The sequence below is a fragment of the Hypanus sabinus genome, unplaced genomic scaffold (assembly GCF_030144855.1).
Source record: "Hypanus sabinus isolate sHypSab1 unplaced genomic scaffold, sHypSab1.hap1 scaffold_1219, whole genome shotgun sequence".
Classification (NCBI taxonomy): domain Eukaryota; kingdom Metazoa; phylum Chordata; class Chondrichthyes; order Myliobatiformes; family Dasyatidae; genus Hypanus; species Hypanus sabinus.
Genome location: NW_026779280.1, coordinates 27,378 through 99,466, shown reverse-complemented (window position 1 = coordinate 99,466; position 72,089 = coordinate 27,378). Strand labels below are relative to the sequence as shown.

The window sequence follows — 72,089 nt, the reverse complement described above, 5'->3', positions numbered from 1 at the left end:
ATCAACTCCTCCATCATCTGACCCAACACGCTGCTTCCCATACTGAGTTTAAACCGACTCCGGCAGCTCCAGTAGTCTTGGCTGCAAGGACATTCGTTCATCTCAAGTACAGGTATAACCCATGGCTTTGGTACAGGATCAAATGGGAACATTGCAAAACCTATTTCTGCTTAATCACAGATTCATAGGTTCTGACAATTTATTGGTAGAAAAACACGATGACGACAGGGTATGTAAATTTAAATTATTCGTTGGCATTTGCTAGTTCAGACTGAATGAAATGTGGTGCTGGGACATTTGGCTTCAAGATGGTTTGCTCCTAGCAGAGGCTTGCACGATGATATACTCGAGGGCAAGTATATCATTGCAGCTTGCAATAGACAGAGGAGTCAATGACATGTTCCTGTAGTTCATGGTAACTCCACATTTCTGCATTCACTAGAGCCGGAAGCGCTGCGGTGTCTTCTAAAGGGAGAAAATTTTCAACGCATTTTGAGATGATTGGGACCTAACACAGACAAGCAAGGAAACATCAGACCAGATAAAGAGTTTGAAATGAGCAAATAATGTGAGGAATATGCATGGCTTCACAGAGCTGATGCTGACAGCGCATCAGTAGATCTGGAATGATTGCAACTGGCACTTCTACATTTATTCCGCATCACTCCAGCTATTTCCTCTTTTCCTTGGTACAGAAATGTAATTTCTAAAGGAGCAGTGTTTGAGTAAATGAGACACACCAAACTTTCTCCTGACTTTCAATGGAAACTCCGAGTCAGAAGGGTTCTGTCGAATTGATGATCTCCGCCCTCGGGCTGGTTCACTTGTTGCAGTTCCATCGTTTTCAGTTCTGGTTCGCTTCCAGTTGTGGGCTTTTCTTCCAATAAACCTCTCACCGGAGATCTAACTTCAATAAAAGAAGTAATGAAGTATGTTACTAAAACAAACGAGAACAAAGCGTTAACCTGACATTTAAATTTTGAGCGCATATGTCATGATCCGAGTGAAGAAATCTGTAACTGTCCCTCAAACTTTACAAAGCCTGATATGGGATACAAAGGAACACAGACAAAATGCTGGAGGAACTCATCAGGCCAGTCAGCATCTGGATGTCAATGCTCCTCTCTTCCAGCTGCTTAGTTCCTCCAGTATTTTGTGGGTGTTGCTTGGATTTCCAGCAGCTGAAGATTTTCTCTTGCTTGTGATGGAATACAAGGAAGTCATCATTCAGTCATAGTATAAGATACAAGTCATAATATATAACAGGAGAATTATGTGATAAAGTCATTCTAGTCTTCTCCATAATCAATCATGGAGGAGTATTTTCCAACACCGTATTCCTGCTTCCTGCTATAATTTTCAACCAATTTAGAAATCCAGAACATGAATATACCCAACGATAGCCTCCACCACTGTTCGTGGTGACAAATTCCACAGATCAAACAACCTTTGGCTGAAGTAATGTCTCTCATCTCAGTTTTAAAGTGACGCTTCTTTATTCTGAGGCTGCACTCTCAGATCCCAGACTCTCCATCTAATCCAGACACCCTCTCCATTCCCACTTCAAGCAGGCTTGTTGTTATTCATTTGGAAAATATTCATCCCCTCCGTAACTTCAACCCCCACCCCCCAACCAACCCTAGATATAGGGGGGGGGGGGTGATTTACTTTTCAGCTGGTTTGGCACACCATTGTGGCCGAAGGGCCTGTTCCTGTCATGTTCTGTTCTATCTTCAGCATCCTGAGTTTCTGTTTGACTCCCACTGGCCGATAGACAGGTGAGAGTGAGGGGAAATTTCCAATTGTGAATTGATTTCTGAAACCCCGGTCTATTTCTACTGGTGCAAACACAAAACAGCCTATTTAATCACAGCCTCTTCCTGTGAGGGATGGAATGGGAACTCATTCTCTGCTTTGCTTCCAAAGAGACTTCAGAACTAAACATCTGGGCACAGAACAGAAATACTCACTCAACATCTCATAAACCCTGACAACTTGATTCCCTGATTCATTTTATCTGGTTCAAGACATGTGTGGTATTCCAGGATCCAACCTCAGAAGGTCACAGCCCGCACATCTTTTCCACATCTCACACTGGGTGTTCCCGCATCTCACTCTGAGAGATTCACGCTACTAATATCCAGCCACCTGAGACGTCTGCTTAATTACGGAAGGAGTAACATCCAGCCGCATCTGTAAAAGCACCAACGTGGACCGAAGCCCAAACACTGCCAGTCCCATATTCCTGGAAACCACATCCCAAGATTGCATCGCAAGCACCAGCTCTCCCAGGACTCTTTGCTGCCGGTAATATGCGGCAGTGTCTCAGCTAATCCCAATTCAAAAACTTACACTCCCACACCAACCCGTGACAGAACTGGAGCCTGATGATCCTCTTTCTAGACGGGGATTAGCTGTAAAACATGGGCCTTGGACCACAAAGAGGGTGCTGATACATTTTAGCTTGTTCCCACAGTTACATTGAACACAGTTGTTCATTATTTTATTGAGTGTGGTGTAGCACAGGTCAATTAGCAGCCACTTTCCCCGTCGTGTAACAGGAAGAAAATGTTTTAAATATAAAATTGAAAATATAGCATTGGTAACTCAGTACAGCAGATTTAATTTTGTTCTTTTGATGCAGAAATGATTGACTGACTGCAAGATGTTTGACACACTGAACAGAATTGCATAAATACAATCCCTACAATCTTCTTCATTCCATCCCGGACAGTAAATGCTCGAAGCATCCTCGTATCTGAGGCCACTCTCTCTCCACTGAGAGTCAGTAACCAGAGAGCGATAAACACGTTCAACACTCTCTGCAGCTCTGGTGAGCTGTTGCCCTGGTGACGGAGGAAGTGACTCGCAAAGATAACCGAGCGGGGAAATAACAAACTCAGTGTGACACGTTCTCGGTTTCATTGTGACAAAGGTGAACTGAACATTCAGCCATTTTGTAATGGTGATACTAAAATTCCAGTGGTTGTATTCACCATTTCTGGGTGCATTCAGTAAGTTTCATGGTAGTTTCAGCTCTACAGAGCTCTCAGAAGCGCAGATGCTGGTCCAAAATAAAATCACATTGTTGGATTCGACCTGTCGATTGTGTGTAGAAGTTTCAATTGAGATTCACAGAGCCCTTGGAGCACAGACACAGGACTGTTAGCCCATCCAGTCCGTGCCATGTTCGGTGTGGTTCCATCTCCCTGCACCCAGACCATAGCCCTCTATCCCTCCCTCATTGATATACCCACCCAAACATCTCTCAAATTCTACAATCGAGCCTCCATCTCTTACTTCTGCTGGGAGTTGGTTCCGCATTCGCACCACCCTCTGATTGAAGTAGTTCCCCTTCAGATTCCCCATAAATGTGACACTTTTTGCCCTAAATCCATGATCTTACCCAACCTGAGGGGAAAAGTCCTACCTTTATTCACCCTATTTATACCATCATAGATTTCTATATCTCAAGCGGGGGTTCCCAACCTGGGATCCATGGACCTCTGCTTTAATTGTAGGGGCAAATGACATAAAAAAAGTTGGAACCCTGCATATACCCCATCATTTCTCTGTATTCCAGGTAATCAAGTTCTAACCTGTTCAACCTATGACTATAATTATTTTCTGAAACACCAGCAATGTCCGTGTAATTTTCCATGCTCTTTTTCACGCCTATCGATATCTTTCTTCCCAGCAGCTGAACGGAACTGCACACAATTCCGCAAATTTGGAAATCACGGTGTCTGTTACAACTTTAGCATTAATATCCCAACCACTCTTCTTAATAACCTGCGTTATAAAGGTCAAGATGCCCAAAACTCTCTTTACGACTCTGGTGCTAACTTAAAGGAATTGTGGATCTGTAACATCCACGCCAGGACAATTAGGCTCCAAACAGTCATTTCCCCCAAGTAGTGAGCCTGATCAACACCTATACCCATAATCCACCCTCCACACCCTACCCACTACTAGTTTCCTGACAGTTCTAGGCACTTCTCTGCCTAAAGTAACTTTATGGACAGACAATCAATATCAGTCTCCATATCTTCAGATTCTCCTGTGCCTATCGTCACTTTAGGGACATACAATCAATGTTTTAAGCATTCATACTTTATTTGTATTATTGTGGTCTCTGTCATTTTGTTGTTGTTTTTTTTTTCTCTGTGTCCTGCTTCGAACACAGAGTAACAATTATTTTGTTCTGCTGTACTGGAGTGACATTATGCAAGCTTGAATCCTGAACCCTTGGAAAAATAATATGACCAACCACATTATCTATACTCCCTCTTGATTTCCTAAACTCCTACAATGTCACCTCCATTCTCCTCTGGAATGAAGATCCAGCTCGGCCAACCACTTCCTATGACTCGACCCTATAGTCCAGGCAGCATCTTCAGCAATCTCGTCTGCAACCTCTCCAGACTGATAATATCTGTACTACAGTAGGGTAAACACAACTGTACGTAATACTTTGTGTATCCGCACCAAAAAATTATATAAACACAATATAATGCCCATAATCCAGAACTCAATACCCTAACTAATGGCCAGCATTATTAAAACCCTCTTGTTCACCCTCTATACTTGCACGTCCACTTTCAGTGAACTGTACTCTTGCCACCCCGGTCGCTCTGTTCCACAACACCCGAAGTCCTCCTGTTCACTATACCAGTTCTACCTAGTTGACTGTCCAAGATGCATCATCTCTCACTTGACCAAGTTCAAAACCATTTGCCATTCCTCAGCCCATCTCAGAAGCTGACCAAGATGTCTTTGAAATTCAGTGTCAGCTGTTGCCATAACAACCAGTCTCCCGAATTTAGTCTCCCTGTATACCCATGGCTGTGTCGCCACCCACAGCTCTAATCTGCTAATGAAATTTATCGACGACACCGCATAGATTGACCTCCTCTCAAGCAATAACGAGGTGGCCTACAGGGAAGAGGTCATCTCTCTGACACAGTGGTGGCAAAGTAACAACTTTCCTCTCAATGTCGCAAAAACAAAGGAGCTGGTTGTGGATTACAGAAGGAATGGAGACGGGTAAACCCCTGTTGACATTAGTCGATCTGGGGCTGAGTTAGTGAACAGCTTTAAGTTCCTCGGCTTCCCCATCACCAAGAATCTCACACTGTCTGTTCACATCAGCTGTGTGGTGAAAAAGGCACAAAAGCGCCTCAGACGGTTGAGGAAGTTCGATATCATAGAACATAGAATAATACAGCACATTACAGGCCCTTCGGCCCACAATAATGTGACGACCATCAAACCCTGCCTCACATATACCCCCCTCCAGCTTAAATTCCTCCGTTTACCATAGTTGTCTCTTAAACTCCACTAGTATATTTGCCTCCACCACTGACTCAGGCAGTGCATTCCACGCACCAACCACACTCTGGGTAAAATACATTCCTCTAATATCCCCCTTGAACTTTCCTCCCCTTACCTTAAAGCCATGTCCTCTTGTATTGAGCAATTGGTGCCCTGGGGAAGAGGCGCCGGCAGTCCACTGTGTCTATTCCTCTTAATATCTTGTACACCTCTATCATGTCTCCACTCATCCTCCTACTCTCCAAAGAGTAAAGCCCAAGCTTCCTTAATCTCTGATCATAATCCATACTCTCTAAACCAGGCAGCATTCTGGTAAATCTCTTCTGTACCCTTTCCAATGCTTCCACATCCTTCCTATAGTGAGGCGACAAGAAATGGACACAGTACTCCAAGTGCGGCCTAACCAGAGTTTTATAGAGCTGCATCATTACATTACGACTCTTAAACTCTATCCCTCGACTTATGAAAGCTCACACCCCATAAGCTTTCTTAACTACCCTATCTGCCTGTGAGGCAACTTTCAGGGATCTCTGGACATGTACCCCCAGATCCCTTTGCTCCTCCACACTACCAAGTATCCTGCCATTTACTTTGTACTATGCCTTGGAGTTTTTCCTTCCAAAGTGTACCATCTCACACATTTCCGGGTTGAACTCTATCTGTCACTTCTCAGCCTACTTCTGCATCCTATCAATACCTCTCTGCAATCTTCGACAATCCTCTACACTATGTAGAATATCACCGACCTTTGTGTCGTCTGAAAACTTGCCAACCCACCCTTCTACCCCGACATAAAGGTCATTAATAAAAATCAAGAAACGTACAGGTCGCAGAACCGATCCTTGTGGGACACCACTAGTCACAACCCTCCGATCTGAATGTAATTGCTCCACCACGATCTCTGCTTTCTGCGGGCAAGCCAATTCTGAATCCACCTGGCCAAATTTCCCTGGATCCCATGCCGTCTGATTATCTGAATAAACCTACTGTGTGAACTTGTCAAACGCCTTACTAGAATCCATGTAGATCACGTCCACTGCACTACCCTCATCTATATGCCAACACCCCTAAATCAGAAGAAGTTTTTTTTTATGGGGGCACAACTGAGAGCATCCTAACTCGCTGCATCACTGCTTGGTATTGGAACTGTACATCCCTCAATCGCAGGACTCTGTAGACAGTGGTACGGACAGTCCAGCACATCTGTAGTTGTGAATTTCCCATGATTCAGGACCTTTACAAGGACAGGTGTGTAAAGAGGGCCCGAGAGATCATTGGGGACCAGAGAAACCCCAACCACAATCTATTCCAGCTGCTACCTTCTGAAAAAATGCACCGCAGAATAAAAAACCAGGACCAACGGGCTCCGGAACAACTCCTTCCACCCGGCCATCAGACTAATTAACTCACGTTGATCTGTGGTAATCTATATTATATGGAATGTTCAAATGATTTTAAATTATAAATTACTTTGTTTGCACATCGCACATTTAGAGACGTAACGTAAAGATTTTTACTCCTCTTGTATGTGAAGGATGTAAGAAATAAAGTCAATTTAGTACAATTCAATTCAAATTTGCTAATCGTGCCTTGTACATTCATGTACAAATCAATGGCATGAATAATGAATTACAGAGGTGTCGACACTGACACACACATTCGACTCGCTACAGGCCTCCATTCGCTAAAACCATCTTCAATCATCTCCCTCTGTTTCCTGTTCTCGATCCCGGTGTGAATCCACCTCGCCAGCTCCCCGTGAATCCCACGTGACTGAACCTTCCCGATCAGCTGCCATGCGGGATCTTGTTACAGACTTTACCAAAGTTCAGATGAACAACATCACTGCCCAACTTCACCCAACTACCTAGTTAACTTTTAAATAATCTCCAAAATACTTCACAGATGTGATGGCCTATTGGGCAGTGTTGATGGTGATTTCCCCATAACCAATGTCCAACATCCCGGGATTTCAGCTTCACTGCAGACTGAGAAAATTCCGATCCCAGCTGCAGAATTACCAACCTGGACAGAAGCCCGTATACTGCCAGTTCCATATCCTCAGAGTCACCGGCCCAATATCATCACCCATGCAAAGACGCTTTGGTGCCGGCGATTTGCCGTGGTGTTTCTGCCATTTCCCATTCACAAACTGAGGTGGAATTGGAACCTAATGACCCTCTGCCGGGGCCGGTGCTCAGGCTGGTTCCCCGGTCTGTATAGAGAATGCGGGTACACTTCAGCCTGACACCAGAGGCTAAACCGAACACATTTGATCACAATCTTCCTGCTGTGTGGGATCTTGCCCAGCACAGCTGGCTGCCATGTTTCCTGCAGTGTAGCAGGAACAAAATGTAAAATTATAAAGTAGGAAATGCTGGGAACTCAGTACATCAGACTACATCTCTGAAAGGACAAATGGTGGAAGACCCAGTTCCAGAACTGAGACTGTCCAAAATGCGGCCGATCTGCTGAGCGTTTCCAGTATTATCTCCTTAAATTTCCTGCAACTGTAGTATTTTCTCCATCTTCATTTTAATGCACAGATAGTAACTGATTGCCACCCTAGACTGTAAATACCACCCCACCCCAACTAATTTGTTAGTTCTGAGTTCATTCTGACCCTGGTGTAACACATCCTATACAGTCAATAGTCACAGCATCCTTTCCTCCCACTATCATTCTGTTACATTTGCTCCCGAGGCCACTGTCTCTACGCTGAGAGGCGGTGACCACAAAGCGATAAAAAGTGCAACACTTGCTTCAGCTCTGACGGGCCGTTACCCTGGAAACAGAGGAAGTGGCTCCCTGAAAATAACCGAGAAAGGAAATAACAAACTTAACATCAGATGCTATGAGTTCAATTATGACAAAGATTAACTCTGCAGCCATTTTGTAACGGTGAAACTAAAATTGAAATGGCTGCAATTACCCTGCCACGTGCTGTGTTCAATTAAACTTCTGGTAGTCCTGTCTATATAAAAATATCCTGGAAAAGATGCAAAACAAAATTTCACAATGAAGACAAAGTTTGAAAGAGAGATTGCTGAAATCTATCATTGCGGCATTGGGATACAGACTGGACAGAGGTTGAACAAGATGGTTGATATATATCATTGAGGTGATGGGATACAGGCAGGGCCGATGTTGAACAAGTTGGTTGATATATCTCACTGAGGAGGTGGGATATAGGCTGGACAGAGGTTGAACAAGATGGTTGATATATATCATTGAGGTGTTGGGATACAGGCAGGGCAGATGTTGAGCAAAATAGGCAGGGGATGAGCAGATTGAGCCTGATGGGAGAAGAGGATCAAGGGCAATCTCTGATGGTCCTCCAGCAGTACACAGATCCTGAGATAATAGTACATGCTAGGAGATAACAGATTCCAATATAACAAAGCCAGAACAAACAATAAGAATTTTGGTATACTTTTCAACTCTACACACTTTATCAATGCACCGCAGAAAGTATCCCATCCTGATACTTCACATCTTCATATGGCTACTGCTCTTCCTTTAACTGAACGAAATAGCGGAGAACTGTGGACACAGCTGTGTACAACATAGAAACCAACCTCCCCTCCATGGAGTCAGCCTATACTTCCCACTGACGGTGTCAAGGGCGGTGTCCATTCTGCTGTTATAAGCAAACTGAATGTTCCCCAGTGTGATGAGATGGACTCCTGACCCCACAGTCTAACAAGATGTGACCTTGCATCACATATCTACCTGCAGTGCAGTTTCTCTGTAACCAGAATGAGTTATTACATTCTGTTTTTGTTTCACCTTATATCACCTCAATGTGTTGTTGTAATGTATTGATCTGTGGGGATGACACCAAAGACAATGTTTCACTGTACATTGGTAACATGTAAAAAGAAGATTCCCCATTTTAATCGTGGGGAAATATTAGACAGCCTGGGTTGCTCCTTTAGAAATTCCGGAAGGAGTGTACAGATTTCTGGGAAACTCAGATACATGAAAAAAAACTTAATTCTCCCATTAATAGGGCCACACATCGGGAAACATTGGCTGCATGCTGTCAAGTCGCAGAAATAGAAGAAGAAGATGTAAACTTCCCAGTTCTCCCCAGAGGACGTGAGAGATCTGGATCTCACTGTCCTGTCTGAACGGGGAAGATGAAACTACCCATACACGAGGAGCAGTGTCCCGAGGGTGCGATTACTCTGTTTAACCCTCCGTCTGCAAGGACACAATGTACCGAACGTCCGCTTCCAGTGTGCTGGAAATATGTAAAACAATTATCGACCCCAGACATCGATCCAGGTGAAGACTAGATCCACTACCGGGCTGAGTGATGGAGGTAAAGTTCCCCAGGTACAACTTAACGGATGGGCTTAGTCCTGACATCGCTCCTGGGACCAGAACACCAGGGGCTGAGCGACAGTTCATGTCAGACGGTTTTGTGTGAAGGTCCCATAACCAGAACGACCACAACAGGTTGTATCCAGGAAGTGGGACGAGGCCGCCAGTTCGAGGAAATTTATGGGACTCACTTCCTAACATCAGGTTCCCCCCTGCCCCAGTAGTCACCGATGGGAAATTGTCAGTCGCGTTCACCCCGAGTGACCAGCCTCAATACTGACCGATGAGAACTTGATCAATTTGTCCCGCAGACAGTGATCGGTTCACTGGCTCCCAGTCGGCGATCCCCTTCAACAGAGAACGGAAAGAAAACCCCAGCCCATCCGGAGACTGTGAGAGTGGGGGCGGGGCCTCGGAAGTGAAAACCTCAGATGCTGCAGATCTGCATTTGAAATGGGAGCGAGAACCTGGATTATGTGACGGGTGGAGGGTCTCCCGTCTGAACTGGCGACTACGTTCCTAGCCCCTCACACACTGCCCGACCGACCTGCCGCATTTTACACGTTATTTCATATTTACACCAGTTACATTTTTAATTTTTCCCTCTGTATCTTCCCGTCCCCATTGCTCCACCTCCCGGTTCTCAGAGTTACGGGCTCGATTCCCATCCCGGTCCGACGTAAAATTCCCACCGGAACAGGAATTGTGCAGGTTTCATTGGAATCACACTATTTTCTATCCACATCCATCCGGAGCTTCACTGGACAAGAACACTGAAACATCAAGTGAGAATCCGCTGGAGGTGGTCATTTAGCCCCTCAAACCATCAACAAGATGATGGCTGCTCTCCCATCTCAGGCAAATGTTTCTGCCCGATCCTCATTTCCTTGATCCCTTCAGTCTCCACACATTTGCCAGTCTCTGTTTTACGTGAGGATGATCATTGAGTCTTCACCGCCCTCTGTGGTGGGGTTTTTCAGACATTCACCACCCTCAGAGTGGAGGCATTTCCTCTCATCTCAGTCCATCCCCTTTTTCAGAGACTGGGCCAGATGGACTGCATCCCAGCTCACTAGGTTTTTTAATCCTCCATGGAATTAATTTCCATCTTCTGCAGCCCCGTGTTGTCCCAACCACTCACCTTCCACTCATGTCATTATTTCCACCTTCCCACCTCCCCCTCACCTGGATCCACCTCTCACTCCCCAGCTCTTGCCCCATCCCCACCCCTCACCTCTTTTCTCTGACTATTTCCCGTCCACTCTCAGTCCAGAGGGAGGGTCTCGGCCCGAAATGTTGACGGTCCATTTCCCTCCACAGATGCTGCCCGACCCACTGAGTTCCTCCGGCAGTTTGTTCTTTGGTCTGTATAACCCGTGTTAGTATGGGGAGCGGGATTTTACACCATATTCCAGGTACAATCTCAACAAAGTCCAAATAATCGTTAAAGTCATTTTCACTCTTATACCTAATAACTCTTACAATAAATACAATGTCAAGACAAGTCACTTTTATTGTCATTGCGACCATAACTGCTGGTACAGTACATAGTAAAAATGAGACAACGTTTTTCAGGACCATGGTGTTAATTACAAAAACTAGACTGAACTACGTAAAAAAACAACACATAGCAGAAAAAAAAAACAAACACAACAACGACACCAGACTACAGACCTACACAGGACTGCATAAAGTGCACAAAAACAGTGCAGGCATTACAATAAATAATAAACAGGACAATAGGGCAAGGTGTCAGTCCAGGTGCTGGCTATTGAGGAGTCTGATAGCTTGGGGGAAGAAACTGTTACATAGTCTGGTCATGAGAGCCTGAATGCTTCGGAGCCTTTTCCCACACCTTCTACCCAATGTACCTTCTACCTCCCTCCCTACCCACTGCACCTCAGTCCCTCACCATTAAACACACAGTTTTTGTTTCTCCTACAGAACTGGGTGATCTCACACTGGGCTCCAGCTGACCTGTTGCTCCCACTCACTCCTTTTGCCTCCGTCTGCCTGAAACCTCTCGACAAAAGACACAGAACATTGAACAGTACAGTACCTGAACATGCCCTTTGGCCCAAAATGTTTTGCTCAGCTAATTAAATTAGGAATCAAATGGCCAAATAATCCCTTCTGCTGACATAATGTCCACAGCTTCCTCACATCCAGGTGCTGATTTAAATATCTCTTAATATTGTGTCTGCCAGAACCATCACCCCGGCAGCACATCATAGCAACCCTCCACTCTGTCTGGTAAAAACACTTGTACCTCACATCTCCTTTCAAACTAGCCGCTCTCACATCAAATACATGGCCTTTTGTATTAGACATTTACAACCAGGATAAAAAAATATTGTCTGTCTTCTCTATCTATGCCTCTCATAATTTTATACACCTCCATCATCTCACCCTAGCCTATATCACTCCAGAGAAAACAACCCAAGTTGTTATAGCTCATGCCCTCGAATCCAGGCAATATCCTGGTAAGCCTTTTCTGCACGCTCTCCAGGGACATTGACATCCTCCCTGGAATGAGGCAGCCAGAAATGTATGAAATACTCCAGATATGGCCAAACTCACGTTTCATGAAGCTGCAACATAACTTCCTGAATTTTGAATGCTATATCATGACTAATAAAGGCAAGCATGTCATTTGCCTTCTTAACCAGCCTGTCAATCTGTGTAGCCACTTTCAGGGGGCGATGAACTTGGGACTCCAAGATCCCTCTGTTCATCGACACTGTTAAGGTCTTGTACTTGACACTGTAGTATCTCTATCATTGGCCTAGCGAGCTGCCAAGATGATCATCACTAATCAAATCTCACAGAGATTTCTCAGGTCCTGTTGAATTTATTGCCAAGTGCACAAGTACGGGAAGGTACAGGTACAAAGAGACACCGATTTGTGGCAGCATCACAGGCAAGTACATTCAGATAACACACGGAACACAAATTATACGATTCTCTGTCAGTAACAATCTGTAAATATAAGTTTTATATCATTAACAATATGGAAACAAAAATGTATCAATAATCATAAATATACATTCTCTGTCATTAACATTATACAAATATACATTTTTTCCAAGAGCTGACTTGGAAATGTTTAATTTGGTCCCTCAGCCAAATTGTTGACACAGTTTGGGAACAACTGAGCTCCAAGCACTGGTCGCTAAAACACCAACTGGGACATCCTGTAGGGCCAAGAAGGGTCTGGTTATTCTTTCTCTTTAAACACAGGACCAGGAACAGGCCACTTGGCCCATCATGTCCATCCTGTAATTTAATAATACCCAACACCAGTCCATCCTTGCTCCCATCACCAATCCAATCTACTTTGCCCAGACCATTAGCCCCACTTGCAGGTCAACAGTCTGCCAGCAATTGTCCCCCAAAGTGGTGAATATCTCTGCTCGCCACCACCATGGCCTCAGACATTTCCACAGACGAGCCCCCTTGTCCCTTGTGTCATTGCTTCACACCAATGGGAAGAGAGTAATTCCTCTGTTGACTGTGGGGTGGGGTGGGTGGGTCAGACCATTGTTACCTCAGCCAGTAAAGTTCAACTGTTTCTGCGCCAGTGTGATGTAAGGAATTGCACACGCGATGTCAGATCCCAATGTGGGGAACCCACACATGACATCAGGTATGTGGGGGCGCAGAGTGACAGCACATGTGGGTGAGAACTTGTTTTCAAAAGTTGTTTACTGGACATTTTTAATGATTTCATGGGGATAATGAAGAAAGCATAACAGATGTCATCGCTGAACCCAGTGTTGTGTGAGGAAAAGTCCCCTGCCACATGCCCGGATTTGCCATGTTGTTGACGGAGTGGGCAGCATGGCCATTTTCTTGAATTGGGTCACAAAACCCCAAATGTTTCTGGGGAGGACTTTCCAGGGTGATCTGGTTTGGGTGGTTCAGCCAGTGCAGTAATCTACTGTTTACTATTTTCATAAACAATGGCTTGACTGATGTAAACCAGATTCGGCTGCAGTGTAAACACAGGAGTCTTTGTCTCCTGGTAAACCAAACACCCTGACAATGAGAACCACAGATACCCCTTCCTGTAAGTCAGTGTATCATTCAAACAGCTGTTTGCTGAGAGGAATGGTCATTGAAGTTCTCCCAGATATAGTTGAATAGAGTTGAAGTGGAGTTCAGGGGTGTCACATTAAAAGGACAGGTCAGCCAGACCCTCTGTTTGGTCCATCTGACTAACCTTCCTGAACATTGTGTTTGTGACAGAGCCCCAGAGTCTGGGAACAGCTGAATGGCAGGAAGCAAGGGGTGATGCTGAGGGCAAACACGAGGAAATCTGCAGATGCTGGAAATTCAAACACACACAAAAGGCTGGTAGAACACAGCAGGCCAGGCAACATCTATAAGGAGAAGCACTGTGGACGTTTCAGCCCGAGACCCTTCATCTCCTGTCCTGACGAATGGTCTCGGCCTGAAACGTTGACAGTGCTTCTCCTTTTTGATGCTGACTGGCCTGCTGTCTTCCACCAGCATTTTGTGTGTGTTGTTGAGAAAAGCTCAAGCAAGTTTGCAGCAAGTAATTTCAAAGTATTTTTTATTTGGAAAGATATTAAGTATAAACTCTCCCCTTCGTTTCCATCTCCCCACTCAGAAGTGACCAAAAGCTGCTTCACAGGATGGAAGACCTTGAAATGAACAAACACTGAGGGAATGTGAGTGAATTTAAAGAGCTGGGATACTGACAGCACATCACCAGAGCTGGAGTGATTGCAACTGTTCTGACAGAGGCATAACTGGTACTTTTGGGCACATTCGGTCTCACTCCAACTATATCCTACCTTCCTTTGTACAGGTATGTAATGTCTAAAGGACCAGTGTTTGAGTAAAGGAGACTCACCAAACTTTCTCCTGACTGAATTACTGGAGTCTCCGAGTCAGATGGGTTCTCTCCAGTTGATGATCTCCGTCCTCGGGCTGGTTCACTTGTTGCTGTTCCCTCGTCTTCAGTCGTGGTTTGCTTCCAGTTGTGGGCTTTTCTTCCAATAAATCTCTCACCACAGGTCTAACTTTAACATGAAAGATAATGAAGTATGTTAACAATACAAAGGAGGTCAAAACATTTCTGCTCACTGAAATCTAAAGATTGAAGACAAATATAATGATCTGAATGTTCCTAAATAAAAACTCACTGAAAGACATAAGTCACAGGAACCGAATGAGGTGATTTTATCCATCGAGTCTGCTCCACCATTCAACCATGGCTGATTTTATTCCAAAACAATATTCCTGCCTTCCTCCTGTAACCCTGAAGCTCAACTCAAGTCAAGTCATTTTTATTGTCATTTCGACCACAACTGCTGGCACTGTACATAGCAAAAATGAGACAACGTTTTTCCAGAACATGGTGTTACAGGACACAGTACAAAATCTAGATGGAACTACGTAAAAAAAACAACACAAAGAGAAAAAAAAAACACACACAAACAACAACTACACTAGACTACAGACCTACACAGGACTGCATAAAGTGCAGGCATTACAATAAATAATAAACAGGGCAATAGGACAGTAAGGTGTCAGTCCAGGCTCTGGGTATTGAGGAGTCTGATAGCTTGGGGGAAGAAACTGTTACATAGTCTGATCATGAGAGCCCAAATGCTTCGGTGCCCTTTCCCAGATGGCAGGAGGGAGAAGAGTTTGTATGAGGGGTGTGTCGGGTCCGTCATAATGCTGCTTGCTTTGTGGATGCAGCGTGTAGTGTAAATGTCCGTTACGGTGGGAAGAGAGACCCCAATGATCTTCTCAGCTGACCTCATTATCCGCTGGAGGGTCTTGCGATCCAAGATGGTGCAATTTCGAACCAGGCAATGATGCAGCTGCTCCAATACTCTCAATACAACCCCTGTAGAATGTGATGAGGATGGGGGGTGGGAGATGGACATTCCTCAGTCTTCACAGAAAGTAGAGACGCTGATGTGTTTTCTTTGCTATGGAGCTGGTGTTGAGGGACCAGGTGAGATTCTCCGCCAGGTGAACACCAAGAAATTTGGTGCTCTTTATGATCTCTACTGAGGAGCTGTTGATGTTCAGTGGAGAGTGGTTGCTCCATGTCCTCCTGAAGTCAACAACCATCTTTTTTGTTTTGTTCGTATTCAGAGACAGGTTGCTGGCTCTGCACCAGTCCGTTAACCGCTGCACCTCCTCTCTGTAAGCTGACTCATCGTTCTTGCTATTGAGACCCACCATGGTCCTGTCACTGGCGAACTTGGTGATGTGGTTCGAGCTGTGTGTTGCAGCACAGTCGTGGGTCAGCAGAGTGAACAGCAGTGGACTGAGAAGGCAACCCTGGGGAGCCCCTGTGCTCAGTGTGCTGGTGTTGTAGATGCTGCTCCCGATCCGGACTGACTGAGGTCTCCCAGTCAGGAAGTCTAGGATCCAGTTGCAGAGGGAGGTGTTCAGACCCAGTAGTCACAGCTTTCCAATCAGTTTCTGGGGGATGATTGTGTTGAATGTTGAACTGAAGTCTATGAACAGCGTCCGAACGCATGTGTTTTTTTTTGTCCAGGTTGGTTAGGGCCAGGTGGAGGCTGGTTGCAATGGCGTCATCTGTTCAGCAGTTGGTACGGTATGCAAGCTGCAGGGGGTCCAGTGAGGGGGGCAGCAGGGTCTTGATATGCCTCATGACGAGCCTCTCAAAACACTTCATGATGATGGATGTAAGTGCAACAGGGCGGTAGTAATTTAGTCAGGACGCTGAAGACATCTTCGGCATGGGAACGATGGTGGCGGCCTTGAAGCAAGTTGGAACGGTGGCGCCGCTCAGGGAGATGTTGAAGATGTCAGTGAGAACATCTGCTAGCTGGTCTGCACATCCTCTGAGCATCCTCATTCTCTCCTCAGATTATCACTCATTGCCTCCAAAGGAACCCCAAAAACAAACAACTGAGACCAGACCAGAAACACTCTGTCAACACCTGATGAGCCCGAGCAGCCCGATCTCCAGATCCACTTCACCAAGGTCACAATCTGTGATCGGGTCACACAGCTGAACGTGTCACTTACCGACCCCAGAATCCTCACACATCCTCCCCACATCAGGGATTCCCCCACAACCAATGTCCAGCAACCCGAGACTTCTGATTCATTGAGGGAGGAGGAACATTCAGCCCCAGCTACAGAAGTACTGACCTGGTCAAATCCCAAATACTGACTGTTCCATCTTCCCGGAGTCTACACCCCAGGTATACAGTCCAAACACCAATTTTCAGAGGACTCCCTTACTGCCGGTAACATGTGTCCGCCATTCAGAGTTCAAAGGCTGACACTCCTGCATCAACCGATGGCAGAATGGGAACCTGATAAACCTCTGACTGGGCCAGATATCGGGCTGGAAAACCTGGGCGTGGGTCACCAGCAGGCAGGGATACGTTTCACATTGTCTCCACCAGCTAAACTGAAAGCATTTTATCTTTTTTACCGATTGTTAAATGAGAATTTGCCCAGTACAATTTGCCGTCGCATTTCCTGTAGGCTAACAGGAACAACAGGCTTTTCATTTCAAATTGAAATTAAATGCTGGAAACTCGGTACATCAGATTGGATCTATGGAAAGAGAAACTGTGGAAGACTCACTATCAGAATTGACGCTGCCCGATCTGCTGAACGGTTTCAGCATTTTCTCTTTTGACTTTAAATGATGCACAACTATTGACTGATTACAAGATGTTTGTGACGGCCTGAACGAAGTTGCACAAATTTAAGTCCCACATTCATTAGTTTTCTCTGCATTCCAACACAGGGTTAATGCATTCGACATAGTGAATGCTCACAACATCCTCCCCACCCACTATCAGTCTGTTACATCTGCTCCCGAGGCCACTAACTCTCAATGAGAGGAAGTGACCAGAGAGCGATAAAACTGTGCTCCACTCCCTGCAGATCCTGTGGCTGATCCTGGCAACAGGGAATTTGCCTCTCCAAACATGACCAAAACAGGAAATATCGGACTCAACTTTAAATACTGGGAGTTTCCGTCTGGCAAAGATTAACACAGCGGCCGTTTGGTAACTTTGAAACTAAAATTGTAGTGACTGCCTTTATCCTCCCTCATTCTGCATTAAATAAATCCTCTGGCAGTTCCAGGTAACAAACACTGATTTCAGAAATAACTCCGTGAGGCAAAAGACTTCACAATGAAGGCAACGGTAGAAGAGAGATTGTCGACATTTATCATCGAGGTGGTGGGATACAGGCTGGACAGAGGTTGAACAAGATGGGCAGGGATTAAGCAGATGGAACGGGGGGGGGGGGGAGCAGGGATCAAGGACGATCACTGATGGCCCTCCGGCAATACACAGATACAGCATTAACAGTACACACTACTATGTGCTAAAATGACAAAGATAGAGCAACAGGAACTTTGGCATTTACCCTTCTCCCTGAACCAACTTTTATCAACACATCGTAGAAAATATCCCCAGGTTCGAGGTGAAGGTCTCACAACCCGGACAGACCCCGGTAGGTTTTGTTCAGGAAGCGGGGTGAGACCGCGAGTTCGGGGAAGTTACTGGGACTCACTGCCCAGCATCGGTCGGGACCGAACTCAATACTCACCGCATGGATCTTGTCGGTCCCGCTCCGCAGAGAATGATCCGACCGGCCCCCGCGGCTCGCCCTCTCCCGATCCGGATCCCGTGGACAATCCACCGCTCCAGACCCGCTTCAACACAAAGAAAAAAAAATCACTGCCCAGCCCGGGAATGTGAGCATGCGCAGTGTGCTTATTGCGTCATCAGAGCGTGGGCGGGGCCTCGGAGACAAATCCGCAGATGCTGCCGATTCAAGTCAAGTCACTCTTATTGTCATTTCGACCATAACTGCTGGTACAGTACACAGTAAAAATGAGACAACGTGTTTTTTTTTCCAAGACCATGGTGTTACATGACAGAGTACAAAAACTGGACTGAACCACATAAAAAATAACACAGAAAAGAAAAAAAAACTACACCAGACCACAGACCTACCCAGGACTGCATAAAGTGCACAAAACAGTGCAGGCATTTCAATAAATAATAAGCAAGACAATAGGGCAGTAAGGTGAATGTCCAGGCTCTGGATATTGAGGAGTCCGATAGCTTGCGGGAAGAAACAGTTACATAGTCTGGTTGTGAGAGCCCGAATGCTTCAGTGCCTTTTCCCAGAGGGAAGGAGGGAGAAGTGATTGTATGCGGGGTGCGTGGGGTCCTTCATGATGCTGTTTGCTTTGCGGATGCCGCGTGTTGGGTAAATGTCCGTGATGGCGGGAAGAGAGGCCCCGATGATCATCTCAGCTGACCTCACTATCTGTTGCAGGGTCTTGCTATCCGAGATGTTGCAATTTCCGAACCAGGCAGTGATGCAGCTGCTCAGGATGCTCTCAATACAACCCCTGTAGAATGTGATGAGGATGGGGGGGGGGGAGATGGACTTTCCACGGCCTTTGCAGAAAGTAAAGACGCTGCTGGGCTTTCTTTGCTATGGAGCTGCTGTTGAGGGACCAGGTGAGATTCTCCGCCAGGTGAACACCAAGAAATCTGGTGCTCTTAAAGATCTCCAGCGAGGAGCCGTCGATGTTCAGCGGGGAGTGGTCGCTCCGTGTCTTCCTGAAGTCAACAACCATCTCTTTTGTTTTGTTCAAATTCAGAGACAGGTTGTTGGCTCTGCACCAGACCGTTAGCCACTGCACCTCCTCTCTGTAAGCTGACTCGTCGTTCTTGCTGATGAGACACACCACGGTTGTGTCATTGGCGAACTTGATGATGTGGTTCGAGCTGTGAGTTGCAGCACAGTCGTGGGTCAGTAGAGTGAACAACAGTGGACTGAGCACACAGCCCTGGGGAGCCCCCGTGCTCAGTGTGATGGTGTTGGAGATGCTGATCCCGATCCGGATTGACTTAGGTCTCCCAGTCAGGAAGTCTAGTGGACTGAACCATAAGAGAAAGAGAGAGACTGGAAAAGCTGATCGCTTCAGTTAGTCGCAGCTGAGGCTTGGAACTCTCCTATGCCCACAAGAGTGGGTTGATCATCGGTACACGGAACCACAACGAACGTCTGTGGCTGTCACTTCGCATAATCCATAGGAGTGGCGTTTGGAATACATTGTGTTAACCCTTGCCTGGGTATGTTGTGTGGTAACCCCTGGAAGACGGTATTCCGTGACAGGTCACTTTCGCTGTAAACTGGTATGTGGACGGATTCAACGAATAAGAACATCGTCGACGGTTATTTTGATGTAACGGTCTTTTCTATACGTTTCATTCTGGATTACAAATATCTCTCTATTTGTTGTGTGCTAATCCGTCCACATACAAGTTTTTATATATTTTTCAAAATATACCTATCTTTTTAACTAAAAAAATTTCGATCAAATTGACTCACTTATTTCTTCCTTTATTTGGAACAATAAGAGACCAAGAATTAATAAGTATCATTTACACAAATCTGAAGAAGATGGTGGACTTGCACTTCCTAATTTAAGAGTATTATTGGGCTGTGAACATTAGACAATTCTGTTTTTGGTTATATTGTCTTGATAAGAACCAAAATCCATTATGGGTTGATTTGGAATTAAAAGCAGTTAAATAATTTCATTTAACTTCAATATTAGGAGCTCCATTACTTTTACATCTCTCTAAAATTCCAAATTTAAATCTTTACCCGGTTATTAAACAATCCCTACGGATATGGGTTCAGTTTCGTTTCTTTAAAAAATTTAAACAATTTAAGATGACTAGTTTTTTACATCGAAATTTCTTATTTATACCTTCAACAACTGACCCCATTTTTCTCCTATGGAAAAATAAAGGGATCCATTCTTTTACAGATTTATTTTGTGATGGTCCATTATGATCTTTGAAGAGTTCATTAACAAATTTTCTCTCGCTCATACACATTTTTTTGCAATATGTTCAGTTTAGACTTTTTTACAACAATATTTACCTAAGATTCCATGTTTACAAGAATCTGATTTGTTGGATACAATTTTGAAAGTGAATCCCTTCGTGAAAGGTTCCATTGGCAGAATTTATAATTTATTTTTGTTACAAAACGAGAACCTATCACTAAAGATTAAACAAGATTGGGAGAGAGAACTTATTATGACCTTTGTTAATGAAGATTGGCTTCGAGTTTTGAAAAACATAAATTCTTCTTCTATATGTGCCAACCATTGTTTAAGTCAATGTAAAACTAGTCATCGTTATTATTTAACAAAGGAGAGACTATCTAAAATATTTCCTAGTATAGACAATTGCTGAGATAGATGTAGAACTGAAGTAGCTACTTTGTCACATATGTTCTGGTCATGTTCTTCATTAAAATAGTTCTGGAAATCTTTATTTTCTACAAGTTCTACAGCTCAGAAAATAAATTTACAACCTAATAGATTGACTGGTCTATTTGGAATAGTTCCACATCATATTCAGGGTATTTCATCTTCAGATCAACATGTAATTGCATTTGTTACACTACTGACAAGAAGGGCTACTTTATTAAAATGGAAAGATATTTCTTCCCCTACATTAATTGAATCGTTTTCTCAAGGAATGTTATGTCTTAGTGTACAATGTCCTGGGTATGTTACTCAAAATGGCCTCTGGTTTGTTACAAGTAGGAATGTTTCTTTGTCGGATAAGTGTTTCTCTAGCCGTTGTTTCACTTTAGAATGGCTGATATGGTAATTGTATTCATTTGTTAATCAATGGGGAATGTCATTGTGTCTTGTGATGCTGGGAACTTGGGGGAGGGGTTTTCGCGGGTTTTTTGGGGAGAGGCCGAGGAAGACACTGAAGAAGGTGGACGTGTGCTGGACTGCTCGTAAGACCACCGGGGTGGTCCCAGGTGCGACGGCCAGATGGGTCGATTGGTTCGTTGATTGAGCTCCAACGAGTGCACTAAACAGACTGAACTTTGATAAGTGGCGCTTTTTTTTTCCTTGTGTATATATATTGTATTGCTTACTACTCTTTTTAATTTTAGTAAACTCTTTAAAGTGTATTTCATAACGGTATTTGTTGTGGATTTGATCCTGTTGGCGGGCGCGAGGCATTAACTCGATTCTCACAGCACCTGCGTGTACGGGAGGTGGGTTGGAGAGTGGCTGGATCCCCTTTTTCCCCTAGACATATACCAGCCTGTTGGGTAAGGGTTACATTTGTGGGGTGCTCGTCCCGGATTGGATTGTCAGGGGCTGTGGAATCGCGCAGGCAGCAGAGCGGAGATGGACAGAGACAAGTTTGTTTGTTGGTGCCAGTTTGAAGATGTACCGGTACAGTACGCATGCGTAGTGAGCGGAGTGGATTTTCGAGTTTCGGGAGACGCGATAGTGCGGGGTTTAAGTTCGGTGAAGGGTATTGGGCAGGTAGAATTGGTAGCTAGACGGTGTGGTAAAGAGGTAGAGTCTAGCTGGGTGTTGGTTCGTACGAGTGCTGAAGTCAGGACGGTGGAACTGCCGGCGACGGTCAGTGTACCGGGGGAGGAGGGGCCGTGGGGGCTCCACTCCTACAAGGATGCTGAGGAGACATCGGAGGAGGAGTTAGAGCCAGAGGTGGACCCCAGAGAGGTGCCCGGCACTAGTAAAGGGAGGTGGGAGGAGGGAGTCGTGACTAAGCCCCGCTCCCCAGGTAGGGTGGAAGTCTCGGAGCTGGCAGCCGCACTTAATTCCCTAGTGGGGGTGGCCGAGAGGCCACGGCTGAAGCTGGGGGTGTTCTCTGGAGCCAAGCCTACTCCAGACGGGGAGGTGGACTATGAGACCTGGATCGAGCATACGTCTTTGATGTTAGAGGAGTGGCCAGGCTCAGAGGAGGAGAAGAGGCAGCGATTGGTGGGAAGTTTGAGGGGTTTAGCAGCCAAAACCGTCCGGGAGTTGAAAGCTGAGAAGCCTGGGGCCTCAGTGGAGGACTGCCTAGAAGTTTTGGAGGGAGCGTTTGGGTTGTCAGGGGAACCCTGGCTGCTTTTAGCAGAGTTTCAACGCCTGGAACAATGGAGAGGGGAAAAGCTCTCCGAGTACATATTTAGGATGGAGGGGATGCTCTTGGGGCTGCGGCGCCGAGGGGTAGTGAAGGCAATTGACGTGGCTAGCGTGAGGATGAGTCAGCTATTCAGTGGCTCTCTGGAGGAGGACAAGGTGGCGTGGACTATCCGGCAAGCTTATAGGAAAGGTCCCCATCCATCCTTCGGGCAACTGATTAGAGAGGTGCGAGAGGAAGAGAGAGCATTGGGGCGGAAAAGGGGCACGGGCCTACGGGAGCAATCCTCAGCGATACAGGAAGTGGTGGCTGAGTGGAGGAATGACAATCCCCCGGGGAGTAGGGAACCCCCTTTGGAGGGGAGGGACAGGGGAGGTACCTACTCTCAGGGGCGATCAGTGCAGTGGATTGGGAGCAGGAGCCGTCCTGGGAGAGGAGGGGCGGCCGGCAGTGTGTGCTTTAACTGTGGGAAAGAGGGGCATTTCAGGCGGGATTGTGGAAGGCCGAGGGTGTGCTATAGCTGTGGAGAGGAGGGACACTTTAGGTGGGATTGTGAGAGACAAGGAGTCCCGCGGAGGACAAGCCCCCCTATGACTAAAAAGGGAGAGGTGTCGGGAAACTTAGGAGAGGCTCAGTGAGGGAACGGACTGGAGCCTCTGGAAGAACAAGTTCCCAGAGATCAGCCGGAAGACCACCAGGTGCCCACGCCTCTGTTCCGGATGGGCTGGTAGGACCCCGTGCCAGTGTGGGTCTACGGATAGAGGGAATTTACGCAAAAGCCGTTCTTGATACGGGATCGCAGGTGACCTTATTGTACCGGTCTTTCTACAATCAACATCTAAAGCATTTGCCCGTAACACCATTTGACGCCCTGCAGATTTGGGGTGTGAGCGAGGGTGACTACCCGTACGATGGGTACCTATCGGTGAGATTGGAGTTCTCGGAGGGCGACGTGGGAGTGTCGGAAGCTATTGAGACGTTGGTGTTGGTGTGTCCTGACCCGGTGGAAACCGGTGGTGCTGCCCTCCTGGTGGGGACTAACTCCCCAGTTGTGCGACGGCTCCTGGGAGCTTGTAAGGAGAAAGGGGGGGAAGACTTTCTGGAGACCCTCTCGGTGCATCCAGTGTTTCGAGCAGTGGTCGCAGAAGGGGTTGCCTCCCAAGGGCTGGACCCGGAGTGTAAACGAGGGACGGTGTGGTGTACGCAGGCGAGGCCCAAGGTGATTCCACCCGGGGAGGTAGCCCTAGTGATGGGGACCCCCAGATTCCCAGGAGTGCCGACGGGAGAAGCCCTGTTAGTAGACGCCCCAGACGATCTTGAAGGGGAGACACGATTTCCGGCGGGGGCCCTGGTGAGGCCCGAAGTGCAGAGACCAGGGGTGGTACATGCGAGGCGTATAGCTATAAGTGTCAGGAACACCACGGCAAGAGAAATCACCTTTAAGAGGGGAATGCCGCTGGCACATCTGTTCCCGGTGACGGTAATGTCCAGCGCACCAGTGCGGACCCCTAACGGGGAGGGATCGGAGCATCGAAGGGAGCTGACCGCTGAAGCCTTTAACTTCGGGGATTCCCCAGTGTCGCCGGAGTGGAAACGCAGGCTAGTGGAGAAGATGCTGAAGATGGAAGCTGTTTTTTCTCGGGGCGAGTTTGATGTTGGCTGCTCCAAAAGCACTCGCCACACCATCCGGGTGACGGAGGACACCCCGTTCCGAGAGAGATCCCGGCGGCTGGCTCCGGCAGATGTTGAGGACGTGCGACAGCACTTGTGCAAGTTGAAAGAGGCCGGAATCATAGCTGAGTCTCGAAGTCCTTATGCGTCCCCAATAGTGGTGGCACGGAAGAAGAATGGGCGAGTGCGCATGTGTGTTGACTACAGGACGTTGAATCGGCGAACTGTCCCTGATCAATATACTGTCCCAAGAGTCGAGGATGCGTTGGCCTGCCTGAGCGGTGCAAAGTGGTTCAGTGTGCTGGATTTAAGAAGTGGGTATTACCAGATCCCGATGAGTGCGGCCGATAAAGAGAAGACCGCTTTTATCTGCCCGCTGGGGTTCTTTCAGTTCGAACGAATGCCCCAAGGCATATCCGGAGCCCCAGCCACCTTCCAGAGGCTCATGGAGAGAACTGTGGGGGATATGAATCTGTTGGAGGTGCTGGTGTACCTGGACGATTTGATAGTGTTTGGATCGACTTTGGAGGAACATGAGGAGAGACTGTTGAAGGTGTTGGGCCGGCTTAATGAAGAAGGGTTGAAGCTTTCCCTGGACAAATGCCAGTTCTGCAAGTCGTCGGTTAACTACCTTGGCCATATCATTTCGCGAGAGGGAGTGGCTACTGATCCAACCAAGATAGAGGCTGTGACCACCTGGCTGAGACCCCAGAAAGTGGGTGCTCTGCGCTCATTTTTGGGGTTCTGTGGGTATTACCGGCGATTTGTGAAAGGATACGCCAAAGTGTGTCACCCGTTAACTCAGCTGTTGTGTGGCTATCCCCCGGTGGGGAAGAAGAGGACGGGGAACCAGAGGCAGGATGCTGGAGGATACTGGAACCCGGCGGAACCTTTTGGCTCGAGATGGGATGATCAATGTGAAGAGGCGTTCCGATCTTTGAAAAGGGCACTGACCCAGGCCCCGGTGTTGGCTTTTGCCGATCCCCAGAAGCCATATGTGCTGCACACGGATGCCAGCCGAGAGGGTCTCGGGGCTGTTCTGTACCAGGAGCATGGCAAAGCATTGAGGCCGGTAGCCTTTGTCAGCCGAAGCTTGTCGCCATCGGAGAGAAACTATCCCACTCACAAGTTGGAGTTCCTGGCGCTGAAGTGGGCGGTGGTGGACAAGCTGGGCGATTACCTTTACGGAGCCAAGTTTGAGGTGAGAACGGATAACAATCCTCTCACTTATATTTTGACTTCGGCGAAGCTGGATGCCACAGGACATCGGTGGCTGGCGGCATTGTCAGTATATGATTTCAGCCTGAGGTACCGCCCCGGAAGCAAGAATATCGATGCGGATGCATTGTCTCGTCGGGAGCCGGGGGAGGAGGAGAGGGACGAGGAGTGGGAGAGTGTCCCTGCCCCTGGAGTGAAGGCGATGTGTCAGTTTGTTATCACCGTGAAGGCCGAGGGAAGAGGGAGGCTGGAACGAGCCGTGGACCATTTGGGGGTTTTTGACGACGCCATACCCCTAGTTTACTGTGACCTGACCGCTCTGGGGACTAAACAGTTGCCGGAACTGAGTCCGGGGGAAGTGGCAACTGCTCAGCAAAATGACCCGGGCATTGGCACAGTGTGGAGAGCGGTCGAGAAGGGGGATGGGGCGTTGGCTGAGAAGGCGAAACACCCATCCGTGCCTCTGTTGTTGAAGGAGTGGTCTCGGTTGAAGTTAAAGAACAAAATCTTGTACCGGGTAACGACGCCTCCGGACCAACCCCGCTGTTGGCAACTGGTCCTGCCGGAGGAGTATCGCCAGACTGTACTCCAGGCCTTACATGATGATTCTGGACATTTGGGGGTGGAAAAGACATATGGATTACTCAAAGACCGGTTCTACTGGCCCCGGATGAGGGGGGACGTCGAAGAATACTGTAGGGGATGCCGTCGTTGCATCCAGAGGAAGACCCTGCCAGCGTTGGCGGCTCCACTGTCGCACTTGCAGAGTGCGGGACCTCTGGACCTGGTATGTATGGATTTCCTGTCGATTGAGCCTGACACCAGCAACACCGCGAATGTATTAGTCATCACCGATCATTACACTCGCTATGCTCAGGCATTTCCCACCAAGGATCAGAAGGCGACGACAGTGGCGAAGGTGTTATGGGAGAAGTACTTTGTGCATTACGGCCTTCCCAGGCGAATCCATAGTGATCAGGGGCGGGACTTTGAGAGCCGCCTTATCCAGGAATTACTGACTATGCTTGGGGTTGAGAAATCCAGGACTACCCCTTACCACCCACAGGGAGATCCTCAGCCAGAGAGATTCAACAGGACCCTGTTGGATATGCTCGGGACGCTGGAGATTGGGCAGAAAAGCAGGTGGAGTCGTCATATTGGACAATTGGTTCACTGTTACAATTGTACTCGCAATGAGGCTACAGGGTATTCACCCTATTATCTGATGTTTGGGCGGGAAGCGAGGTTGCCCATTGACGTGTGTTTTGGAGGTGGAGTGGATGAATTTCCTGGGAAGTCCCATCTAAAGTACGTGTCCGACATGAAGAGGGAGTTACAGCGGGCGTACGAGTTGGCCGAGGCGGCGGCTACCAAACAAAATCAGCGGAATAAGATGCGGTATGATCGAAAGGTGAAGTTTGTACAATTATTACCGGGCGACCGGGTCCTTTTACGGAATTTGGGACTCCCTGGTAAGCACAAGTTGGCAGATCGATGGGCGGCCAGCCCCTATGTAATAGAGAGCCAGATGCCGAACCTGCCAGTTTACCGGGTGAAACCAGAGGATGGAAAAGGGCCTATCAAGGTACTCCATAGGAATCACCTGCTGCCACTGGGTCAAGCGGTGCAGGTGGATAAGGAGCCCGAGTGGGAGGTTACGCCTAGTACAAGGACTCTGCGAGGGAGCGGAGAACGGGAAGAGCCCACTGCTGAAGAGCGGGGACGGGTCCCTCACTCGGGAATGGCTACCGATTCAGAGGAGGACGACTCAGATGAGTGGGTCCTGTTCCCATTCGCTGGTGCTCCAGTACCAGGAGAGGAGGCTCCTGGCCCTTCCCATACTGAACTGGGTGAGAGGAGGGAAGGTCTTGAGGGTCAGATGGAGAGGCAGCCTACATTGGTGGGAGAGAGGGTAGAATCTGAGAGTGAGCCGGAGAGATCTCGGGTGAGGGAGGACCCCTGTGAGGAAGGGGGTGCGGGTCTGTCAGGTAGACCTGGGGTGTCCGAGACAGTGGGTTCGCAGGTGACGAGGGAGCCCAGTGGGGCAGAAGGGGTATGGAGATCTCAGAGGATTAGGCGCCCCCCGGAGCGGTTGACATATGTGGTACCAGGAGAACCGAGTGTGATTTCTACTGCTCTGGGTAGTTATGTCATTGCCTTCTGCACCTGGGTTGGGTTTTGTGTGTTGCAAGAAGCTTTGGGGACCTCTAGTAATGCCATGAGGGCATGACATTTGCTGGTGGGGAGAGAATGTACAATGTCCTGGGTATGTTACTCAAAATGGCCTCTGGTTTGTTACAAGTAGGAATGTTTCTTTGTCGGATAAGTGTTTCTCTAGCCGTTGTTTCACTTTAGAATGGCTGATATGGTAATTGTATTCATTTGTTAATCAATGGGGAATGTCATTGTGTCTTGTGATGCTGGGAACTTGGGGGAGGGGTTTTCGCGGGTTTTTTGGGGAGAGGCCGAGGAAGACACTGAAGAAGGTGGACGTGTGCTGGACTGCTCGTAAGACCACCGGGGTGGTCCCAGGTGCGACGGCCAGATGGGTCGATTGGTTCGTTGATTGAGCTCCAACGAGTGCACTAAACAGACTGAACTTTGATAAGTGGCGCTTTTTTTTTCCTTGTGTATATATATTGTATTGCTTACTACTCTTTTTAATTTTAGTAAACTCTTTAAAGTGTATTTCATAACGGTATTTGTTGTGGATTTGATCCTGTTGGCGGGCGCGAGGCATTAACTCGATTCTCACAGCACCTGCGTGTACGGGAGGTGGGTTGGAGAGTGGCTGGATCCCCTTTTTCCCCTAGACATATACCAGCCTGTTGGGTAAGGGTTACATTAGTTTGGAAAAAATAGAAGTAGAACCTTTGATCCTCGATTCGAATTTGAGAGTTCTTTTGCCAAATATCATAATTTGAATTATGCTATATGGTTTCCTTCCATTATTTTATAAATATGAAATGACGGTTGATAGACAATAGACAATAGATGCAGAAGTAGACCATTCGGCCCCTCGAGTCTGCACCGCCATTCTGAGATCATGGCTGATCATTCACTATCAATACCCAGTCCCTGCCTTGTCCTCACATCCCTTGATTCCCCTATCCATCAGATATCTATCCAGCTCCTTCTTGAAAGCATCCAGAGAATTGGCCTCCACCGTCTTCCGAGGCAGTGCATTCCACACCTCCACAACTCTCTGGGAGAAGAAGCTCTTCCTCAACTCTGTTTTAAATAACTGACCTCTTAGTCTCAATCCATGCCCTCTGGTACTGGACTCTCCCAACATCTGGAACATATTTCCTGCCTCAATCCTATCAAATCCTTTAATTATCTTAAACGTTTCAATCAGATCCCCTCTCAATCTCCTCAATTCCAGCGTGTACAAGCCCAATTTCTCTGCGTAAGACAGCCCTGACATCCCAGGAATCAACCTAGTGAATCTACGCTGCACTTCCTCAATTGCCAGAATGTCCTTCCTTAAACCTGGAGACCAAAACTGTACACAATATTCCAGGTGTGGTCTCACCAGGGCCCTGTACAAATGCAAAAGGACATCCTTGCTCTTGTACTCAATTCCCCTTGTAATAAAGGCCAACATTCCATTTGCCCTCTTCAATGCCTGTTGCACTTGTTCATTCACCTTCATTGACTGATGGACTAGGACACCTAGCTCTCTTTGCATTTCTCCCTTACCTAACTCTACACCGTTCAGACAATACTCTGCACTCCTGTTGCTGCTTCCAAAGTGGATACCTTCACATTTATTCACATTGAATGACATCTGCCAAGTATCTGCCCACTCACCCAGCCTATCCAAGTCTCCCTGTATTCTCCTAACGTCCTCTTTGCATGTCACACTGCCACCCAGTTTAGTATCGTCAGCAAACTTGCTGATATGGTTTTCAATTTGATCGAAATTTTTTTAGCTAAAAAGATAGGTATATTTTGAAAAATATATAAAAATCTAGGTAAAATCATTTTCACAGCATGAATACGACCTATTAAAGAAAAAGTAAGTGGATTCCATCTAGAAAATTGTTTCATGAAGTCCATTAAAGGAACTATATTCGCTTTATAGAGATCTTTATATTTTTTAGTAACTATAATACCTAAATATCTAAATGTATTAACAGTTCTAAAAGGAATATCATTATATACACTAACAGGGACATTTAATGGAAAAATACTCTTTTATTCAAGTTAAGTTTAAATCCAGAAAATTTAGCGAAATCTTTAAGTGTTTCCAAAAGATTAGGAATTGATTCCTCAAAATTTGAAATAAAAACCAAAAGATCATCTACATAAAGAGAAATCTTATGTATGGTTCCATTCATAGAGATACCAAGAATACTTTTAGCTTCACGTAGTGTTATAGCTAGAGGCTCCAATACAAGATTAAATAATAAAGGGGTTAATGGACATCCCTGTCTAGTGCCACGAGAAAGTGAGAAAAAAAGAAGACCTGCAGTTATTAGGAATGACAAGCTCGATGGCGGCTTCCTGTCTGTGTTTAAAAGCCAAATGAATGATAAAATGGACTCGGCCTCACAATGTAACTCGACGTGACCCGGCACCATATGTCTGTCTGCACTGCACTTTCTCTGCAGCCATAATGCTTTGTTACAGTTATTGTTCTGTCGTATATCAACTCAGTGAACTGTTGTAATGTATCGATCTGTGTGGATGGTCCGTCAGGCAAGATTTTCACTGTAGCTCAGTACGTGATGATAATAAACGAATTCCCCATTTTAATTGTGTGGAAATATTAGACAGACTGAGCTTCTGCTCTGGAACCACAGAAGGAAACTGAACTGTTGTCATTTCTGTGGAAAGGAAATAAATGGAAAAGGATTCAATCTCTCATTACGATCTGCGGTAACTGGGATCAGGTGACCGGTGGTGGGTCTCCCAGATCAATATCAGAATCAGGTTTAATAGCACCGGCATTTGTCATGAAATTCGTTGTCTCTGCGGCAGCAATAGAACCTAATTCATAACTATAGATTTTAACAATTATGATTTAATATAAGAATATAAATATTACATAGTTAAATTATATAAATAGTACAAAATGAAAAAAAAACGATGTAATAAACTATTTTAATTGTGTGGAACTTTTTGACTGACCGGGTTGTTGCTTTGGAAGTAGTGGAGTGAAGCTTAACTGAACTGTACACATTTATGAGAAGCTCAGAGAAATAGAAAAGGCTAAATTCTCACATAAGTGGGTCAGACACCCAGAAACATCGGCTGTACTTCAGCAGGTAAAAACAGTGGAATGAAACATGCTGCAAATATTGCAGAAAAAAGCATACTGTCCACCACAACGAGAGGACGTGACAGATCCGGATCTCACTGCCGTGACTGAACGGGGAAACATGAAGCTGCACGTCACGTAGAGCAGTGACCCGCAGATGCTGCAGATCTGCAGAGAAACGTGAACAGGAAACGGGATCACGTGACCGCTTTGGTCTCCCACCGCAAGCAGACACTCCGGCTGCCCAATACTCTGTGGAAAGAGGCAAACTTGCCGCTCAGATCTCCTCTCACCTTAAATGTATTAGACATTTCAACCCCAAGGAAAAATATGTCGTCTGTCCACTCGATCTATTCCTCTCGTAATCTTGTAAATGTCCATCCACTCTCACCCCAGCCTGCGCCGCTCTGGAGAAAACAACACAAGTTTGTCCAGCCTCTCGTTCTCGCTCATGCCCTCTAATCCAGGCAGTGTCCTGGTAAACCTCTTCTGCGCCCTCTCCAAAGCCCCGACATCCTTCCGAGAATGGGGGCGACCAGAACTGTATGAAACACTCCAGATGTGGTCTAATCGAGTTTTATAAAACTGTGTTACGAGCTGTAACGTTTTAGAACCGAACCAGCAGCAATAGAGTTCACACTGGAGTCTGGTTTTGATGTTAAAACCACTCTCTTTATTAGTATCTATTTATAATATAGTAACTTAACGAAATAAAGGAAAGTTAGCAGTGTTATGTGAATATATGTGTAAATATAATTCCCAGACTATCGAGCCTGAGGGAACAAAGCTTAGAGTCTTACAGGGTGAAAAGGCCGTTACTTCAAAATACCGTTGACGAAGATCTTATCCGCTGAATCCGTCTACATACGATTAACGAAAATGACCTGTCACAGGAATACCGTCTTCCCGGGGTTACCACACAACATACCCAGGCAAGGATTAACACAAGACATTCCAAAAACCACTCCTATGGATTATACGAAGTGACAGCCACACACATTCGTTGTGGTTCCGTATACCGATGATCAACCCACTCTTGTGCCATAGGAGAGTTCCAAGCCTCAGCTGCGACTAACTGAAGCGATCAGCTTTTCCAGTCTCTCTCTCACTCTTTAGACTGGCCGACTGCCTGTCTGCAGATCGCTCTCTCTCTCTTATGGTTCAGTCCACAGTCAGCGCTGTCAGCCTGTGACTGACGTCATAGTCCCGCCTCCTCACGCCGGCGCTCTTAAAGAAACAGTCACAGTACCACCGCAGGCTCGTAACAGCCGCAACACAACTTCCCGACTTTTGAACTCAGTGCTTCAACTAATAAAGACAACCATGCCATTTGCCTTCTTAACCACCCGATCAATCTGTGCAGTCTCTTTCAGGGAGCGATGAACTTGGAGTCTAAGATCCCACTGATCATCAACACTGTTCAGGGATTTGCATTTAACAGTGTACTGTCGCATACATTCGACCTACCGAGCTGCCAAGATGATCATCACTAATCAAATCTCACTGAGATTTCTCAGGTCCTGTTTAATTTATTACCAAGTGCACAAATACGGGAAGGTACAGGTACAGAGAAACACTGTCTTGTGGCAGCATCACAGGCAAGTACATTCAGATAACACACGGAACACAAGTTATACGATTCTCTGTCAGTAACAATCTATAAATATGTTTTATGTCATTAACAATGTATAAAATACATTGTGTCATGATCACTATTAAAATGTGCATTTTGTGTCAATAACAGACTTGGAAATGTTGAAATTGCTCCCTGTCTCCATTCCTCCTGTAATCCACAACCAGCTCCTGTGTTTTTGTCACAATGAGGGAGAGGTTGTTTTCTTGACACCACCGTGCCGGAGTGATGACTTCTTCTTCGTAAGTTGTCTCGTTGTTATTTGGGATTCGGCCAATCAATGTAGTGCCTTCAGCAAATCCAATTAGCAGATTGGAACCAGCCACTGCAGCCCCACAGTGCACTATGTACTGATTGCAAAGCTACGAGATTGCATGTGAATAGCCTCCCCTCCCCCAACTCCACTCTTTCTGCCTCACCAGCAGACTGGGACATCTCACATCTCGTTGCCTCTCCAGGACATTAAACTGTGAACAACTGTGGTCAGGGACTGATCTCTGGGGTACTCCAAACGCTACCTCCTTCCAGTCTGAAAATGACCCACTCATCCAGCCACACACTACCGGCAGTTTATCGATCTCCAACGAAAAAGCCTAATCACCTACTCCTGAGGGTCAATACCATTACTGACTCTGAGTTTACCACCGTCAAATGCCGGGAGGGACATAATAATCAGAAAGTCTCTAGTCACAGCCGTGTGAATAAAATGTGATCTCAGTCAGTGTGTGGCGCATGCTCAGAACGCGAAGGAGACAGACAGACTGAGCCAAGTCACAGACTGATGAAGGGGAGGAATGATCCATTTTGATATAGAGAGGGAAGCAGAGAGTTTGATGTTGACCCTGATTCCGGAACTGTGGCCAGTTAGAAGATGAAATCTTGTTCCTCTAAATTGTTTTGAGATGTGACAGTGTTTTAATCAGAAGGCACCATGGAGACTAAAATTATTTCAGTTGAAATGTTGTCCTTCACCCACTGACGTGCTTTGTAAACTTTTAACAGTGTAGAAAATTAAAAGGATTTGTGTATGGGAATCTCGAACACAACAGCACGTTAGTTCCGCTCTGTCTGTCAGTTCACCAGCGCTTGAACACAAAGTACACTGCAGATGCTGTGGGGAAAGCAACACGTACAAGACGCTGGAGGAACTCAGCAGGTCGGGCAGCATCCGTGTAAATGAGCAGTCAACGTTTCGGGTCAAGACCGAAGACCGAGATCTACAGCTTTGCACTGGGAAGTGGCCGTTCACCTGCTCCGTGTGTGCGAAGAGACTCATTCAGTTAACCCACCTTGTGATGCTCCGGTGAGTTCACAATAAATAGAGGCCACATTTCTGTCCGGAGTGAGCAAAGAGTTTTACTCAATCATCCCAGATGCTGCAACACCAGCAACTTCACATCAGGGAGGAAGTTCAAATCAGCTCCGTGTTAAATGTTTAACCATCACGGTGACTGAAGGCAGCTGCAGGTTCATGAGGGACTGTTACTGTCAGATTCTGCAGTTCTTGCGGCTGCTCATCGCACCGAGGACTGAACCCTGGTCACTGAGCATTGGAGGAGTCTGTTCTGCTGATGTTAGCCTTAAACTAGACTGGTGTTTAATATTGTGGATCTGTGAAAGATAAATCAGTTTGTATCAAATCCCGTGTCTCACTGGAGAGGCCACTCGGCCCATCTTGTCCCTGCCCATGTTTCTGTTCCATATCGGTATATGAAAATATATCCCTGCCGTTCCCCTCTTGCTCTCCCTGACATGACAGGTTGCAACTGGTCACCACTCTATGAGATAGGAGATTTGTTACGTACCCCGTAACTGGGTATTTAAACAGCAGAGAAAGAAGAATCTGTTGGAGTCTGGTGGTACCAAACTAAAGGTGTTTATTAATAAAAATAAGCAAAACCATATCAATAATGCGAATATACATATAAAACAAGTTAGCAGTAATAAACCTAAAAGTGTAGGAATAATAACAAGCAATAATAAAGAAGCTCTATCGATGTCTAGGGGTAAATGAATTGTCATAGAAAAGTATATAGTTCAGTTCTGTTCATGAGTGCTGATGTAGTTATGGTTGTTGTATTGTAATCATTGGAGAGAGAGAGAGAGAGAGAGAGAGAGAGAGAGAGAGAGAGAGAGAGAGAGAGAGAGAGAATGAATTATGGTTTATCTGCAAGCTTTTTTACACTTTTACAAGGACACTGTCAGCTTCTGTGTTCTTCCAGAGAGAGAAGGGAGGAACTGTTTGATGGACAGCTGGGGCTCAGCACGGTGAGATAAGTAGGAGGTCCGCTGACAGACCTCCAGACACATGGTTTTGGACACTGAATGAGCTTTGTTGTGTCCACAGAAAAAGGTGGGTTTTGGAGGATCAATCAGGAGCATCGATCAGTGGCTCTCGCAGTGTGAAAAGGCTGTGACCAGTGGGGAGTTATTCGTGTGTCCATCCCTCGCCTGGGTTAATAACTCCACCACTGAAGAACGGTCCCGTTTGTAGTGTCACAGTCGGTGACATCCAAAGGATTTCGGAGGACGACGGGACTATCGACGGCGTCAGCTTACCTGAAGACACAAACCTCTCCTTCTCTCTCTCTCCATCACTACCCGACTCAATCCCACGAACTGAACCGAACTTCACTCATCACCGTCAGACGGTCTCCATTCACCCCGAGGCGTGAAGAAGCTTGGCTTTCCTATTTCCACACACACACACACACACACACACACACACACACACACACACACACACACACACACACACACACTCACACACACTCACACACACTCTCTCTCACACACCCACACACACACACACTCACACACACACACACACACTCACACACACTCTCTCTCTCACACACACACACACACACTCACACACACACACACACACACACACACACACACACACACTCACACACACGCACACACACACACACACACTCACACACACGCACACACACGCACACACACTCACACACACGCGCACACACACACACACACACACACACACACACACACACACACACACACACACACACACACACACACACACACACATATAATCATTGCTAACCTGGTTGATATATCTGCATTTATATTGCTGTATCGCGTAGTTACTAATAAACAGCATTAGTTTACAGCAATACCAGACTCCACGGTGTTTTCTATTTCTGCTGGTTCTTTGACCCGTCACGGGGTACCTAACAGTATCTACTCCAAATATGAAAGATTAAAGGAAATAAACAGAAGTTAACAGTGTAATGCGGATATATAGCTCCCAAACTATCAAGCTTGAGAAACAATGCTTAAAGTCTTCAGATGGTAAAGTTGAAAAGTTCAGTAATCCACGGAATAAGCGAGTGAGAGGAGAGATTTGTAAATCCACACGAACATGTAGAGAGAAGGCCATTACGAAGAATTCCACACACATTCCACGCTGGGTGAACGGAATAACAGTCGCCGAAGATCTTATCCGTCGATTAGCTCCGAAATCCACTTAGAAATATCACCAGGTGACAGTCACAGGAATATCGTCTTCAAGTGATTACCACAGAACACCCCGATTCCAGGTAAGGGCCGACAAAAGTGATACCACAGGATACTCCAGCAAATCCACACATATTGATGATACGAAGTGACAGTCACACATCCATTGTGCACTGCGTGCCGATGATCAGATCAACCGTACCTTTTGGGCATGGAAGAGTTGCAGCCTATAGCAGTCACACGCTGAAGTTCCAACAGCTTCTCTCCCTCTCCCTCTCCCTCTCCCGCTACCGCAGCTTGTGTCTGACGTCACAGCCCCGCCTCACTCAGGCACTTAAAGTGACACTCACAGTAAACGGTCTCGTAACACAATGCAACTCTGAAGTTTGACAGCAGACTAGCGAGTGAATCTTCGATGGTGCAGTCAGAAACAGAAGAGTTGCCAGCTTGATTCAGGGGCTCCAGAGAGAAATGGGGTCCAGAGGAGGAGGACGAATAAGACCAGCAGGATGTGGTTAAAAGTGAAAGATTAGAAGTATTTGGAAACTGGTTGGTCGAAAAAAAAGGTGGTTAATTTCTGCAAAACACAGGTGGAAATCAACAGATCAGGCAGAAATTTTGGAGAGGAATAAATAGAAAACTTTTAGGCAGAGCCCCTTCCGCATCCCTGGCCTGTGTACTCCGCTGCTTAGTTGCTCTCTGAATTGTTTTGTGTGTGTGCGTCTCTGTATTTCCAGCAACTGCAGAATCTCCTGTGTTTTATATCTGCATTTTACTTTGGCATTAGATATACATTGATATTGAGTATATTGCTTATGGGAGCCGCTTTCTGCGTTAAAACAGCTGCAGATTTTTTCTATACCCATAAAAAAAAATGAGATATGGACATTGAACTGGTGCTTGCAGAAATGTTTAATGGCACCGTGATTACCCATAGGGCCATGCGTTAAGAATTTCGGCGGCGCTGAAGCGCCGATGAACTGCGCAGGCGTCAGGCTGAGGCCGTCCCTGAGTTTCACGCATGCGCGCAGTACACCGAAGCCTTTGAAAATGTCGGTTCCAGGTAAGAGTGATTCTCCGTGTTTTTATCTTAAACACCGATTTCGGGATAATTCCTCTGAATTTCGGACACCGTGACCAGCAACCCCGGGACAGTCCTGCTCTCTTCCCTCTCTCTCAGCCCCACGATCCGTACACGGACTCCGGGGAGCTCCCGGCTGATGAGGGAATGGGAACCGATGGATCTCTCAGACAGAGCTGAGCTCCAGCTATCTAAATGCAAGGATTAGGAACTCGGAGAAAGGGAACAAAATCTTTTACGTCACCAGTTGAGAAAATCGGCATTAGGACACTTTTCCGCAGATGCTACTTGGCCTGCTGAACTCCTCCAGTATTTTGTGTGTGTTGCTTCCTCTACCTCCTCTTGCTCTGGACTATTCTACCGGTGAGAACATGTTTTGTCCCATTCTCTCTGGGTACGTAATGATATCAAACACCTTTGCCCTGGGCAACAAGTAGCTTTCACATCACAAATGTGCCAGACTCCAGTGAGACAGAGTACTGCCCTTCCCTTCATATTCATTGGGATTGCATTCACTGAATTCACCACCGTCAGTCATTGGGGGAGGGTTCAGGGGGAATATTTATGTAGAACACAGAAACTAGTAATGCCTGTTTGCATTTTGGTGATTGAAAAGTTACTGGAGTATTTGCAAATGGGAAGAAGTGGAGTGATATTTGGAAATCTGACTTTTTAAAGCGTAATTTAGCAAGGAAATCGCATATGGACAATGTGCAAAAGCTTTGGTGAGAAAATCCTCCATTTCCTGTTACAGGCCTGCTATATCGGTTGTGTGAGAGTGCAGATGATCTCAATCAAACCCAGAGGAGATCAAAGTTCCTATTGACAGTGATTTGCCAGCTGTGAACATGAATACATCTCTATATAAAATTCACTGTGCACATCTTGTCACTGGGTAAAAAATGCACAGTGCAAGATATATCTGCACACTGGTTATTACAAATTAGAGGGGAGATTATTACAAATTAGAGGGGTAGTGGAGGGGAGACCTCCAGTGTCCCTGATGCCCTCACCTACAAGATGTGCAGCTTGTAACCCAGCACTTCAATGAGCTGCAACTTGAAATGGGTGAATTCCAGGTCATCCAGCAGTTGGAGGAGGTGATAGATATGACACGAAGAGAGGTGAGTTATACCCAAGATGCAGGACACAGGAAACTCGGTGAGAGTCAGGAAAGGGAATGAGGTTAAATAGCCATCGCAGAGTACTGCAGTAGCCATCCCCCACAACAACAGGTGGACCACTTTAGAAGCTGTTGGGGGGAATTACCTGGCAGAGGAAAGTCAAAAGGCTGATAGGGGATTCGTTAGTTATAGGAACAGAACAAGAGGGGACGAATACCCTAGTGGTAAGGCTTGCTAGTGGTAGTGAGCAGGGGAGGGGGTGATGTGGTTAAAATAAGTTGTAGGGGGAATGGGAGCCAGAATGACAGAACAGATAGTGGAGAGAGTGAATTGAATTGACTTTATTAGATACATACCTCATAAACATGAGGAGTAGAAATATTTACCTTACATCATCTAAATGGGCAATGTGTAATTTATAGTAATTTATAATAGATAGTTTGCACATAGGACAGTCAATATAACATCGAAATGCAATTGTATCAGCATGAATTAATCAGTCTGATGGCCTGGTGGAAGATGATGTCCCGGGGACTGTTGCTCCTTTGGCTGTGGTACCGTTTCTTGGATGGTAGCAGCAGGAGCAGTTTGTGGTTGGGGTGAATTGGGCCTGTTGCTCCCTGATATTCGTTGGGCCCTTTTTACACACCTGGCCATGTAAATGTACTGAATCGTGGAAAGTAGATTGTGCAATGTATAATTTCCTTGTTTATATTTAGAGACATAAAATGATGAGGGGTATTGAGCGTGTGAGTGGCCAGAGGAGTGTTTTTTCCCCCAGGGTTGAAATGGTTAATGCCGCTTTTCCACACTCCCATAGACCCTTTGTCCATCTCCTGGGTAAATAGAGTTTGAAAAATATTTAAGATCTCCCCCATCTGCTTTGGTTCCACACGTGGATTGCCATTCTGGACTTCCAAAGGACCAACTTTGTGCCTTGCAATCCTTTTGCTCTTAATCTATCACTAGAATCCCTGAGGATTATCCTTCATCTCTTCTGTGACAGCAACCTCATGCCATCTTTTAGCCATCCTGATTGATTTCTTATGTGTTCTCTTGCATTTCTTATACTCCATAAGGAACTGACTGCCTATCCCTGTTATGTAATTCCATTTTGTGCTTTACCAGGGTCTGAATATCTCTTGCAATTCAAGTTTCCCTACAGTTTCTATCTTTACCTTTTATTCTGACATACCCGCTTACTAATTTCAAAATTTTGCTTTGAAGGCCTCCCATTTACCAAGCACACCTTTGCCATAAAGCAGCCTGTCCCAGTCCACAGTTGCCAGATCCTAGTGTTGATTCCAGGTATTGATCCATGCCCTGAACACATCCGCCTTTCCTACGGTGCTCCTTGTATTGAAATATACAGGGCTCAGCATATTCACTGCACCACGCTCAACTTTTTCATTCCTGACTTTGTCTGAGGCCTGAACAACATCTGTCTCCACAACCTCTCCAATACCCGTTCTGTTATTCAGGCTCCCATTCCCCCTGCAACTTTAGTTTAACCCTCCTTACCCCCACCTCCCACCATGCAGATCTATCACCCCTTTGGCTTTCCTCTCCCAGATCAATAAAAAGGAGGTGCATACCAGGTACAGGCAGATAGGAACAAATGGGGTACTTATGAAATACAGGAAATTCAAGTGAACACTTACGAAAGAAATAAAGGAAGGCATGAGGTTGCCCCAGCAGACAAGGTGAAGGAGAATCCTCAGGGATTCTGCAGATATGTTAAGAGCAAAAATATTGCAAGGGAAAAAATTAATTCTCTGGAAGATCAGAATGGTAATCCATATGAAGGATAGCATAGATTTGGGAAGATTTTTTTTGCATCCGTATTTACTCAGGAGATGAACACAGAGTCTATAGAAGTGAGGCAAAGCCGCATCAACTTCATGGACCCTGTACAGATTACAGAGGTGGAGGGGTTTGAGGCAAATTAGTGTGGATCAATCCCCAGGGCCTGACAAGTTGTTCACTAGGACCCGGCGGAAGACAAGTGCAGAAATTATCGGGGCCTAAACACAGATATTTGAATCATCCTTAGTGACAGGTGAGGTACTCGAAGATTGGAGGACAGACAATGTTGTTCTGATGTTCAAGAAAGGCTGTAAAAATAAACTAGGAAATTATCCGTTGGTGAGCTTGACATCAGAACTGGGAAAGTTATTGGAATGTGTGCAGGAACCAGGTATATACTGTAAGTATTTGGATAGGTGTGGACTGGTAAAGGATAGGCAGCATGGCTCTCGCCAATCTTATAGAGTCTCTCAAGGAAGTTATCAGGGAAGTGGATGAAGGCAAGGCAGTGGATGTTGTCTCCATGGACTTCAGCAAGGCACTTGACAAAGTCTCATATGGGAGGTTGGTCAAGAAGGTTCGGTCACTCAGCATTCGAGATTAAACAGTAAACTGGATGAGACACTGTCTTTGGGAGAAGCCAGAGTGTGGTTTCCGCTCTGGCTGGAGGCCTGTGTCTAGTGGCTGCCACAGGGATCAGTACTGGATCTGTTGTTGTTTGTCAGTCTATATCAGTAATCTGGATGATCGTGTGGTTAACTGAATCAGCAAATTTGTGGATGACAATAAGACAGGGGGTTCAGTGGAGTGCAAGAAGACTATCATGGCTTGCAGTGCAATCTGGACCAGGTGGGAAAATGGTTTTAGAAATGGAAAATGGAATTTAATGCAGTCCAGTATGAGTTGTTGCACTTTGGTCTGACCTACCAAGGGAGGTCTTTCACAGTGACTGGTCAGGCACAGAGGAGTGTTGTAGAAGAAAGGGACCTGGGAATACAAGACCTTAATTCACTGAAAGTGGTATCACAGGTAGATAGGGATAGAAAGATTGATTTCAGCCCATTGCCCTTCATGAACCAAGTTACTGATAACAATAGATGGATATTATGTTGACTTCTAGAAGACATTGATGAGGCCTAATTTGGAGTATTGTGTACAGTTTTGGTCACCTACCTACAGGAAAGTTGTAAAAGAAGTTCATAGATTTCAGAGAAAATTCACAAGGATGTTGCCATGTCTGGAGGACTTGGATAATAAAGAAATATTGAACAAATCCGGACTTTATTCCTTGGAATGCAGAAGATCGAGGGGAGATTTGATTGTGATAGAGAGGCACAGATAGTGTTAATGCAAGCTGGCTTGTTCCATGAAGATTGGGTGGGACAACAACCAGAGACCATGTGTTAAAGGTGAAAGGTGAAATATTAAGGGGAACATGAGGGGAATCTTCTTCACACAGACGGTCATTCGGCTGTGGAATGAGCAGCCAGCACAAGTGGTGCATGCGAGCTCAATTTCAACATTTAAGAGTTTTGTGTTGGTACCTGGATGGTAGGGGTATGGGAGTGGGCTGTTTAAATAGTTCAGCACAAACTGGATGGCCCAAAGGGCCTGTTTCTATGTTGAAATTTTCTATGATTATGACAAGAACCTGAAATAATACAAAAATTCACTCTAACCCCTTTTGACAGCTGTGTGAACCAACCAGTCATTTCAGCAGGAATTTTTATGTGGCATTAAAACTGTGGCACTTTAAGTTAATAATACATCAAAGAAGATCCCAGCTGCAAGTCAAGAAAAACTATTTGTGTGAGAGTGTTTCAGTTACTGTGGGGCCAGGCACCCATGGAGCTCAGTGGGAACAGGGAATAATACCAATGGAGAGAGTCAAACTGAGCCAGGTCACAGATTGGAGATGGCAGAAATGCCCGATTCTTATAGAAACAGGAAGAGCATCAGGGAATTGATGGTCATTCCAGATACCAGCACTCTGCCCAGTCAGAAGTTGATTTCTCTGTCCAACTTTCGTTGAACTTCACCGTAACAGTGTGATACCAGATCAAACCTTGGCAACTCAAGTAATCTCATTTGAAATGTTGCACTAAACCCATTGATGGATTTTGTTAAATCTTTTTACAGGTTAAAAATGAGAAGGAATTTGTCGCCAGGAAGCTCAAACACGGCACATCAGTTTTGTTGTCTCTGTCTAGATGTTTAAAAAGTGGAGCAAGGGATGCAATTGACCACCCTTTCTGCTCGGACTGTGGAGAGGGATTCACTCGGACATTTGACCAACTGGCACGCCTGTAATTTACACAGGAGAAAGGCCTTTCACCCGCTCAGACAGTGGGAATGGATTCACTCGATTATCACAATTGAAAGTACATCAGCAAGTTCACACTGGGCAAGGCCATTCACCTGTTCTGTGTGTGAGAAGGGGTTCAGTCGGTCATCCCACCTGTGAACACACCAATCAGTTCACACTGGGCAGAGGCTGGTCAACTGCTGAGTTTCTGGGAAAGGATTCACTTAGTCATCTGTTCTAATGGCACACCAGCGTGTTCACACCGGGGAGAAGCCGTTCACCTGCTCAGTCTGTGGGAAAGGATTTACACAGACATCTACCCTACTGGTACATCAGCGAGTTCACACTGGGGAGAGGCCATTCACCTGCTCAGTCTGTGGGAAAGGATTCACTCAGTCATCCCACCTACAGATACATCAGCGAGTTCACACTGGGGAGAGGCCATTTAACTGCTCAGTCTGTGGAAAGGGATTCATTCAGTTATCCCACCTGCAGAGACATCATCGAGTTCACACTGGGGAGAAGCCGTTCACCTGCTCAGAATGTGGGAAGGGATTCACTTGGTTATTCAGCCTACAGAAACATCAGAGAGTTCACACTGGGGAGAAGCCGTTCACCTGCTCAGTCTGTGGGAGGAGATTCACTGAGTCTTCCACCCTGCAGAATCATCAGCGAGTTCACACTGGGGAGAGGCCATTCACCTGCTCAGTCTGTGGGAAAGGATTCACTCAGTCATCCCACCTACAGATACATCAGCGAGTCCACACTGGGGAGAGGCCATTTAACTGCTCAGTCTGTGGGAAGGGATTCATTCAGTTATCCCACCTGCAGAGACATCATCGAGTTCACACTGGGAAGAAGCCGTTCACCTGCTCAGAATGTGGGAAGGGATTCACTTGGTTATCCAGCCTACAGAAACATCAGCGAGTTCACACTGGGGAGAAGCCGTTCACCTGCTCAGTCTGTGGGAGGAGATTCACTGAGTCTTCCACCCTGCAGAATCATCAGCGAGTTCACACTGGGGAGAGGCTGTTCACCTGCTCAGAATGTGGGAAAGGATTCACTCTGTCATCTACCCTACTGATACATCAGCGAGTTCACACTGGGGAGAGGCCGTTCACCTGCTCAGTCTGTGGGAAAGGGTTCACTCTGTCATCTACCCTACTGGTACATCAGCGAGTTCACACTGGGGAGAAGCCGTACACCTGCTCAGTCTGTGGGAAGGGATTCACTAATTTATCCAGCCTACAGAGACATCAGCGACTTCACACTGGGGAGAAGCCGTTCACCTGCTCAGAATGTGGGAAGAGATTCACTCAGTCATCCAACCTACTGAGTCACCAGCGAGTTCACACTGGGGAGAAGCCATTCACCTGCTCAGTCTGTGGGAAGGGATTCACTCAGTCATCCCACCTACGGAGTCACCAGCGAGTTCACACCGGGGAGAGGCCATTCACCTGTTCAGTCTGTGGGAAGGGATTCACTCAGTCATCCACCCTACAGAGTCACCAGTCAGTTCACACTGGGGAGAGGCCGTTCACCTGCTCAGAATGTGGGAAGGGATTCACTGTGTCATCCACCCTACAGAGACATAAGCGAGTTCACACTGGGGAGAAGCCGTTCACCTGCTCAGAATGTGGGAAGGGATTCTCTCAGTTATCCAGCCTACAGAAACATCAGTGAGTTCACACTGGGGAGAGGCCATTCACCTGCTCAGAATGTGGAAGGAGATTCACTGACTCTTCCACCCTGCAGAGTCATCAGCAAGTTTACAGTGGAGAGAGGCAGTTCTCCTGCTGAGAATGTGGGAAAGTATTCACTCTGTCATCCACCCTACTGGTACATCAGCAAGTTCACACTGGGGAGAAACCTTTCAACTGCTCAGTCTGGGAATGGATTCACTCAGTTATTCACCCTACAGAAACATCAACAAGTTCACACTGGAGAGAGGCCGTTCACCTGCTGAGAATGTGGGAAAGGATTCACTCAGTCATCCCACCTACTGACACACCTGTCAGCTCACAATGGGGAGTGGCCATTGTTATGAATCTCTAGGTTTTGTTTGCTGTGGAGAGAGAGAGAGAGAGAGATTAAGAAGGCAAATGTGTCTGACTTGCAGCTTGTTTACATTGTGTGCAGCTTGTTTAGTTTTAACTGAGGACACAGACACTCAGAGTCAGACGGAGACGAAGGAGGAAAAATGGAAAGAATCGAAACCAGGGAACTAGTGGCCAAGGGTCACTGTTTGGAACTTTCCTTTGCCCACAAATGTGGGCAAATTATCGATTCTCCGTACATTGAATATGTGGATGTCACCTCATTTGATCCATTGGAGTGGATCTGATTTGGGGTATCCTGCGCTGACCACTAATGTGTTAACCCTTGTCTGGCTATGGTGTGGTAATCCTTTTGAAGACGATACCCTTCATGACAAGTCACTTTGGGTGATAATTAGTATGTGGATTTGGAAGGATGACAGATAAAATCTACAGCAACTGTTGGTCTTGTTTTACCACCATGTAACCTGTGGAATATGACATAATTGCCTTCTCTCAACATTTACCCTGGATTACAAATATCTCTCTCATCACCTATTCTGTGGTTGAACTGAACTTTCATACTTTACCATCTCAAGACTCCAAGTCTTGTTTCCCCCGAGCTCAATAGTTTGGGAATTTTATTTATACACATAACACTCAGGAGGAAATCTGCAGATGCTGGAAATTCAAACAACACACACAAAATGCTCATGGAACACAGCAGGCCAGGCAGTATCTATAAGGAGAACTGTCGACGTTTCAGGCTGAGACCCTTCGTCAGGACTAACTGAAAGGAAAGGTACTAAGAGATTTGTAAGTAGTGGGGGGAGGGTGAAATGCGAAATGATAGGAGAAGACCGGATGTGGTGGGATGAAGCTAAGAGCTGGAAAGGTGATTGGCGAAAGTGATACAGAGCTGGAGATGGGAGAGGACCATTGGACAGGAGGCCTCGGAGGAAAGAAAGGTGGGGGGGGGGGGGGGGAAGCACCAGAGAGACATGGAAAACAGGCAATTAAATATGTCAGTGATGGGGTAAGAAGGGGAAGAGGGGCATTAACGGAAGGTGGAGGAGTCAATGTTCACCCCATCAGGTTGGAGGCTACCCAGCTGGTATATAAGGTGTTGTTCCTCCAATCTGAGTTTGGATTGATTTTGACAGTAAAGGAGGCCATGGATAGACATATCAGAATGGAAATGGGACGTGGAATTAAAATGCGTAGCCACTAGGCGGAGTCTGTTGCTGCTGGTTCGTTTCTAAAGCACTACGGTTTGTAACAAAATGGGGCCTGCGTCTGGGATATGAACACATTTAAGGATTGATTTATTATCGATTTCATTGGGGAAATCCCTTTTGATTTATTTGTGTGTGGAAAACCAGCAGCAGTGGATGTTGATAGATATCTGGAAGTGTGAGCCTCTCGTGCATTAGAGAACAGCAGAAGGATTGAGTTGTTGAGTATTGCTATAATGTTAATACTTGCTAAGGTGAAATTGACAATGAGGAGGGCACAGATGCGGAGGATAACAGCTGAACATTGTGTATCTGAGGGTGTGTTTAACGTGGAGGAGTTGGAGCTGTTTCCTGAAAGTAAACCTAGTGAGCTTGAGATCCAGTACAAGTGAGAAAAATTAAAGATGGAGGCCACGGAAAGGCAGAGGCAGTTTCAGGCTGGAGAGGCAGAAAAGCAGACAGAAATTTCTCTTACAAAGTGTAATTAAGGGGAATGCTTAGCAAGCCTATTCTGCTTTGACAGTTGCTGAAGCAGCTTATTATTTATTTATTTATGCTGCCCCCAATCATCGCCACTGGGCTATAAATGTGCAGGAGCTGTGTGTGGTTCAGTGCTTTGCTCAAGGACACACAAGCTGCCTCGGCTGAGGCTCGAACATTCAGATCACGAGTTCAACACCTTAGCCACATGGTCATGACCTATTCATGACACATTATGATCTATTGAAGCAGGCTGTGCTCAAAGCTTGTGAGTTGGTCCCAGAAGCAGACAGGCAGAAGTTCAGAAATTTGAAGAAATCTGTGAGCCAGACATACGGAATTTGCTTTTGAGAAATTTGTGTGTCTTGACCACTGGTGCACATCTGAACATGTAAATGATAATTTTAACAGCTTCAAAGAGTTGGTTTTAATTGAAGAGTTCAGAGGGTGCGTTCCTGATGACATAAAGATGTATTTAGATGGAAATGATACTGCCACTATGCAGGAATCTGCTAGATTAGCAGATCAGTTTGCTTTAACTGATAAAGTTATGTTTACCCTGAATAAGAGTTTCCAAAAAGCAGTTGTCAAGTTGTGGGTAAACCTAATGAGGTCACCCCAGTGGCCTGTCCCTGCATTCTGTGAACCCTTTTCCAAAGTTATAGTGGATTGTGTTGGCCCATTGCCACAGACTAAAGCTGGCCATTAATATCTGCTAACTATTATGTGTACTGCATCCGGATTCCCAGAGGCAATACCTCACAGAAATATTAAAGCTAAAACTGTGGTGAAGGCTCTTACCAAGATTTTCACTTTATTCGATTTGTCTAAAGAAATACAGTCTGATCAAGGATGTAATTTTACATCTGGATTATTCCAGCAGGTTGTTTCTGAACTGGGAGCAAAACAAATTGCATCATCTGCGTACCATACAGAATCACAAGGGGCTTTAGAAAGATTTCATTCTACCCTCAAAACAATGATTAAGACATATTGTGTTGAAAATGGAAAAGACTGGGATGAAGGAATACATTTGCTTTTTTCCACAGAAAGGGAGTCAGTACAGGAATCACTGGGCTTTACTCCATATGAACTTGTATTTGGTCGCAGAGTGACCTTTGACCTTGTTAAAAGGAACGGTGGATTGATGTTAACTCGTTAGACTATGTTTTGAAGTTCAAAAAGAAACTACACCAAGCCTGTAGTCTAGCGAGACAAAACTTAAAGATTTCTCAAAACAAAATGAAGTGTTGGTTTGATAACAGCGCTCGCGAAAGAAAATACCAGGTGGGTGGTAAGGTGCTTGCCTTATGTTGACGAATCCACTTCAGGTGAAATTCAATAAACTGTATGAAATAGTCTCTCAAATTAATAATGTGAATTATGTTATTAAAACACCCAACTGACTTGAACTAACGCAGGTGGTACACATATATATGATAAAACCTTTTTTGACAAGCAGGTACCATCTGTGTGTGTCGTTGTCAAAACATATGAATCTGGCAACCCTGAGAATGAAACAATCGACTCGTCTGAGAATTTTCACAAGCCAAACATGGTCCCAGTTAGGCTAATGAACTCGGTTGTTCCAGAAAACATTACTAACAAGTTGTCTCATCTGCAGCCAAAGCAACAGCAACAGCTGAAGGAATTAATTCTGAAGTTTAAAGATTTATTTCCCGATGTTCCCAAGCAAACCACGGTCGCAGTACATGATGTAGATGTTGGTGAAGCCAATCTGATTAAACAACACCCACTTCGCATGAATGTAGAAAAGTGTAAATTGGCTGACCAGGGAATTGAGTATATGCTGGAGAATGGTATTATTAGGCCTTCAAAATGAGATTGGAGTCACCCTGCATTATTGTGCCCAAACATGATGGTAGTGTTAGATTTTGCACTGATTGTAGAAAGGTAAATGCAGTAACAAAATCTGATGTCTATCCTGTCGCTAGAGTGGATGATTGCATCGATAAGGTTGGAAAAGCTAATTTCTTACAAAAATTGATCTGTTGAAAGGGTATTGGTGTGTTCCATTGACGGACGGAGGTAGAGAAATTTCTGCCTTTGTGACACCATCTGGGTTGTATGAATACAATGTTTTGCCTTTTGGAAGGAGAAATGCTCCAGGAACATCCCAGAGAATGATGGATTTTGTAATTCGAGGGTTAGAACACACAGATACCTATATTGATGACTTAGTTACAGGGAGGGACACTTGGGAAGAGCATATCTCTGGAGCAGAAAAGCTGTTTCACAGGCTTTCCTAGGATAACCTTACAGTTAACTTGGCTAATAGTGAATATGGCCATGCCACTGTGACCTATCTTGGCTATGTTGTAGGTCAAAGCAAGTTGGCTCCTGTTCTGGCAAAAGCCTATTCATAGAACCTAAGAATCTAAGAAGGCTGTTAGAAGGTTTCTGGGAATGGATGGATATTATCGTAAGTTCTCTAAGAACTTTGCTGCTATCGCTCTTCCTCTGACCAACCTCCTGAAGAAGGGTGAAAAGTTTGTTTGGACCGAGCCTTGTCAGAAGGCATTTGATTGATTGTTATCGGTATTTCAGATTAGGCCAATCAATATACTGCTGTCAGCAAATTTAAATAGCAGATTGGAGCTGTGGGTGGCAACACAAGTCATGGGTGCACAGAGAGTAAAGGAGAGGGCCAAAGAGACAACCCTGTGGGTTTTGTGTGCTGAGGGTCAGAGAGACAGAGGAGATGGAGCCCACTCTTACCACCTGCCTGCGATCTGACAGGAAGTCCAGGATCCAGCGACACAAGGCAGGGTGAAGGCCGAGGTCTCTGAGCTCCATGTCGACACTTCACGCCTTTGTATGGCTACTGCTTTGCCCATGACTGCAAGGAACTGCAGAGAACTTTGGAGAGCAGAGAACATCAGAGAAACAAGCCTCTTCTCCATGGACTCTTCCTACACTTCCCCTGCCTCGGAAAAGCAGGCCATGTACACAAAAAACCTCATAACCTGGACATTCTCGCTGCAAACCCGGGGGAAGCGAAACAAAAGCCTTAAAGTGCGTAACACCAGGCTGAAAGTTGAATTCCTGTCTGTGGTTATAATCCAAATGAATGATAAAATGGACTCGACCTCACAATGTAACTCAGCGTGACCCTGCACCATATGTCGATCTGCACTGCATTTTCTCTGCAGCCACAATGCTTTGTTACAGTGATTATTTTGTTGTATATCAGCTCAATGTACTGTTGGAATGTATCCATCTGTGTGGATGGTACGTCAGGCAAGATATTCACTGTAGCTCAGTACATGATGATAATAAACAAATTTCCCATTTTAATTATGTGGATATATTAGACAGACTGAGCTTCTGCTCCAGAAGCTCAGAAGGAAACTGAACTGTTGTCATTTCTGTGGAAAGCAAATATATGGAAAATGCTTCAATCTCACATTATGATTTGCAGTAACTGGGAACAGGTTCCATATCAATATCAGAATCAGGCTTAATAGCACCGGCATATGACATGAAACTTGTTGTCGCTGTGGTAGTAGTAGAAACTAATTCATAACAATAGTTTTTAACAATTGTGATTTAAAATAAGAATATACATATATATAGTACAAAAATAGAAAAAATGTAATAAGCTATTTTAATTGTGTGGAGCAATTTGACTGACTGGGTGTTGCTTTGGAAATTCTGAAGTGAAGCTGAACTAAACTTTACACATTTATGAGAAGCGCAGATAAATACAAATGGCTAAATTCTCACATAAACGGGACAGACACCCAGAAACATTGGCAGCACTTCAGCACCTCAAAACAGTGAATGAAACATGCAGAAACTATTGCAGAGAAAAAAGACATTGTCCACCCACAACGAGAGGACGTGACAGATCCGGATCTCACTGCCTCGTCTGAAGGGGGAAAGATGAAGCTACACGGACACATAGAACAGTGACCCGCAGAAGCTGCAGATCTGCAGAAAAACATGAACGGGAAACGGGATCAGGTGTCGGGTGGAGGGTCTCCCTTCTGAACCGGTGAATCCGTACCTCGCCCCTCACACGCTGCCCGACCCATCCACCGCATTCCCCACATTATTCCATATTTACCCCAGATACATGATTATTTTTCCACACCATATCTTCCCCGATCCCTTTCCCTCCACCTCCAGTTCACAGAGTCACCGGCTCGATTCCCATCCAGGTCCAAATCATAATTCAGACCCAAACAGGAAATGTTCACGTTTCATTTAAATCAGTTCTGTGTTTATAAAAACTAATTTCTATTCACTTTCCTCCGGAGCCTTGCTGAACAGGAACACTGAAACATCAAGTGAGAAACAGCAGGAGGCCATTCAGCCCCTCTAACCATCAGCAAGATGGCGGCTGCTCTCCCATCTCAGACACGTGTTTCTGCCCGATCCTCATTTCCTCGATCACTTCGGTCTCCACACATCTGACGGGCCGAGTGGTCTCCTCCTACCTCTCAGCGATACATCAGACTCCGGCCGCAGGAGACGCTTCACAAACGCCCCAACTTCCTTCGGAGGGAAATGGAAATAAATCAGAAAGCGGACATTTACTTTGAGGTTTTCTCCGCTCTGAGGAGGAGGTCGGCGCTTGAGCGGGAGACGGACTCAGCGGGGTAACGCCCACTCGGCTTGTCCACCTCCGCGACTGGTTGTAAGCAGTGATTGACATCGCTTCGCACCAATGGGAATAGCGCAGCGCCTGAATCCCCTGTTGACAGGGGTGGGGGAAGTGGCTGGTCACGTGATTATTAGCCCAGCCGTTCAACCGATAAAGCTCGAGCACAGCAGCGCATGGGTGACGTAAGACACCGCGCACGTGAGAACAAATCCCGGTGTGGGGAGTCCATGTGTGACGTCAGACGATTGGGGGGGGAAGCTGTGTGACGTCACCTGTGGGGGAGCGCTCGTACTTAAACGCACCAAAATGGGCGTTTCTTATTATTTCGGTGGGACAACAACATTAATGACGGGTTTCATCACTGACTCCAGTGTTGTGAGATGTAAAGTCCCCTGTTATGTGTCCGGCTGTGCCGTGTTGTTGGTGGAGTGGGCAGCGTGGTGTTTGTCTCGATTCGGGTCACAACACCAGAATTGCCAGCGGGGTCCACACACGGTGTATTAGTCAACAGAAAACCTCTTGTCCCTGCAGTCTTTGTCTCCTGGTAAACTCAACACCCTGACAGTGTGGACCATAGATACCCCTTCCTCTCAGAGTCAGGGAATCATTCAGACTGCTGATCGCTGAGAGGAATTATATTTATTGGTCATTAAAGTTCACCCAGATTCGTTTGGACGGATTTGATGTGGAGTTCGGGGTGTCACAGTGAAAGGGCCGGACGGCTGAACTCTCTCCGTTGTCCAAACATCCTTCCAGGTGAGGCGACACTTCACCTGTGAACCTTCCGGGGTCGCCCGTTGTGTCCGCTGCTCCCGATGCGGCCGCATGTACACTGGCGACACCGGCTCCTCCGGAGTTGTGCGGGGTAGGGGTGTTTTTTTTTAATCGGGGCTCGATGTTATTGTTTACTTTTGTGCGGAGAGGTGGGTTTTGGGGTTTGACGATTGGGATCCCGCTCTTCTTGATCCGGGTGGTGGGGTGGAAGCTTGATTTTTCTCTGTGAACGACTTTCATGCTCTTTCTTTGTTTCGTGGTTCTATGGAGAAACAAAAACTCCCTGTCATTTATGGATACCGGCTTTAATAATAAACTAACCTTTGAACTATCCGCTCCGAGCGGGAGTTCCCGGTGTCCAAACATTTTCATTCTGATTTCCATTCCCGTTGCTACTCGGCCTGCTGTGTTCGGCCAGCATTTTGCTTGTGTTGCTTTGGTTTTCCAGGATCTGCAGATTTTGTCGCGTTTGTGATTTACCTCTGCGTTGTCCTTCCGACTTCCGACCACTGGTGGCGCTGTGCGGATCTCCAGCCACTGGTGGCACTGTGCGGATCTCCTGCCGTCGGCGACGATGTGCAGACCTCCGGTCACCGGTGGCGCTGCGGAGTACCGCCTGCTCAGCGCATGTGCGGTGTCGACTGCCGCTGTTGGCGGTTCTCCGATTAGAGCAGGGGTGAGTAGGGAATGATCCCGGTGTTGTGTAACTCTGGGGCCGGTTGCATTGGGAAAGGGCCGGGCCTGAGCTCTGCAGGACGGCTGGAGCAGGGGTGCAGTGGTAATTTTTTAGCGGCTGGAGCAGGGGTGCAGTGGTAATTTTTTAGCGGCTGGAGCAGGGGTGCAGTGGTAATTTTTTAGCTGCCGGAGCTGTACGGGGGGGGGGGGGGGGGGGGGGGGGGAGGAGGTTGCTTGATTGATGTTCGTGGCCTAAATTGGAAGGCCCGAAGTTATACAGCTCTCGGTACCTGCACGTGTCGTTCAACTCTTTGAGTGATTATGCAGAAAGTTTGAAGTTAATAACTTTTGTGGTATTTCTGTTTCAGATAATTGAAAATTGCTTGGTTTTGTAAAATTGACTCCTTCCACCTTCGGCCATGAACTTATCAATCACCTCCAGTTTGTGATATCCAATTTGTATACATGCTCATTTCATTAACTGGGCAACCGCCTTGCCCCATTCGTGTAATGAGCAGGTGCACAAATTGGATGTGACATATATAGGGCTTCCTATAATATCAAGCAGTAAACCAAGGTGAAAGAAATATATGAATTCCACAGCTCCACAGAAATATAGTGATAGCTAAGACCTTAACAAGATTACAGCCTATCATTACATTTCCATGTATAAATGGTAAAAGTAAACATATAATACTTAATTTAATAATATGACAAAGTATTGCACGGTTGCACTTAACCTATTATCATAAAATATAATTATCAAGCAAGTAAAATAACTTTGTTTGCTTAGAAGCCAAAGGGTTGTTAGTGAGAAAAATTTACTTTTGGATTAGCGGGTAAACCACGGACCACCGTAGATATAGCCTTACTAATACGACTGATTCGGAGCAGACGGCAGGGCCCGCAGCGCTTAGCAGTGTTCCTCAGAGGTATAAAAATAACAGAAATAAAGCAATTCATTTTTTTACACTTTTAACCATCTAAATTGGAACCAAGTAATCAAGTATGAAAATAGAAAGTGTGATGAACTATTGCTAAAGCCACTTATATTGCTGAAAATTAGTCTGAAAATTGGTAGGTTGGCAACTCTGCCTCGTACCGTTTCTCTCGCAGAAATGGTTGGACGGGAAGTGTACCTGTGAGTGTTGATACAATATCCTCACACGTCGTGTGTTACTTGGTTTGACCTTTACAGATCCTGTTTAGTCTTTAAATATATAAAAAGTTAAAGAAGTTTGAATCTTTACATAAATTATTATTGCATTTATACAAATAGAAAATATCATAGTTTGGAAGTGACAAATGTTAACGGGGAGGACAGCAACCATTTGGGAGTTTTGGAAATGCATTTTATCTTGTTCATTGCCTCACTAAATTACTCTTTTTCCTATCAACACAAAGAGAAAAAGAGCCTCTTTCCCATCAGCTACAGTTGGTGGAGCGAGGCCAGGGGGTTGATCCGCTATTAATGATAGTTGAAATGACGTAAAACTACCTTATAGCCCAGAAATGCTTTTTTTCCATTTAGCTTGTAAAACAAAACTAAATTTATCCAGGTGTAGAAGAGGATCTTGGATGATTAGCTTGTGTATTTGATCAAAATCAGGAAGAAGATGAGCGAGCAGTGAATTTTTCTTTCATTGTTTTCAACTTTTAAACTTGATTTTCTATGTTCATTCCTTGCTTAATATAGCTCCTTCCTGGAATCCAATGTTACCCATTGGAAAGAACAGGAAAATGCTCGCACTTCTGTGCAGGTATTTCCCAGCTTCCTTGGACAATGGGTTGAGCGAGAAGGAATTTCACAAATACCTAAATAAAAAACAGTCACAGCTCTAGGATTTCACCAAAAATGATCAAATATCCTAATGTTATTAGTGGTATTTTCCCCACCAGCCAACTCCCCCCATTTCCCAACCCCTGCTTCCGTAGAATTCCCTCTATTTAATATGTGGCCACTGTTAAATTACCCACTTGTTTATTTTGACTTTTTTTACAGAGGTGTCGGAGTGGTGGTCCGGTGAGCTCTGGTTGCACTGGACCCCTGAATGTATGATCCCTTCTCCCACCTGGTTCCATCTGCTTATCTCTGCTCATCTTGTACAACCTCTGTGCAGTCTCCTAAACCCATCTTCCTGCTTCAGTGATTTACATCTCCCATCTGGGTCATCTTCGGTCCACCCTGTATCCCACCTCCTCGATGTTATATATCAGCAAACTTTCTTCCAATCTCTGTCTTCATTGTGAAGTGTTCTTTTGTACCTTTGGCCTCGCTGAGTCATTTCCAGAATCGGCTTTTGTTAGCTGGAATGCCGGAGGGTCATCAGGTCCCATTTCTGTTGTGCATTGGTGTGGAGGTGCTCGTTTATGAACAGTGACGGGCTGACACACTGCAGCATTTTGCCTGCAGCAAAGAGTACTGGGAGAGTTGGTGCTTGGGCTCTAATCCTGTGATCGGCTTTCCAGGCAAATGGAACTGTTGGTGTTTTAGCTTTGACTTTGGTTTGAGCTTCTACAGAAGGGGCCGGATGCTCGTCCTGCAATGAAGCAGAAATTTCAAGCAGCTGGACATTGGTTGTGGGGAAATCCCAGATTGCACGACCCAGTGTGAGATGTGGGGACGATGTGTGAGACTCTCAGGGTCGGTGAGTGGCAGATTAAGCTGTGTGAGTCTGTGATGTTGGGTCCTGGGATATCATAGTATTTGATCCAGCTAAAGTGGACCCAGGGATCGAGCTGTTTGGGCTTGTGAGGTGTTGATCGAGTATTTCTGGTCTGGGATCAGATGTTTGTTTCTGGAGTTCCTTTGGAAGCAATGACTGCCAATCTGAAGAGAGGATGAGTTCCCATTCTATCCTCACAGGGAGAGGCTGTGAGTAAATGGGCTGTTCCGTGTTTACAACGGTAGAAATAGACCCTGAGTCTGGTGTTCAAACTGTGTTTGGAAATCACACAGTGGAAATCAGGCAGCTGTGCTGGAGATCTGCACTAAAAACTGAAAATGTTTGAACTCAATGTGATGAAATGTTATTAATTGAATTGTATTGTAAGCTGTTCCTTACCTGCAGAGTGTTTCTGGTAATTCCAGTTTCTTTTTATTTCTTGGTTTATATTTCATGAAATGGACCTGTTTTAACCTGGAATTGAAAATGGCTGTGATAGTTTGTCGGCCTCCATTAGATTCTCTGCAGGTCTCCCCTCTCCACGCCACCAATGTTGTCCAGCAACTGTCAATATTACATTGGGCTCTTCCTGAGGGATGATACCCACAGTAGGAAGCATCCTTGCTCGTCAATTTCTAAACGGGTTGTTGTCCCCACCTGTTCCTTAGTAGGTTTTTGTTCCCATTTCTGTTCCCTAGATATAGCCCGTTCGCGTCCTTCTTCCCACAGAGCATATTCACTTTAATATTAATTCTTTTCGGGGTTGATCAGGAATTAAAAATCAGGTTCCAATAATATGTCAAAGCTTGTCACATTCGATTTCGGTCATTGTCAGGCCAATCCATATTATCTGTTTTAATCATGTTGGCTTAGTTGGTAAGTTTTGGAGCAGTGGGACATTAAACTGGGGGGACAGATTCCCATTATTAAAGGCTTGGTCTCCTGTGAAAGTGCCATAGCAGGCCACAAATCACTCCCAATAGTCTGGTGCTGATTCCCCAGGGTTAGGTTTGCATTCAGGTACTTTAGTGATGTTTACAGGTTGCTGGAGAGCCCTTTCCAAGGCTTGAATGATCTGGTCTGTCTGTTCATTCTCATTATGTTTTCCTGCCTGTAACTCCTGATAGGTTTGGTATCGCAATTCTGCCTTCCATTTCCACCCCTCATCAGCTGACAGAATCATGCAGCAGAGACTGATTAAATCTTCTGGAGTCGCATTAGACATTTGTGTAGTACTGTGGACACACTGAGCAAACTGTGCTGGGTTTTCTTTTCTATCTGGGGCTTGATTCATGATCATTATCGTTTCTTGAGGCTTCCAGGGTGCATACACAAGAATCACTGAGGGCTGTTCCTCCTCCTGCTCATGGATTGGGCTGCATTTAGGTGGGCAGTTGTCTTTGTGGAGCCACTAACTCTGGGGATTTATTGGATTCTTCCCTCATTGTCTCGGAATAATCCTTGGTATTCCCTTTCGTGATCTCAGGGTGTTGAGACATCCCCTTCCCTGTGCCACTGTTTTACCTGAGCGGCCACCGTATCTGGGTACTGGGAGGATTGGGGTTCGGGGGCACTGGGTGAACTTGGCCCCTGGTAAGGTAGGAGAGGTACGGTGGGTGCCCACTCCTCATCATGGTCACTGTCCTCAAATAGGGTTGGTATGACAGACATGGGTTTGGGATCCCTTGTTTCCCTGTAAGTTCGAACTTTAGACTGATATTCCTGTCCTTCTCTCCTATCTGGACCAACCTCGGTTTGCTTACGTTGTTTTTCCTGCTCTTGTTTTTGGTGCCCATCCACCCATTCACGCTCCACTTTTAGCATCTCCCAACCTTTGGCGTTCCTTCTGCAGTACATACCTGTTTCCCTTTCTCACGTGCATTATTCCTCCATCTTGCTGATAATATACTGTTCCACTTTACATCTTCATTCAGCTCATCCGCTCAGCACTCCCTATGTTGGGATCGTGTTTGTGACTCCAAATGTTGAAGTTGAATAAAACTCGGCAGACCAGCTTCTTATTGTCACCACAGTTCATTTTCCGGCAGGAGTTTGAGACCATGTTGTTAAAGGGAAGGCACGTAAGCACTGCCACCATCTAATAAGCGGACTGACTTAGTCAGGTTACAGCCATATATTTATGCATAGTAAGCCCCATACATTCCTATTGCAAAATGTTATTTGAACTGGTATGCCCACCAAGCCTGTTGGCTCCAAACTTAATTAGATAAGAGAGTTTGCTAACTGAAGGTTTTAATTACAGATGGATACACTGTCCAGTCCTTAACAGTTATTCCCTTTGCAAGGCCCTGACTTAATTACAAACAGATGTTTATTCCTGTCCTAATCAGTGAGTCCTCCTCCCTTTACTCAAAAGAGGGTACAATGTATAATGTTATCAACTAATGAGGGTACAATGTATAATGTTATCATCTCTCAGTGTGTCTCTCTGCAAGCCGTAGAGAACTGGTGATGAGCCTGTCTTAGCTAACCACTGAAGACAGTGTTTACTTCGGTTCAAATATTCCTATTCAGTCCCAACTATTCTTTTAGCCAGAGGTTACATAGGTTCAAAATGATTTTTTTTTGTATATATCCTTAATTCATCAGGAGGGTTCGGGGGAAATGTTTTTGTCCAATATTGAAACTGGTGTTACCTGTGTGTATTGTGGCGATGCAAAAGTTGCTGGAGAATTTACAAGTGGGGAAAAAGTGGAGTGATATTTGGAACCCTGACTTTTTGAATTGTAATTTAGCAAGCAAACCACTTATGGACAATGTGCAAAAGCTCTGGTAAGAAAATCCTTCATTACCCGTTACACTCCCGCTACATAGTTCGTGTGAGAGTGCAGATGAACTCGATCAAATCCAGAGCAGGTCATAGTTCTTATTGACATTGTTAAAATGAATACCTCACTGTATAAAAATCACTGTGCACATGTTGTCACTTGGTAAAAATAAGCACAGTACATGATTTATGTGCACACTGGTCATTAGAAATTAGAGGGGGTATTGGATGGAAGGTGCAGAGACTGCCAGTGTCCCTGATGCTCTCACCTACAAGATGTGCATCCAGCTGCAGCTTGTAGCCCTGAACTTGAAGGAGCTGGGACTTGAAATTGATGAATTCTGGATCAGCTGGGAGTCAGAGGGGGTGATGCATGTGACATGAAGAGAGGTGAGTTACGCCCAAGGTGCAGGACACAGGAAACTGGGTGAGAGTCAGGCAGGTGAATGAAGTTAAACAGCCATCGAAGGGTACTCTTGTGGACACCCCACACAACAGCATTTGGACCACTTTAGAAACTGTTGGGGATATTACCTGGCAGTGAAAAGTCAAATAAGTGATAGGGAATTCATTAGTTATGGGAATGGAACAAGAAGTGGACTAATATCCTAGTATTAAGGCTTGCTAGAGCTGGTGTAGTGAGGGGTTGAAGTGGTTAAAATAAGTTGTATGGGGAATGGGAGCCAGAGTGACAGAACGGATAGTGGAGAGGGTGATTTGAGTCGAATTGAATTGACTTTATTACATACATACTTCATACTCGTGAGGAGTAAATATCTTTATGTTACTCTCCATCTAAATGTGCAATGTGTAATTTATAGTAACATAATATATTGTTTATACATAGAAGAGTCAATATAACATCAACATGCAATTGTATCGGCATGAATTAATCATTCTGATGGCCTGGTAGAAAATGACGTCCCAAAGCCTATTAGTCCTTTTGCTGTGGTACCGTTTCCTGGATGGTGGCAGTAGGAACAGTTAGTGGTTGTGGTGAATTGGGTCCCCAATATCCTTTGGGCCCTCTTTACACACCTGTCTCTGTAAATCTCCTGAATAGTGGGAAGTTCACATCTACAGATGCACTGGGCTGTCCGCACCACTCTCTGCAGGGTCCTGCGATTGAGGGAAGTACAGTTCCCATACCAGGCAGTGCTGCATCCACTCAGGATGCTCTCTATTGTCTCTCTGTAGAAAGTTCTTAGGATTTGGGGCCCACAACAAGCAACTTCAACCATCTGAGGAGAAAGAGGTGCTGCTGTGCTCTTTTCAAAACACAGCCGGTATGTACAGAGCATTTGAGATCCTTGGTGATGTTCATGCTGAGGATCTTAAAGCTGTTCACCCTCTCAACCCCAGATCTATTGATGTCAATAGGGCTTAGCCTGTCTCCATTCCTCCTGTAGTACACAATCAGCTCCTTTGTTTTTGTGACAATAAGGAGAGTTTGTTTTCTTGACACTAGTCAGATGTTGTTCAGACCTCAGATATCAAACACTCAGCTCCTGAATTGCTCCCAGAAACTCCAGCCATTGCTGCCCTGTTGTCACTCCTACCTTTTCCCTTCCAAACAAGTTTGGCCTGCTTCTCTGTCACAGAAACATGGAGGAGTTCAGTACGGAAACAGGCTATTTGGCCCATCTAGTCAATGCTTAAACAACCACTTAAGGTATCTATTGCAACTACCTGACTGGGACCATCGCCTTCCATACACCTACCATCCAGGCTCCCATCCAAACTTCTTTCAAATGGTGAAACTGAGCTCACATGTACCCCTTGTGCTGACATCTCATGCCACACTCTCACAACCAATTCAGTGAAGAGCTTTTCCATGTGCTCCCATTAAATGTTCACCTTCCCCGCTTACCCATGACCTCTAGTTGTCATCCCACCCAACCTCAGTGGAAAAAGCTGCTTGCATTTACCCTATCTATACCCTCATAATTCTGTATACTTCCAACAAATCCTCATGCAATGTTTAATTACCTTGTCTATGTTTAGTGCATTTTTTAGGTGTATAAGATGACGAGCAGCATTGATCGTGTAGGTAGCCAGAGGTTTTATTCCCAGGACTGAAATGGCTAACACGAGGGGGCATAGTTTTAAGGTGCTTTGAAATAGATACTGAGGGGATGCCAGGGGTAAGTTTTTTTACACAGGTAGTGGGGGGTTCATGCAATACACTGCTGGCTATTTGTGTGAGAGTGTTTCAGTTATTGCGGGGCCAGGAACCCATGCAGCTCAGTGGGAACAGGGAACAATACCAGTGGAGAGAGTCAAACTTAGCCAGGTCACGGATTGGAGATGGCAGAAATGCCCCATTGATATGGAGACAGGAAGAGCATCAGAGAGTTTGATGGTCATTCCAGATACCAGCACTCTGCCCAGTCAGGAGATGATTTCTCTCTCCAACTTGGGTTGAACTTCACTGTAACAGTGTGATGCCAGATCACACCTTGACAACTTATGTGAACTCATCTGAAATGTTGTCCTTCACCCATTGACAGATATTGTAAATCTTTTTACAGGTCAAAAATGACAAGGAATTTGTGTACGGGAATCTAGAGCTCAACACACCAGTTTTGCTGTCTCTGTCCAGATATTTAAGAAGTGGAGCAAGGGATTCACTCAATCATCCTTCCTGCTCAGACTGTGGGGAAGGATTCACTGAATCATCTGACCAACTGGCACACCCATCATTTTGCACAGGGTGGAACGATTCACCTGATCAGACAGTGGAAATGGAATCACTCGGCCTTCTCAACTGAAGGTACATCAGCTAGTTCATACTGGGCAAGGCCATTCACCTGTTCTGTGGGTGAGGAGGGATTCAGTCAGTCTTTCCACTTGTGGACACACCAGTCAGTTCACACTGGGCAGAGGCTGGTCATCTGTTGAATTTTGGGGAAGCATTCACTCGGTCATCTGACCGAATGGCTCACCAGCGCGTTCACACCGGGGAGCGGCCGTTCACCTGCTCGGACTGTGGGAAAGGATTCACTTGCTCATCTAAACTGAAATTACATCAGCGTGTTCACAGTGGGGAGAGGCCGTTCACCTGCTCAGACTGTGGGAAGGGATTCACTATGTCATCTAATCTGAAGGTGCATTGGAGAGTTCATACTGGAGAGAGGCCGTACACATGCTCAGACTGTGGGAAAGGATTCACTTGCTCATCTAAACTGAAATTACATCAGCGTGTTCACACTGGGGAGAGGCCGTTCACCTGTTCAGACTGTGGGAGGGGATTTACTTGCTCATCCAAACTGAAAGTACACCAGCGAGTTCACACTGGAGAGAGGCCATTCATCTGCTCAGACTGTGGGAAGGGATTCACTCAGTCATCCCATCTGAAGGTTCACCAGCGAATTCACACTGGGGAAAGGCCGTTCATCTGCTCGGACTGTGGGAAGGGATTCACTTGCTCATCCGACCTGAAGGTCCACCAGCGAGTTCACACTGGGGAGAGGCCATTCATCTGCTCAGTCTGTGGGAAAGGATTCAGCTGGTCTTCTCAACTGAAATCACATCAGAGAGTTCATACTGGAGAGAGGCCATTCACCTGCTCAGACTGTGGGAAGGGATTCACTGCGTCATTCCACCTGAAGATACATCAGAGAGTTCACACTGGAGAGAGGCCATTCATCTGCTCAGACTGTGGGAAGGGATTCACTCAGTCATCCCATCTGAAGGTTCACCAGCGAGTTCACACTGGGGAGCGGCCGTTCACCTGCTTAGACTGTGGGAAGGGATTCACTTGCTCATCCGAACTGAAGTTACATCAGCGATTTCACACTGGGGAGCGGCCGTTTGCCTGCTCAGACTGTGGGAAGGGATTCTCTGTTTCATCCCAGCTACTGAGTCACCAGTCAGTTCACACCGGGGAGAGGCCATTCAGCTGCTCGGAGTGTGGGAAGGGATTCACTATGTCATCTAATCTGAAGGTACATCAGAGAGTTCATACTGAAGAGAGGCCGTTCACCTGCTCAGACTGTGGGAAGGGATTCACTATGTCATCTAATCTGAAGGTGCATCGGAGAGTTCATACTGGAGAGAGGCCGTTCACCTGCTCAGACTGTGGGAGGGGATTTACTTGCTCATCCAAACTGAAAGTACACCAGCGAGTTCACACTGGGGAGCAGCTGTTCACCTGCCCGGACTGTGGGAAGGGATTCACTTGCTCATCCGAACTGAAAGTACACCAGCGAGTTCACACCGGAGAGAGGCCATTCATCTGCTCAGACTGTGGGAAGGGATTCACTCAGTCATCCCATCTGAAGGTTCACCAGCGAATTCACACTGGGGAAAGGCCGTTCATCTGCTCGGACTGTAGGAAGGGATTCACTTGCTCATCCGACCTGAAGGTCCATCAGCGAGTTCACACTGGGGAGAGGCCGTTCACCTGCTCAGTCTGTGGGAAAGGATTCAGCTGGTCTTCTCAACTGAAATCACATCAGAGATTTCACACTGGAGAGAGGCCATTCACCTGCTCAGACTGTGGGAAGGGATTCACTGCGTCATTCCACCTGAAGGTACATCAGAGAGTTCACACTGGAGAGAGGCCATTCACTTGCTCAGTCTGTGGGAAGGGATTCACTCAGTCATCCCACCTAATGGCTCACCAGCGAGTTCACACTGCGGAACGGCCGTTCACCTGCTTAGACTGTGGGAAGGGATTCACTTGCTCATCCGAACTGAAGTTACATCAGCGAGTTCACACTGGGGAGCGGCCGTTTGCCTGCTCAGACTGTGGGAAAGGATTCTCTCTTTCATCCCAGCTACTGAGTCACCAGTCAGTTCACACCGGGGAGAGGCCATTCATCTGCTCAGTCTGTGGGAAGGGATTCAATTGGTCATCTCACCTGCAGAGACACCAGTCAGCCCACACGGGGAAATGGCCATTCACCTGCTCAGTCTGTGGGAAGGGATTCACTCAGTCAGCTCAATTGAAGGTACATCAGCGAGTTCACACCGGGGAGAGGCCGTTCACCTGCTCAGTCTGTGGGAAAGGATTCAATTGGTCATCTCACCTGCAGAGACACCAGTCAGCCCACACGGGGAAATGGCCATTCACCTGCTCAGTCTGTGGGAAGGGATTCACTTGGTCATATAAGCTGAATAGACATCAGCGAGTTCACACTGGGGAGAGGCCGTTCACTTGCTCTGTCTGTGGGAAGGGATTCGCTGAGTCATCTGAACTGAAGATACATCAGCGAGTTCACACTGGGTAGAGGCCGATCTCCTGCTTAGAGTTTGGCATAAGATTCTCTCAGCCAAATCAACCGAATGTGCATCATTGAGTTCACACTGGGGAGAGGCTTTTCACCTGCTGTGAATATGGGAATCGATTCACTCAGTCCTCTAACCATATGCAACTCTCACTTCGGCTAGCAGCTTAACTTTTAGAGTGATAGCTCCCCAACCCAGCCAACTTAAGAAATCTCATTTGGGTGGATGCTTCATGATGTGTCCCGTTCCAAATCAGTACACTGAAATAACAAACTGTACACAATATGTGATTAAACAATTGAGATTTATAATTCCTACTTAGACTATAGGGTTAGTAAAGAAAACAAAAAGAAAGAAAAAGGGCCCAGTCTCTCCTCTCTCCATTCACATCTTCTCATCTCTCCCCAGCAAAAGGTGGTGAAATTCTCTCTTCCAGACTCACAGGAAAGAACAACATTTCTGCCATTGGAGAGCCCCGCACTCCCAAACCCTGTTATCTCTAGTCATAACCTAAACATTGTTGCTGCAGAGAATCAATTACCTTAGCAGTGAAACATTACATAGAGGCCATTACAGTAGCCGTGAAACCTTGCAGCATGTTATACTTGTGACTCACCGCCGGGTTCACACTGGGCAGGAAGTTTCAATAAGCTGTATGCTGGATATTTCTCCATCCATTGCTGAATGCGATTTCAAGACTGACTGTTGGTGCTGAACTCTGCAATTATTGCTGCTGCTCACCACACCCAGTTCTGCACCCTGGTCACTGGGCATGGGAGGAGTTTCTTCTGCTGCACATTCTCCTTTAATGGGACTGGAGTTTAATATTCTGCAACTGAGACAAATAAATCAGTTCTATTTTAAACTTTGTCTTTGGAACTCTGTGAGTTTACAACACAACTAGTGGACTCAGGCCGGCTGGACCCTGCCAATGATTCTATTCCTTGACAGTCCTTTTAAATCCTCCCCTATTGTTCATCTCCTGCTTCCCCGTGGTGATGGGTTCCAAACCAGTGGTGAAGAGGTTTCCCTTAATTTTTCTACTGACTGAAGAAGTCACACATATTGCAGTTCTGTCTGAGATGTTCTTCACCCCTCAGATCTCTGGGCTGATGAAGAATGACATTGGGAGTTAACCTCCTTATTCAGGGCACATTTCCATATTTTGGGCCATTTTCCCTGCTTCTAAAGGGTTGTTAGAAAACACCACTCTACTCTAAAGACTGAAAGCCAAATGGGAAACCATCCATTGGATGTTCAACGAAGCAGGGTCAGAAACCAGAGGCGGGTCCGCACATTGCAGAGTTTGGGGCTCTGGACAATGGTCGGGATAAGAATGTATGGTGAGGAGAAGGGAATCAGCAGCGGGACGTGGCAACAAATGACAGATAGCAAGATTTGGAAGCTCATTTGATGGAAAATAATTCAGTTGTCTGACTGACAACACAGACAATGCCTGTTGTGAGATTCCTCATTTGTTGAGGCACATGTGTGTTCAGAATGGTAATATCTATTGAAGGAGTTATTCCTGATTGTTTATCCTGTAATATTATATCTGGATAGTTATTTTTGATTAACCTGTCTGTTATAATGTATTGATTATAATATAAATTGTGAGATTCTGTCCCTAACTGGATATGGCTTCAATTTATGGTGCCTTAATGAGGTGATAGAGGTCATTCATGAGTTTGTATTTTTAAGCAAGATTTTGGTGAATTATATTTGCCACTTGATTGTACTTGCATAAGTAATCAGATTGAGTTAAACTGCTGCAGGATCCGAGGAATATGTTGGATTGTGTCTGGTTTCTCTTGGCATTTTCTGCATTTATTGCCTTGTTTGTATGTATTTGTGAGTTTTTTGTTAACCACCTTGTCCTGTATTTCTGCAAGGAATCCCTCTGTTTCTGGGAAGAGGTGTCCAACTCTCAGTCAGGTGCTTGATGCTTCCTTTTCAACATCTTGTCTGCTCAGATCGTTGGGATGTCTCCCATGGAGAGTCATACTCATTCCATTTGTTAATGTTTTCTTCCATATTGATTATTCATTTTTCTGAGTTGGCCTCTCATTTAAGTTTTCTGGTCTTCTTAGCACAATTGCACATACACACTTGGAGTGCTGAATCCCGTTTACTTTTGAAGAAAATATACACCTAAAAGTTTTATCTGACTGTTGTGTGATTTTTTTTTCATTTGTGTTATTCCTCTTCCTCCTGTCTAAGGTACTGTTTGAGTGTAAGTAGTCTTTTCTGAAGTTTTCTGAAGTTCTTATTTATCTTTGTAAATTTTACTGATTGAAGTAGGACTAAGGTATTTTTATTTAGAAAAAGTCAATGTCGGTATTGATGAAAGTGTTTATTGCCTTTGTTGTATTTGTTAATTACTGAGCTCTGGCAGGTTTTCTTAAGCCTCGAACTAAATTTTGTCAAAGGTTCTCCCTATTTCACACTATTTTCTATTGTCTTTGCTTGTTGATATTCCAGATATGTGGGTATCAAGAGTCCTGGTGAAGGGTCTTGGCCCGAAATGTTGATTCCCATCCATAGATGCTGCCTGACATGCTGAGCTCCTCCAGAACTTTGTGTTTAGTTCTCTAGATTTCTAGCATCTGCAGGTCCTCTCGTTTCCCACATACTTGTGTTTCTTGAAATAACAAGCCGGTTGTAGTGTCGTGTAGCTCTGTTGGTAAAATATTAAATAAAAACATGAGGAATAGGTGGCACAGGGTTGGAAGATGTAGAATATCAGTGAGTAGAATTAAGGAAGAGCAAATGTAAAACAAAATCCCTGATAGGAATTGTTTCGAGAGCCTCAATTTGTGGTCCACAAATTACAAGGGGAGATAGAAAATGCTTGCCAAAAGTGTAATGTTAGGATAGTCATGGGGGATTGTCATGCAGGAGATTAGGAAGGATGGTGTTGGTCTCAAGAGGAGGAATTCCTAGAATAGCTACAAGATGCTTTTTTAGAGCAGCTCATGGTTGAGCTCACTTGGGGGTCAGCTATTCTGGATTGGGTGTTGTAATGAGCCAGAATTAATTAGGTCACTAAAATCCAAAGAACACTTAGGGGCAAGTGAATATAATATGATCAAATTCACCATGACATTAGTGAAGGAGAAGCTAAAGTCGATGTGGAATAAAGAGAATTAGAGAGGCATGAGAGAAAAATTAGTCAAAATTGATCTAAAAAAAACCTGGGCAGGGATGAAAACAGAGCAGCAACGGCTGGAATTTTTGGAAGCAACTTGGATGGCACAGGATATATACAGTGGCATGCACAAGTTTAGGCACCCCTGGTCAAAACTTCTGTTATTGTGACTAGCTAAGTGATTAAAAGATGACCTGATTACAAAAGGCATAGTTAAAGATGACACATTTCTTTAATATTTTAAGCAAGATTACATTTTTATTTCCATCTTTTACAATTTCAAAATAACAAAAAAGGAAAAGGGCCAGAAACAAAACTTTGCGGACCCTGCTTGGTCAGTACCGAGTAACACCCCCTTTGGCAAGTATCACAGCTTGTGAACACTTTCTGTAGCCAGCCAAGAGTCTTTCAGTTCTTGTTTGAGTAAATTTCTGGATTCAGTCATAAACAGCAAAGTACTGATTGTGGAAATTACAAATGAGAATATTATTAGAGTCACAGAGAGCAGCCGCAGCACTGAAACAGGTCTTTTGGCCCTTCTAGTCCATGCTGACCTGTTCTTGTTGTTACTGCCTAGTTCCAACTAACTGCACCAGAGCCTCCATACAACTTCCATCCACGTCCTCACCTAAATTCCTCTTTTGTGTCTAAATCAAACCCACATCTTCCACTTCCACTGGCAGCTCATTCCACACTCTCACCAACCTCTGAGTGAAGAATTCCCCTTCAGATTCCTCGGAAATAATTCACTTTCACCCTGAATGAATGTCCAATATCAGGGTGAGAGGGAGGATGGGGCAGAGAGGGAAGACAGTAATGGGAGGGGGTGGTCGAGTGCGGAGAGGGAAACAGAGCGGAGTGTTTATACTTAATATCTTTCAGAAAAACTAATTGTTTGAAATTGCTGCGAAGCTCTCCAAATCCTGTATATTCTTAACCAAATTATTGATCTGGGTGACAAGTAGCAGTGGTTGATGTTCAAAGTAAATGTTATTATCAGAGTACATATATGTCACCACATACAACCCTGAGATTGTTTTCCTACAGGAACACTTAGCAAATCTATAGAATAGTAACAGGATCAATGAAAGATCAAGTGGAGCATAGAATTCAACAAACTGTGCAAATGCAAATTAATTAAAAGTCAATGAATAATGAGAGCAATGGGGAGTAACGCTGAGGAACCTCACTAGGCCCAGGCCTCGAGTCCAATAAACAGCCTCCCACCATCACTCTCTGCTTCCTACCATCAAGACAACTGTGCATCCAGTGAGCCAGCTCTCCCTGGATCCCGTGTGATCTGACTTTCCACAGCAACTTACCCTGTGAATGTTATCAAAGGCCTCACTGATGCCCATATTGGCCACTATCCTGGGACAGAGGTGTCACCGATCAGAGCGCACAGATTTAAGCAGAGGATGAAGAGGTTTAGAGGGATCTGAGGAAGAGACTTTTCACTCAGAGGGTAGCTGAAATCTGGAACTCACTGCCTGAGGTGGTGGTGGAGGCAGGTCCCTTCACAACATTTACGAAGAGGATGAGCATTGAAACTGCCGAGACACAGTCGGCTGTGAACCAAGTGCTGATGAATGGGACCAGTGTAGACAGTGAGTGGATGGTCAGAACAGGTATGGCTGGCCAAAGGCCTGTTTCCGTGCTGTGTGATCCACCACTCCGGATATGCTAAATTAACGATGGTGGCACCGCAAGGCATTGATTTCAAAACTCCACACCCCTCTCCAGACTGAACCCCTTTGTCACCTCTGTGAATATCTGTTTCTGTCAAGGTAGCATAGCGATTGATTATTTTTGCTAAACAACTGGCAATTGATGAAGTTCTTGTGTCTTCTTCCATTAATATTGCTGCCTTACAGCAAAACTAACCCTCTCACTGTGTCAGAATCAGTGATTAAATCAGAATCCAAACACTGTGCTTTCATCCCTGCACGTTATAACTGGAACCATCTCACTGAGGGTCTGATGGAGACAAGGGATCATATCTCCCCTGCTTCTGACATTTCAAATACCCTCAGAATGAATTTCTGATTCAGTCTGAAGGTTATGGTACATTCAGCTCATCGTCAGACCTGACAAACCATGTTTTGCCACAGCTGGTTCCACCTGTTGGTGTGTCCTCTTTCCTCCATCTCCAGGGAAGCTGCATCTCCGCACAAACTCCTCACTTGAGATGACTGTCTGTACCCGTGACACAGGAAATCACATCACTGTCACTCTCCTGATACCGTTTCTGACCTGCTCACCTCCGGGTATCCTCCATCAACAAGCCTCTTCCTCAGTCACCATCTGTGAGATTATAAAAAACAATTAAAACGATCTATCAGACAGCTCCTGTACCCCTCCACCTCTGACCATGCTGCGCTGGTTAAAACTCTCTCTCCCTTTGCAAACACCGGTTGTCCCACCTGATCCGAACCATCTGTACAAACCCGTGTCCTCCTCTGATGCAAAGGTCACTGACCTCTCTCCCCCACCCCCCCCCTTCCCAATCTACAGTCGCAGCCCATGACGATGACAGAGGCTGCCAGACTCTGGGGCTTTGTAACAAACACAATGTTACCAGCAAGATTACACAGTAATTAATATGAACAGAGAATTGCTGCTTCCTGAAAGGACACGCCAACTGGCTTATCCAATTGCCCAGATTCTCCCCAGTTAACAACTTATTTTGTCCCGGGACCTCTCTTCCCCGGGTTAGGGAACGTCCGATCACCACTCTGCTCCCACATCCCTCATCCGACCACTCACCCCTCACTTATACATCCACCTATCAGCTCTATCCATACACACAGATTCCTTTCGTTCCAAACATCCTTCCGGCTCGGGGAACCACAACTTACCGATCCCACAGGGTTCGGGCGCAAAGCTAAAACCGGGGCTCGGGACCGGAGAGCCCGGAGCTTCCAGCCGTCCGGCCGAGCTCGATCCCAAGCCTTTCCCTCTGCAGCCGGTCCCGATTTACACAACCCCGGGATCAGCCCGAATAGGAGAAACGCCGCGCCTGCGTTTCGCAGGACGTTCTCCGTAGCAACACCGGTGGACGGAGGTCTGCACAGCGCCACCAGTGGTCGGAGGCCAGAGGGACAACGGAGAGGAAGATCACAAACACGACAAAGTCTGCAGATGCTGGAAATTTACAGCAACACAGAAAATGCTGGCGGAACTCAGCAGGCCGGGCAGCATCAATCGAAAAGAGTCAACAGTCGACGTTTCCACTTGAACCCTCCTTCAGGACTGAGATGGGATGGGAGAAATATCTGAATAAAATCGGTGCGGGCGAGGAAATGCCTCGCTGGAAGATGACACGTGAAGCCAGGTAGGTGGGAAAGCTCAAGATCAGAAGAAAATAGAGTCTAATAGGAGAGGAGATTGGAGAATCGGAGAAAGGGATGGAGCAGTGGACCCAGAGAGAAGTGATAAGCAGGTGAGAGGACGTGAAAAGTCAGAGAGGGAGTGGGAGGGAGGGGTGTGAGGGAATTTTTTCACCGGAAGGAGAAATCTATATTCATGCCATCAGACGGAACATAAGGTTCTGATCTTGGACACTGAGGGTGGACTCATCTTGGCACAAGATGGGTTGACACGTCGGAACGGGAAAGGGAATCGGAATTGAAATGTTTGGACACCGGAAGTCCCCCTCGGAGCGGATAGTTCAAAGGTTAATTTATTATCAAAGCAGGTATCCATAAAGAACGCTGAGTTTTTTTTCTTCTCCAGAGAACCAAACAAAGAAAACATGAAAGTCGATCAGAGAGAAAAAAAATGAAACTCCAACCCCAACCTCCCGCATAAAAAAAGAACGGCATCCCGATTGTCAACCCCCTAAACCCACCCCTCCGCACAAAAGAAAGAAAATAGCCACACCCGGTAAAAGAACACCCCTGCCCCGCACAACTGCGGAGGAGCCGGTGTCGCCAGTGTAGAGGCGGCCACATCTGGAGCAGCGGACACAACAGGCGACCCCGGAGGATTCACAGGTGAATTCACTGTGACACCCCGAACTCCACATCAAATCCGTCCAAACGAATCTGGGCGAACTTTAATGACCAATAAGTATAATTCCTCTCAGCGATCAGCTGTCTGAATGATTCCCTGACTCTGAGAGGAAGGGGTATCTATGGTCCACACTGTCAGGGTGTTGAGTTTACCGGGAGACAAAGATTGCAGGGACGAGAGGTGTTCTGTTGACTGATACTCTGTGTGTGGACCCCGCTGGCAATTCTGGTGTTGCGACCGGAATCGAGACAAACACCACGCTGCCCACTCCACCAACAACACGGCACAGCCGGACACATAACAGGGGACTTTACATCCCACAACACTGGATTCAGTGATGAAACCCGTGATCAATGTTGTTGTCCCACCGAAATCATGAGAAACGACCATTTACGTGTTTTTTTTTTGTGTTACTAAGGTTTATTTTATCCCGTTTGATGTCAGATATAACCTGAATGGAGGAGGGTACAGTCCAGTGTGGACACTAAAATACGTAATAATTCTCTTTGTAGTCTCAATAATCCTCCGTACAAAATACAATGTTAACTTACCATGGATGTAAAAATAGCCAATGGCTACGGGAAAGAGTGCCTCAATAATATACTTACTTAAACCAATGACAGCTTCCACAGTGACTAGCGATAGTTGCACAAAGTAAACTGCTGAGCTGCTGCTAATTAGTGGAATTTATTCACAATTAGTAAAAGTGAAGGCAGCGTCTTTATCACCACCACGGAAACTGATACAGGAAAAGGCACTGTGATGATCTTTGCAGCGTGGAGCACATTGAACTTCTAGATGATGCAGGAGAAATCAGCTTCGCTGCAAAATATGGTGGCACTGTATCAGACTACTCCTGATCTCCAAAAGGGATAATTTCTTCTGTCAGAAATAAAATCAACTGTCTCTTCCTCCCAGTCATCCAGCTGATCAGTGTCAACAACTCCACGGGGCTTTAAGTGTTGGAGGAGCCGGAGGAAGGTTTCAGTGATCCTGAAGGCTTCGTGGATGATGCTATCTCCGACGAGGAATTGCCGGGTGATATTTTAAACAATCAACCTCCAGAAGCTGATGGAATAGATTCTGTTATTGTTGTGGATAATGGACCACAAGTTGAACCAGATTGGCTAGAGAAACGTCGAAATGTTATCCAGAAGATCTTTTCCAAGTTTGGGGATATTACAGATGGATTTTACTCAGGGACAGATGGAAGACGATAGGGAATACAGTTCACCAGCTTTTGCTGTGGGTGCGGTAAAAAGATGCAGATGGATGCAAGTTAGACAGCAGCAATACCTTTCGTGTCAATTTCTTCACAGACTTTGATAAGCACATGGATATTGATGATTGGGGAATTCCAGAGAAACAGCCTTTCGAAGATTTTGGGAATCTTCGATACTGGATAGAGGATCCCGACTGCAGAGACCAATGCAGTATTATCTATGAATCCGGATACAGAACAGCTATCTTGTGGAATGATATAAAAGAACCAGTCAGCATTGAAGAGCGTGCACGCTGGGCAGAAAAGCAACATTTCATTTATGTGTTTTTAAATAGGAGTGCTCCCCCCACGAGTGACGTCACAGGCTCACTCACGCGCTTGACGTCACACATGGGCTCCCCACGCCGGGATCTGCCCTCACGAGCGCGGTGTCTTACGTCACCCACGCGCTGTTGAGCTCCAGCATTATCGGTTTAACGGCTGAACTACTATTCCCGTGACCAGCCCTTCCCCCTCCGCCGACAGGAGATCCGCTATTGCCATTGGTGCGCAGGAATGTTAATCACTGGTTACACCCAATAGAGGAGAGGGACCAGTGCAGAGGGCGTTATCCCGGCTGAGTTCGTCTCCCGCTGTGAAGCCGAGCTCTCGTCAGAGCGGAACAAATCCCAAAGTAAATTTCCTGTTTCTTCATTTATTTCCATTTCCCTCCGAGGGAAGTTGGGGGCGTTTGTGAAGCATCTCCTCCGGCCAAGATGTGATGTATTGCTGAGAGGTAGGAAGAGACCACTCAACCCGTCGGTTTGATGCCGGTTCCCCGGGGAGGGAGAGGCAAGATTTTATTGAAAGGATGAAAATGGTCTGAGAGGGGGCGGACAGGATGCTTGTCCCGGTAGGGTCAGGAGGGGCTCATCTGTGGAAATGTATGAGCCCACGGGGTTGTCAAGAAG

General features: G+C 45.8%; 2 protein-coding genes across 4 annotated transcripts in view; one reads left to right on the top strand and one right to left on the bottom strand.

The window, feature by feature from the left end:
• The window catches only part of LOC132386578 (NACHT, LRR and PYD domains-containing protein 3-like), a 34,675-nt gene extending 20,086 nt beyond the window's left edge, over positions 1–14,589 (bottom strand). Inside the window, exon 1 of one of the 2 annotated variants that reach the window (XM_059958863.1) lies at positions 14,543–14,589. The gene's annotated coding sequence lies outside the window, so the exon portion shown is untranslated. Of the gene's footprint in view, positions 1–740; positions 789–14,542 lie in introns of those variants that run through there. The other variant, XM_059958862.1, reaches the window with a different exon arrangement.
• A 22,370-nt stretch (positions 14,590–36,959) lies between these two features.
• On the top strand, positions 36,960–49,193 carry LOC132386577 (zinc finger protein 229-like). 2 transcript variants are annotated; one of them, XM_059958861.1, is made up of 3 exons: positions 36,960–36,986; positions 42,074–45,077; positions 46,871–49,193. In XM_059958861.1, the coding sequence occupies exon 2, from the start codon at positions 42,480–42,482 to the stop codon at positions 43,920–43,922; it is 1,443 nt and encodes a 480-aa protein (XP_059814844.1). In that variant the 5' UTR covers positions 36,960–36,986; positions 42,074–42,479; the 3' UTR covers positions 43,923–45,077; positions 46,871–49,193. The 2 variants fall into 2 exon arrangements, with proteins under 2 accessions (XP_059814844.1, XP_059814843.1); XM_059958860.1 differs by lacking the exon at positions 36,960–36,986 and having other exon boundaries at positions 41,898–45,077.
• The last annotated feature ends 22,896 nt before the right edge of the window (positions 49,194–72,089 follow it).

Excerpts from the sequence above, each read along its gene's own strand:
- LOC132386577 (XM_059958861.1), top strand. The coding sequence starts at position 42,480 with ATGGCACACCAGCGTGTTCACACCGGGGAGAAGCCGTTCACCTGCTCA.